The sequence below is a fragment of the Triticum urartu genome, chromosome 5A (genome assembly GCF_056163025.1).
Source record: "Triticum urartu cultivar PI428250 chromosome 5A, HENAU_Tu73, whole genome shotgun sequence".
Classification (NCBI taxonomy): domain Eukaryota; kingdom Viridiplantae; phylum Streptophyta; class Magnoliopsida; order Poales; family Poaceae; genus Triticum; species Triticum urartu.
In genome coordinates, this window is record NC_141877.1 from 449275138 (window position 1) to 449346120 (window position 70983).

General features: G+C 45.3%; 4 protein-coding genes and 1 pseudogene across 6 annotated transcripts; 4 read left to right on the forward strand and 1 right to left on the reverse strand.

The window, feature by feature from the left end:
- Nucleotides 1-17086: 17086 nt before the first annotated feature.
- Nucleotides 17087-22754, forward strand: LOC125509612 (uncharacterized). The gene is made up of 5 exons (XM_048674619.2): nucleotides 17087-17346; nucleotides 17428-17648; nucleotides 19159-19263; nucleotides 22345-22416; nucleotides 22504-22754. The coding sequence occupies exons 1-5, from the start codon at nucleotides 17265-17267 to the stop codon at nucleotides 22573-22575; spliced, it is 552 nt and encodes a 183-aa protein (XP_048530576.1). The 5' UTR covers nucleotides 17087-17264; the 3' UTR covers nucleotides 22576-22754.
- Nucleotides 22755-24828: 2074 nt separating this feature from the next.
- PGI1 (phosphoglucose isomerase 1) lies at nucleotides 24829-30634 on the forward strand. The gene is made up of 14 exons (XM_048674618.2): nucleotides 24829-25715; nucleotides 26283-26405; nucleotides 26523-26621; nucleotides 26716-26799; nucleotides 27294-27437; nucleotides 27525-27590; nucleotides 27673-27741; nucleotides 27825-27932; nucleotides 28048-28100; nucleotides 28177-28315; nucleotides 28412-28568; nucleotides 28655-28733; nucleotides 30110-30176; nucleotides 30267-30634. Exons 1-14 carry the CDS (start codon nucleotides 25188-25190, stop codon nucleotides 30393-30395), a joined length of 1845 nt encoding a protein of 614 aa, XP_048530575.1. The 5' UTR covers nucleotides 24829-25187; the 3' UTR covers nucleotides 30396-30634.
- An 81-nt stretch (nucleotides 30635-30715) lies between these two features.
- On the reverse strand, nucleotides 30716-34616 carry LOC125509613 (uncharacterized). Of its 2 annotated transcripts, none has more exons than XM_048674621.2 (6): nucleotides 34196-34616; nucleotides 33404-33494; nucleotides 32284-32435; nucleotides 31952-31979; nucleotides 31749-31857; nucleotides 30716-31194 (listed from the first exon to the last, which is right to left on the reverse strand). In XM_048674621.2, the coding sequence occupies exons 1-6, from the start codon at nucleotides 34475-34477 to the stop codon at nucleotides 31176-31178; spliced, it is 681 nt and encodes a 226-aa protein (XP_048530578.2). In that variant the 5' UTR covers nucleotides 34478-34616; the 3' UTR covers nucleotides 30716-31175. The 2 variants fall into 2 exon arrangements, with proteins under 2 accessions (XP_048530578.2, XP_048530577.2); XM_048674620.2 differs by having other exon boundaries at nucleotides 30716-31172; nucleotides 34196-34614.
- Nucleotides 34617-41890: 7274 nt separating this feature from the next.
- Nucleotides 41891-45849, forward strand: PUR7 (purin 7). Its single transcript, XM_048674622.2, has 12 exons — nucleotides 41891-42320; nucleotides 42399-42500; nucleotides 42879-43008; nucleotides 43114-43206; nucleotides 43278-43366; nucleotides 43746-43826; nucleotides 44144-44233; nucleotides 44644-44733; nucleotides 44855-44905; nucleotides 45069-45115; nucleotides 45267-45324; nucleotides 45494-45849. The coding sequence occupies exons 1-12, from the start codon at nucleotides 42015-42017 to the stop codon at nucleotides 45548-45550; spliced, it is 1194 nt and encodes a 397-aa protein (XP_048530579.1). The 5' UTR covers nucleotides 41891-42014; the 3' UTR covers nucleotides 45551-45849.
- Nucleotides 45850-46937: 1088 nt separating this feature from the next.
- Nucleotides 46938-48345, forward strand: LOC125556190 (glutathione transferase GST 23-like; annotated as a pseudogene). Its single transcript, XR_015603536.1, has 3 exons — nucleotides 46938-47243; nucleotides 47476-47634; nucleotides 47736-48345. The product of XR_015603536.1 is annotated as a glutathione transferase GST 23-like (transcript).
- The last annotated feature ends 22638 nt before the right edge of the window (nucleotides 48346-70983 follow it).

The following is a 70983-nucleotide window of genomic DNA, read 5'->3' on the forward strand; positions in this document are numbered from 1 at the left end:
GTGTCAAATGATTCATAATCAAGAGACTCTAAAAGTCCATCAGCATGGAGCTTCTTCATGCGTTTGACACCTATGTGACCAAGGCGGCAGTGCCACAAATATGTGGGACTATCATTATCAACCTTACATCTTTTGGTACTCACACTATGAATATGTGTAGCGTTACACTCGAGATTCATTAAGAATAAACCATTCACCATAGGAGCATGACCATAAAACATATCTCTCATATAAATAGAACAACCATTATTCTCGGATTTAAATGAGTAGCCATCTCGAATTACACGAGATCCCGATACAATGTTCATGCTCAAAGCTGGCACTAAATAACAATTATTAAGGTTTAAAACTAATCCCGAAGGCAAATATAGAGGTAGCGCGCCGACGGCGATCACATTGACCTTGGAACCATTCCCGACGCGCATCGTCACCTCGTCCTTTGCCAGTCTCCGCTTATTCCGCAGCCCCTGCTTTGAGTTACAAATGTGAGCAACTGCACCGGTATCAAATACCCATGAGCTACTACGGGTACTAGTAAGGTACACATCAATTACATGTATATCATATATACCTTTTGTTTTGCCGGCCTTCTTGTCTTCTAAGTATTTGGGGCAGTTCCGCTTCCAGTGACCACTTCCCTTGCAATAAAAGCACTCAGTCTTGGGCTTGGGTCCATTCTTTGGCTTCTTCCCAGCAGCTTGCTTGCCGGGCGCGGCAACTCCCTTGCCGTCCTTCTTGAAGTTCTTTTTACCCTTGCCCTTCTTGAACTTAGTGGTTTTATTGACCATCAACACTTGATGTTCCTTCTTGACTTCTACCTCTGCTGATTTCAGCATTGCAAATACCTCAGGAATGGTCTTTTCCATCCCCTGCATATTGAAGTTCATCACAAAGCTCTTGTAGCTTGGTGGAAGCGACTGGAGGATTCTGTCAATGACCGCATCATCCGGGAGATTAACTCCCAGCTGAGTCAAGCGGTTATGTAACCCAGACATAGTGAGTATGTGCTCACTGACAGAACTATTTTCCTCCATCTTACAGCTAAAGAATTTGTCGGAGACTTCATATCTCTCGACCCGGGCATGAGCTTGAAAAACCATTTTCAGCTCTTCGAACATCTCATATGCTCCATGTCTCTCAAAACGCTTTTGGAGCCCCGGCTCTAAACTGTAAAGCATGCCGCACTGAACGAGGGAGTAGTCATCAGCACGTGTCTGCCAAGCGTTCATAACGTCTTGGTTCTGTGGGACAGGCGGGTCACCTAGCGGTGCTTGTAGGACATAATCTTTCTTGGCAGCTATGAGGATGATCCTCAGGTTCCGGACCCAGTCCGTATAGTTGCTGCCATCGTCTTTCAGCTTGGTTTTCTCTAGGAACGTGTTGAAGTTGAGGACTACATTGGCCATTTGATCTACAAGACATATTGTAAATATTTTAGACTAAGTTCATGATAATTAAGTTCATCTAATCAAATTATTCAATGAACTCCCACTTAGATAGACATCCCTCTTCTAGTCATCTAAGTATAGCATGATCCAAGTCAACTAGGCCGTGTCCGATCATCACGTGAGACGGACTAGTCAACGTCGGTGAACATCTTCATGTTGACCATATCTTCTATACGACTCATGCTCGACCTTTCGGTCTTCTGTGTTCCAAGGCCATGTCTGTACATGCTAGGCTCGTCAAGTCAACATAAGTGTTTGCATGTGTAAATCTGTCTTACACCCGTTGTATGTGAACGTTTGGATCAAACACCCGATCATCACGTGGTGCATTGAAACAACGAACTGCGCAACGGTGCACAGTTAGGGGGAACACTTCTTGAAATTATTATGAGGGATCATCTTATTTACTATCGTCGTTCTAAGTAAACAAGATGCAAAACATGATAAACATCACATGCAATCAAATAATAAACGTGACATGATATGGCCAATATCACATAGCTCCTTTGATCTCCATCTTGGGGCTCCATGATCATCTTGTCACCGGCTTGACACCATGATCTCCATCATCATGATCTCCATCATCGTGTCTCCATGAAGTTGCTCGCCAACTATTACTTCTACTACTATGGCTAACGCGTTTAACAATAAAGTAAAGTAATTTACATGGCGTTTCTCAATGACACGCAGGTCATACAAAAATAAAGACAACTCCTATGGCTCCTGCCGGTTGTCATACTCATCGACATGAAAGTCGTGATTCCTATTACAATAGCATGAACAACTCATACATCATATATAGATCATTCATCATTCATCACAACTTTGGTCATATCATATCACAAAGCACTTGCTGCAAAAACAAGTTAGACGTCCTCTAATTGTTGTTGCAAGTTTTACGTGGCTGAATTAGGGTTCTAGCAAGAACGTTTTCTTACCTACGTGAAAGCCACAACGTGATTTGTCAACTTCTATTTACCCTTCATAAGGACCCTTTTCATCGAATCCGCTCCAACTAAAGTAGGAGAGACAGACACCCGCCAGCCACCTTATGCAACTAGTGCATGTTAGTCGGTGGAACCGGTCTCACGTAAGCATACGTGTAAGGTTGGTCCGGGCCGTTTCATCCCACAATACCGTTGAAGCAAGATAAGACTAGTAGCGGCAAGAAAGTTGACAACATCTACGCCCACAACAAATTGTGTTCTACTCGCGCAAGAAGAACTACGCATAGACCTAGCTCTGATCCCACTGTTGGGGAACGTTGCAGAAAACAAAAATTTTCCTACGGTTTCACCAAGATCCATCTATGAGTTCATCTAGCAATGAGTAATTGGATGCATCTACATACCTTTGTAGATCGCGAGCGGAAGCGTTCAAAGAACAGGGATGAGCTAGTCATACACGACGTGATCCAAATCACCGGAGATCTTAGCACCGAACGGACGGCACCTCCGCGTTCAACACACGTACGGAACAGCCACGTCTCCTCCTTCTTGATCCAGCAAGAGCAGAGGAGAGGTTGAGGGAGATGGCACCAGCAGCAGCACGACGGCGTGGTGTTGTTGGAGCTGCAGTACTCCGGCAGGGCTTCGCCAAGCGCTATGGAGGAGGAGGAGGTGTTGGAGAGGGAGGAGGAGGCAACCAAAGGCGTGGGAGAAAAGCCCTCCTTCCCTCACTATATATAGGAGGGCAAAGGGGGGGGCGCCGGCCCTAGGAGATCCAATCTCCTAGGGTGGGGCGGCGGCCAAGGGGGGTTTCCCTCCCCCCCAAGGCACCTAGGAGGTGCCTTCCCCTCCTAGGACTCTTTCCCTTGTAACCCTAGGCGCATGGGCCTCTTGGGGCTGGTGCCCTTGGCCCATGTAGGCCAAGGAGCACCCCCTACAGCCCATGTGGCCCCCCGGGACAGATGGCCCCACCCGGTGGACCCCCGGGACCCTTCCGGTGGTCCCGGTACAATACCGATAACCCCGAAACTTGTCCTGATGCCCGAAACAGGACTTCCCATATATAAATCTTTACCTCCGGACCATTCCGGAACTCCTCGTGACGTCCGGGATCTCATCCGGGACTCCGAACAACATTCGGGTTACTGCATATACATATCCCTACAACCCTCGCGTCACCGAACCTTAAGTGTGTAGACCCTACGGGTTCGGGAGACATGTAGACATGACCGAGACCGCTCTCCGGTCAATAACCAACAGCGGGATCTGGATACCCATGTTGGCTCCCACATGCTCCTCGATGATCTCATCGAATGAACCACGATGTCGAGGATTCAAGCAACCCCGTATGCAATTCCCTTTGTCAATCGGTATGTTACTTGCCCGAGATTCGATCGTCGGTATCCCAATACCTCGTTCAATCTCGTTACCGGCAAGTCACTTTACTCGTACCGTAATGCATGATCCCGTGACCAGACACTTGGTCACTTTGAGCTCATAATGATGATGCATTACCGAGTGGGCCCGGTGATACCTCTCCGTCATACGGAGTGACAAATCCCAGTCTCGATCCGTGTCAACCCAACAGACACTTTCAGAGATACCTGTAGTGCACCTTTATAGTCACCCAGTTACGTTGTGACGTTTGGTACACCCAAAGCACTCCTACGGTATCTGGGAGTTACACGATCTCATGGTCTAAGGAAAAGATACTTGACATTGGAAAACTCTAGCAAACGAACTACACGATCTTGCGCTATGCTTAGGATTGGGTCTTGTCCATCACATCATTCTCCTAATGATGTGATCCCGTTATCAATGACATCCAATGTCCATAGCCAGGAAACCATGACTATCTGTTGATTAACGAGCTAGTCAACTAGAGGCTTACTAGGGACATGTTGGTGTCTGTTATTCACACATGTATTACGATTTCCGGATAATACAATTATAGCATGAATAGAGACAATTATCATGAACAAAGAAATATAATAATAATGCTTTTATTATTGCCTCTAGGGCATATTTCCAACAGCTCGTGGAGACGATCTCCATGCCATTAAATACTTGCCCCTCAAGCTTAAAGGGCCAGCTAGGCACTGGCTGAAAAGCCTCCCCGAAAACTCAATTGGAAGTTGGGAGGAGCTCGAGGACGCTTTCCGGGCCAATTTTCAAGGGACTTATGTCCGACCTCCGGATGCAGACGATTTAAGTCACATAATCCAACAATCTAGAGAGTCCGCCCGAAAGCTTTAGAACAGGTTCCTCACCAAGAAGAACCAAACAGTTGACAGTCCGGATGCCGAAGCCTTAGCAGCTTTTAAACACAGCGTCCGAGACGAATGGCTCATCAGACACCTCGGTCAAGAAAAACCGAGAACAATGGCAGCCCTAACAAACCTCATGACCCGCTTTTGTGCGGGCGAGGACAGCTGGTTGTCCCGTAGCAGCACCAGCAACCCAAGAACATCCGAAGTAAGGGATGGTAATCGTAAACCACGACGCAACAAAAACAAGCGTTGAAATAAAGAAGGTAGCCCAGATAATACGGCGGTAAATGCCGGATTCAGGGGCTCCTGACCAGGTCAGCAAAAAAAGCCTTTCAAAGGCAGAAGAGAAGGACAATCTGTCCTAAACAAAATTCTTGACAAGCTCTGTCAGATTCACGGCACCCCAGACAAACCTGCAAATCATACCCACAGAGAATGTTGGGTCTTCAAGCAGGCCGGTAAGCTAAACGCCGAACACAAAGGGGAGGAGACACCAAGCGAAGACGAGGATGAACCTCGCCAGCAAAGCACCGAAGGACAGAAAAAATTCCCACCAGAGGTTAAAACAGGAAACGTGATCAATGTGACAAGGAGGAGAAGCAATCACGCACTCCGATGCACACGCGCCATTGAGCCCTTCACCCCTAGGTCCAACCCCTGGTTGGCCTGCCCGATCACTTTTGATCGTAGGGATCACGATACACATGTCCGGCGCGAAGGACTGACGGCCTTGGTGTTAGATCCAATAATAAATGGGTACCATTTCACAAGGGTCCTCATGGACAGCGGTAGTGATCTCAATCTGATATATCAAGACACAGTCCGCAAAATGGGGATAGACCCGACACAAATAAGCCACAGTAATACTACCTTCAAGGGAGTAATACCAAGCCAAGAGGCCCACTGTACGGGCTCTCTACTACTAGAGGTGGTATTCGGTTCTCCCGATAACTTCCGAAGTGAAATGTTAACTTTTCACATCGCTCCATTCCGAAGTGATTTTCAAGCACTACTCGGAAGGGCGGCTTTCGCTTGTTTTAACGCAATACCGCATTATGCTTTTCTCAAGCTCAAGATGCCCGGTCCACGAGGCGTCATTACAATTAGCGGAAATACCAACCGTTCTTCACGTACGGAAGAGGACGCGGCGGCTCTAACAGCCGCACACTAGATGGCCTCACCAACCAGAAAAATGGCAGGTCGTCAAGACCACGGACACGGTTAGACGAGTCCGGCGTTCCATCATACATGTATAAGATTGGTTTTCAAACCCTCATAAAGCGATACCAGGGGCTTCCCGCGTGTAATCAGGGCCAGCCCGGCTCAACTAGGCTTCTCTGGAATTCTGATAACTCATTCTTCTTTTCGGCACGGCAACCTTCATCTAAGTTCTTTCCTTTTTGCAGGTTACAATCGTGCTACACCCATCCAGGACACGGCACAACGGAGACACATGTGCAGACGTGCAGCAGGGACCCGCCAAAAGGTTTCTTTTTAGATTAAGGCCCTGCGTAAACCTTTTTTACTGTCTCTTGTTGCTCACATCCTCCGGATACTCCACACAACCGAGAAGGATGCCGGCGTTATTGGCATGTGGCCACGCTAGGATTTTGCACGTACCTAGACACATGGGGTTTCTTATAAAGGGCATTGTTTAGCCCGGTATATGTTATAAAGACCAATCACCTTAGGGAGTGTTCGGCGTCGCGAGTTTGTCCCTATATGCATCAGCTCCGAATCATGTCTTTGGTCAAATGTTGGGTTTGCCCGGCTCCCACGTTTTGGTACCTTACGTTCCGTTATATCGGCTAAGGTAGCACTGGGAGAACTACTACGATTGTGCCCTGGTTCGTCCGGATGAGCACCTCAGTAGAGAAAGCCGAAAACTGACTGTCATGATATAGCAAGAGACTGGTCAACCACTCGATGACTAATTGGAATCTTCGGGATTCCTCTGCATTAACGAAGGGCCGTTTCCCGGTCATGTATGTACGCGCACCGTATTCGGACGAGCGCAGAAGTACCAGGGGCTATATAGTAGCCCCACTGTCAAACTCCTATGGCTAAGTGAAAGTGTTAAAGCAATATAGTCCGATTGCCTTGTTCGCTACGGTATCACCTCCTTAACGGACCAAGACGTTGGATCAAGTGTGGATATGCATCTTTTGCGAACACCCCCGCATTATATGCGTGGGGGCGGAAGCCGACGACTGCAAACTTGCAGGTTATATACATATATATATATATATATAAACGGCCGCATAGGAGGCATCATAGTACTTTCGGGCAAAAGTATAAATACAGCCTTGATTAATTCAAAAAAAACATTTTTTGTACAATGGGACTACATGTCACTGGAAAATAATATTCTTCGAGCACTGAGCCTCTATCGAGCGAGCGCCTTCAAGGACTTCTTCAAAGTAGTGCTCGGCAGCCACTCGGCCTATGGTCGAACCCTGTGCCGCAACAGTGGTGGCCTCCATCTCCGCCCAGTATGTTTTGACACGGGCTATGGCCATCCATGCACCTTCTATGCACGCTGATCTCTTTACAGCATCAATGCGTGGCACAACTTCAAGGAATTGTTGCACTAAGCTAAAGTAGCTACTCGGCCTCGGCCCTCCTGGCCACAGGTGATCCACAACGGAACTCATGGCAAGTCCGGACAACCTATGGAGCTCGGCCCAACCGGTCAATCGCTCATTCAGCAACAGCGGACGGACTGGAGCGTGAAACTGTGACCAGAACAGCTTCTCCACTTCGGGACCTTTCTGATCCTTGAAGTACTCGGCTGCATCAGCAGCACTTGCAGCCAAATCCATGTACTCGTCCGCAGAACTCCATAGCCGGTCCAGAGGAGCATACTTCGGATCTCCGAACTTAGTCCGCAACAAGAAGGGCTTTCCAGACACGATATCTGCAGCTTGATTCAGCTCCTCCTTCGTCGCTCTAATTTTGGAGCGGGCTTCCTTGGCAGCCACCCGGGCCTTCTCCAGGTCCGTCGCTTTCGCCCGATCTTCTTCTTCAAGCAGCCGGTAACGGTCAACAGCATCTTTTAATTCTACAGCCATCTTGGCTATTTTTTCCTTGCTCTCGCAATGCGCGGCATGTTCGGCCCTTAACTCTTCGACCGCCTTTAAAGCGGCCGCATTGCTACTCCTCGCTTGCTCCTTGGCTCGGGCAAGCTCCGCCCGAAGGGTCTCCATGGTGGCAGCTCCATCTGCAGTCACAACATATTAAAGATACTGGCATCATGCTGCTCTTACTATATGACGATCACCAGAAAAATCACTCACCCTGTGCCTCGTCAAGCCGCTTGTTGACAAGCACGATGTAGGCATCTGCCGCATCTAGCTGCCGCTTTAGTTCGGCAAACCCATCAGTCCGGCTAGCCACCGGAGTTTCAAGCACCTGCACATAAAGGCGGTCTGGTTATTACCTGGGACCATGATCCTCTGTTTGCCGCCGTTCTCGACGACAACCAGAGTCTCAGGGGCTACTATCTGCATGGGCATACCTAACGTATGTGGTACTGTTAAAGGCATACATGATTTCACGTACCTCGAAGCCTTTTAGCAGACTCATAAAAGCTTCGTGCAAACCGCTTTCGGCGGATGAAATCCTTTCAATTACCGTACCCATTAGTGTACGATGTGCTTCCGAGATGACAGCTTGCCCCAGAAGATCCTTCAGCATGTTCGGCCGCACACTGTACGGACCCTTGCTGTCGCTCTCCTCAGGAGCCGGATACTGGGGATGCCGGGCAGCCAAAGGGTTATCTTCCGGCGATATTGGATCCGGAGATACCCTTCGCGACGACACTTCAAGGTCTCCCGCTTCTTGAGCTGGGGAGTCCGGGGGAGGCGTTTCGCTCTCCATCATCTCCGGAAGAAGATCCCCCGAAGATGAACTCTGTCGAGAAGAGCTGCGATCCGGACTACAATTTACAAGCATCGGTTATTGTCTTCGGAAGCAAGGTAGGATATCTTCACTATCAAGTACTTTTTGATTACTTACAGCTCGGTAGAGGGCTAATCCCCGCGCGGACATTGTGCGGCAAGAATACCCTCCGAGGCAGGACCCTCTGGCGGAGATTTCTTCTCCTGTTTGGAAACCTTAGTTTCCGGATCTTCAGAGGTAGTCCTCTTCCTTCCCCGGGGAGGGAGAATGTCAGATTCTCCCCCTTGGTTATCCTCCCTTGCGGAGGCACTCATTCCCTCAATTGGAATAGGTAGCGATGGAGGCCCGCTTTCACCCTCTTTATTCCCCCCTTCATCTTCCTTTGAGGGTACTAGACGAGGTGCTGGCTCGAGCATCTTTTCCAGCACCGGATTGTCCAAGCCTTCAGGAAGGGGGGCCGAACACCGGATCATCTTCGCCTTTGCTATCCAGTCCTGGTCAAAGAGTGATTCGTCAGAATGATGTCATGATAAACAAAAGGACAGTGTGTTCGGCCAGGGGATTACTTACTTGGGCAGCGGGGCGGTTGCAGCTCGAGCCCACGTCCTCGGTAGTGTCCGGACACTCTATTTGGGGTCCGAAGAACGATTTGTACATCTCCTCGTGCGTCATGCCGAGGAAATGCTGAATAGTGCGCGGTCCTTCCGGGTTGAATTCCCACATACGGAGGGGCCGGCGTTTGCAAGGCTGGACTTGACGAACCATCATAACTTGCATTACCATAACCAGACTGAAATCTCCCTCAAAGAGATCTCGGATACGGCTCTGCAGTATTGGCACGTCCTTGGCTGGACCCCAGCTCAGCCCCCTGCTGATCCATGACATCAATTGTGGTGGGGGGGCCTGAGCGAAAGGTGGGGGCAGCTACCCATTTGGCACTTCGGGGAGCTGTGACGTAAAACCACTCCCGTTGCCACAATCCGGACACCTATGGAAAGGAACCCTTTGGCCATGGAGTGTCAGCAATTTTGCTTATTAAAGCACCTCCGCACGCTGCGTACTGCCCCTCGATCATCTTCGGCTTCACATCGAAGGTCTTGAGCCACAGGCCGAAGTGAGGGGTAATGTGGAGGAAGGCCTCACGCACGACAATAAATGATGAGATGTGAAGAAGGGAATCCGGGGCCAGATCGTGAAAATCCAGCCTGTAATAGAACATAAGACCCCTAACAAAGGGATCCAGAGTGAGGCCTAGTCCTCGGAGGAAGTGGGAGACGAACACAACGCTCTCGTTGGGTTCGGGAGTAGGGATGACCTGCCCTCGGGCAGGCAGCCTATGCGAAATTTCGGCGGTCAGATATCTGGCCTCCCTCAACTTCTTGATGTCCTCCTCCGTGACGGAGGAAGGCACCCACCGGCCTTGAAGGCTGGATCCGGACATGATTGAAGGTCCGAAGCACCTGACCTGAGTTTTGGGTGTTAGAACTCGAGGCGGGGGGAGGATTCAATTGAGCACAGGAGGGAAAAAGAAAAGGCCTTGTCCCTTTATAAAGGGGATGCATATCAGGCGTCCTCCTCGTGGCCGTTCGAGACTTACCTAAGATCTAGGAGTCATACCAACATGCACGGTTGGGTTACCCACGTTTGTATTGATGAGAATCCCGTGATAAGGGGAACACGATCTCTGCTTTGACAAGACGTGTCAAGAAACCGCCTCGCGTCATGTGCGGGGCTGGTTAAATAAAAACGGTTCTAATAATTACCGGGCCGTGGCGTGATGTCATGCTGCCAAAACGCGTCAGCAGATTAGATTTGTGAAAATATTATTCTCTCTACGGTGGTATGTGGAACTTATTTTGCAGGGTCGGACACTATCCTTGTATTCAAACTCTTCCGTGGTGTATTCTAAGGAGGAACCCGCCTTGCAATGCCGAAGACAACACTGCGCCGGACTCATCGTCATTGAAGCCTGGTTCAGGGGCTACTGAGGGAGTCCTAGATTAGGGGGTCTCCGGATAGCCGGACTATATCCTTTGGCCGGACTGTTGGACTATGAAGATACAAGATTGAAGACTTCGTCCCGTGTCCGGATGGGACTCTACTTGGCGTGGAAGGCAAGCTAGGCAATACGGATATGGATATCTCCCCCTTTGTAACCGACCTTGTGTAACCCTAGCCCCCTCCGGTGTCTATATAAACCGGAGGGTTTTAGTCCATAGGACAACAGACAATCATACTATAGGCTAGCTTCTAGGGTTTAGCCTCTCTGATCTCGTGGTAGATCAACTCTTGTAATACTCATATCATCAAGAACAATCAAGCAGGACGTAGGGTATTACCTCTATCAAGAGGGCCCGAGCCTAGGTAAACATCGTGTCCCCTGCCTCCTGTTACCATCCGCCTTAGATGCATAGTTCGGGACCCCCTACCCGAGATCCGCCGGTTTTCACACCGACAGCCCCCCTCTCCCTTCCTTCTCCACTCCCCTCCTTTCCCCCCTTCTCCTAGTTGGACCAGGAAAGGAGGAAACCTACTCCTACTAGGAGTAGGAATCCTACTCCCTTGGCGCGCCCCTCCTAGGGCCGGCCTCCTCCTCCCTTGCTCCTTTATATACGGGGGCGGGGGGCACCCCAAGACACACAAGTTGATCTGTTGATCTCTCCCAGCCGTGTGCGGTGCCCCCTCCACCATATTCCACCTCGGTCATATCGTAGCGGTGCTTAGGCGAAGCCCTGCGTCGGTAGCAACATCATCACCGTCATCACGCCGTCGTGCTAAGGAAACTCTCCCGTGAAGCTCTGCTAGATCGGAGTTTGCGGGGCATCATCGAGCTGAACGTGTGCTGAACTCGGAGGTGCCGTGCGTTCGGTACTTGGATCGGTCGGATCATGAAGACGTGCGACTACATCAACCGCGTTGTGCTAACGCTTCCGCTTTCGGTCTACAAGGGTACGTGGACAACACTCTCCCCTCTCGTTGCTATGCATCACCATGATCCTGTGTGTGCATAGGATTTTTTTTGAAATTACTACGTTCCCCAACACTTGCATTGGCATCTGATCTTTACATGAGAAGGATACATGTGGCGAGTGATTGTGATTTGTGAAGCAATTGTAAAGCGCCTGAAGAGCCCATATGTGGGAACCATCTCAACTGTTATTCAAGACATAAAGAAGAAGTTTGAAGATTTTGAAGCCGTCATTTTTTAGCATAACAAGAGGGGGATGAACTGGGAGGCTCATGATCTTGCTGGAGCCTCTACAACTTTAGATTTAGGGCGGTGTGTATGGCTTCTTAACCCTCTTTTTTTAGGTAAACATGGCCGCTTTATTGATTGATAGTAATGGGTACAATAGAGATGTCATTTGGCTGGAGAAGCCAAACGTGGCGACCATGGCTGCTTAACCCTCCTGAATTGGTTTATATCGAATGTATTGTCGTGATTGAATAAAATGGAGTGTTAACCCCTCGAAAAATGAAAAATAAAGCCACCCATAAACCTGAAGTAGATTTCTTTCAATCAAAGCAGCCCTTGGACTCGAGAAAGCCTTTCTATCAGGAGGGCGCATCCTTGCCACAGCAGAAGAAAGCCCGTCATTTTTCTCCATATTTTGCTCCATCCACAGCAAAGAACAAGCCCAAAGGTTGTTCTTTACCGCGTCGCCCCTCTCAACCAGCCCAACCCCAAACGGCCGATGCACGGCCGCCAGCCCGCCACCCTCCACTCGTCTCTACGCGACAGCCAGTACACAAACAGGCAATGAAGTGGGACAGTGAGCTCCTCTGGAAACCTTGCCACCCCCAGTCTCGCTCGAGCACAAATACAAGCTTTGGAAAAGAAAAATCCCCGATGGCTCCGTCTGCTTCACACGCCGGCGTCACGCTCATGCGCCTCCCTCACTGCCCGTGCCGAGTTCCCTGCCACAGCAAGGTGCGCTAGCTTCCGCCTCACTTTCGGATCCTGTGAAAATACAAGTACAAGAGCTTTAAATACATGTTTTTGAAATACTCTTTCGAAATACACGTTATACAATTCTTGTATATATCTTGGAATATATTTTTTATACACATCAACATTTTTTCAAATATATGTTTTGAAATTTTTTCCGTTATGTGTTAAAAAAATTTTTGTGTTATATCCGTCTGAATGATAAGAAACATTTTTATCTATGCAAACATTTTCTTACATTTTATAGACATTTTTTTTTCAAAATAGTACAAGCATATATTTTGTAAGTGTCACGTGCATTTTTTTAATTATGTGAACATTTTTGTGCTGCATAATTTTATTAAAAAATCATATACATTTTTTTGAAACATGTGAGCATTTTTTAAAATTACACGGACAATTTACATTGCGTTGCGGTGAACATTTTAAAATCATGTAAACAGTTTTCTAAAAGTTACATGAACATAAAAAAATGTTAGGTTTTCATGTATCTCTTAAGGGTCTAAATTATACATGAATATGCGGTTTATATGAGAAAATTATGTTCCAGGGAAGGAAAATGATGTGTTGTCGAACGGAAAGAAGAAGAAAAAAAATGGAGGATAGCGTACGTGTACGAAACAAAGCTAGGGTTACATAGACCGGAGGAAGCTAGTCCAAGTAAATTAAGCTAAACGGAGGCCTAAGACTGGACAACCGCAAAAAAAATATGAAAATACAATGGAAGAGAAAAACAGAAAAAGGAAATATTGACATCAACTTAGATATAACATATAGTTATGTCACATCTAATAGATGGGTTTAGACACACCCATTGACTCTACGGTAGAATTTTGGAATTTCTGTTGGACTGTAATATCCAAGGAATGTCATATCTAGGATCAAAGGAACTACCCTTTTTCCCATGCGGGTTTGGTAGAGCGAACCATTACGTTGGCTTGAAGGAAACCCAGCCCCAGGGCGAACCCCCTCCGCCCGAGCTATGTGTGGTTTGTACCGATTTCTATTAGGAATCATCTACGACGAGTGGCTATCGGGGCCTGCCCAATACTGTAGCAGAGAAAGAGTTCTTTCCTTTTTTGGGAGGATTTTCCACTGTTTGTCGCAAGGTTTTTTCTGCTTTTTTCCTTTTCTTCTTATTTTTTCTTTGACTTCCTATGTTTTTTTCTTTTATTTTTACTTATTTTCTTCGGGTTCTTTACTTTCCTTTTTCTTTCAACATATATCTATTTTTCATACCCATTTTATATTTTTCATATACATCCGGAATATTTTTATACAAGGTTAAAATTTTCAAATACATTATTAAACTTTTTTAAATATATATTGTGATGCCTACTTTTCATACATATTGTACATTTTTCGTATAGGTCTAGAATTTTTTGTATATATATTTAAAAAATTTAGATGCATGATTAATATTTTTATTCAAATACTGGTTTTGAACAATTTTTTTGAATACATGGTTAACCAATTTATATGATTACTTTTGAATACGTCACAAACATTTCTTTTGATTGGTACGGAATATATTTTTTGAATTACATGAACATTTCTTTACATTGTATAGCATTTAAAAAATATATATTATGTTCATTTATGAGAAACATGAACATTTTTGAAATGTCACATACATTTCTTAATGATATAACCATTTTAAAAATATGTTGTCTTGTACTATTAGGCCTCCTTTGGTTCATAGGATAGAAATTTTATAAGAATAGGAAAATCATAGGAAGTGAGATGACATGCATCTCAATTCCTATAGAGGAAGAGATGTCATTTGGTTTTTTTTAGAAAAGGAGGATGACCCCCGGCCTCTGCATCTGGGAGATGCATACGGCCACTTTATTGATTATTCTCGAGAGCCTTACAAAGTATTACAAACAATATACCTGAATCCACAATCTTGGTAACATATGTCATTACTCCTATCCATATGATGAAGGGGTGCTAACTGGGCCACTACCCTAAACCACTCACCTAAGCCTAACATCAAAAGCCGGAAGCCCCAGCCGAGCCACATACCGGGTCTGGGGCACAATCCGGTCAGACGCACTCGTGTGTCGTCGTCGCCATCTTCCACAGGTCCGTCTTCAGATCATATTGAGGCTTCTACCTTGTCTGGCCACTCTGCCATCGACGCCCCCATGACGCCAGACAGCTTCCTCCTCCTGCACGAGTCCATCTCCGCGCATCAGATGCCGAGTCTCCACAACACCATGCCGCCGAGATCCGCCACCATCAATATGTAAGATGAAGCACCGCTCCACCAAAGTCGCCGTCATCTAGTCCCTCGAGTCCGTGTGCACCTCCAAGAATGACGCCCCCAGGGGGGAAACGACACCAGAGAGCCGCCGTCATCCGATCTACTGATCTAGGGTTTCCCCCGGAGGTAGCAGAGAGTGGCCTTGAACATCTCCACGGCGATGCCTTCAGGAAGGGAACGACGCAGACAACGTCGCCATAGCCGGCCTTGGCAATAGCCAATAGCAGGTTTTCACCCAGATCTGATCGAAGACCTCCATCTCTCGTGCACGGGTCGCCGCCGTCCTTGCCGGGATCTGGATGATCCCTCTTGCCATATCTCAGCACAGAGAAGCCCCCCCACCGAGACCCGTCGGCCGAGCAGGGGAGGCCGAGGCCGCGCCCACAGGTCAGATCGGTGATGGATCCAAGCCCGCGCCGCCGCCCCGAAATCAGCCCTGTGCGCAGCCGCCACCGCCTGCCGAGGCTCGCCGCCGCGTGCCGCGCGCCCCGCCACCGCTCGCCGAGGCCTGCCACCGCACGACACCGCCGCCTGCCGCCTAGATCCGCCGCCCACGAAAGAAGGGGAGTCGGGAGAGGGAGTCCCGCCGCCGCCGCCGTCTGCCACGCGGGTTTCACCCGGCGGCGTCACCCGGTGGCGGCGCGAGGAGGGGAGAAGGAGAGGGCGGCGGCGGTGCCTAGGGTTGGAGGCCCCCGAGTCGCCCAGGGCCTAGAGATGTCATTTGGTGCATAGGATAGGAATTTTTTCATTGAGTCTAGGCTAATGTTTTTTTTCCTCCAAAATGTGAAGGATTGAATCCTATCCTACATAGGAATAGGAATCCATTCTTACAAACCAAAGGACTTCAAAGGATTTTTTTTCTTCGCAAATCCTATCCTATAGAATTTCTATAAAATTCCTACAAACCAAAGGAAGCCTCAAGTTGTGCATCGTCTAACTCGGAGAAGGGCAAGGCTCCCGGCCTCTGTACATCATTGATGCACACGTTTAGAAAGATTAGAACAAGTTTTGAGTCTAGACACATCAGCTTCACAAAAATATGAGTCCATCCATTGGTCTTGCCACAACCAACATCTTCATCATCTGCTGATAGCTTATTACAGGGGTGCTGATTATCCTTCGGTAAATCGACACAAGACCGAATGAATTATATGGTACCTAAAACAACGTTTGCAGGAAAGGATTGCCGCTCATACCTCCATGTTTACAGGTTCAACAAAAAGGCCAATCGTTGGATTATCACCTAGCTTACCAAACATCGTTAATAAGGCATGAGGCATGTACGTCAACGCTGCTTGGACCAGTCAAGGAGATTGATAATGATTCACAAAAAAAAGGAGATTGATAATGATTTTCGCCTAAAGAGAATGCATGTTGCTCCTTGATCCTCAATGTTGTTGTTCACAAACTTTTGTCAACCTGTGCTTGCGCGCTAGATGGCTCCGTAAGCATCATCGACGCACCATTGAATCCTATAAGAATACTTTGCCCATGTCAGGATCACGAAAGAGGTTTGATGTCCCAAAGTAGCCGCGTTGACCTAGTTGTTGATGTTGGGACACCACGTCATGTGTTGGCTTGAACTCGGTCGCATCTAAGATGCTATCCAATCAATTCGCCTCCTGATGGTTCCCAATTTCACAATAGTTGCTCGTGTCATGCCAAAACCCAACGTCGACACATTGATGCCCGACAAGTGATAGGGGCACACATGATCTAAGCACGTTGTCCTTGGCATGAAAGGTCCATCCATGTATCTTCCGTCGAGACGATCAGGGTCAGTTCTTGGGAGCTTTAGCGGTGACCGTTCAGGGCCAAGTTGAGCCGGGGATTTTGGAAGCTATGGCTTTCAACGAAGGTCTTGCACTGTCATCTGATCTTTACACTAGAAGGATACCTGCGGTGACAGATTGTGAGGCTCATGATACCTGCGGAGAACTATAAAGCCAGGCCCAAAGAGCCCATATTTGGGAACCAGCTCAACCATTATTCAAGACATAAAGAATAAGTTTGAAGACTTCGAAGCTATCATTTTTTAGCAGGAGAAGAGAGAGATTTTCTTTTGAGACAAAGGAGAAGAGAGAGATGAACTGGGAGGCTCATGATATTGCTAGAGCGTGTACAACTCTAGAGTTTGCTTCACAACCAAAGCAGCCCTGGACTCGAGAAAGCATTTCTATCAGGAGCGCGCGTCAGTCCATGTCACAGCACAAAGCCCGTCATTTTTCTGCGCACCTTGCTCCAGCAATCAGCAGAGAACAAGCCCAAAGGTTGTTCTTTACCGCGCCGCCCCTCTCAACCAGCCCAACCCCCAAACGGCCGACGCAGGGCCGCCAGCCCGCCACCCTCCGCTCGTGTCTGTGCGCGACGGCCAGTACACACTACACAGACAGGCAATGGTGCTGTGAGCTCCTCCGGAAACCTCGCCACCCCCAGTCTCGCTCGAGCAGAACTACAAGCTTGGGAAAAAAAAAATCTCCGATGGCTCCGCCCGCTTCGCACGCCGGCGCCGCGCTGGTGCGCCTCCCACCCCGCCGCGCGCCGAGCTCCCTGCCGCAGCAAGGTGCGCTTAGCTTCCGCCTCTCACTTTCGGATCCCGTGAAAATGCAAGTACGAGAGCTTTAAAACCCTAGCCCTGCTCAAGGTTTTGGCCGCGCCGGAGCCTCGCGGGTGGCCGTGCGTGCCACCAAGGACTCGGACGGGTTCAGACGTCTGGTCTCTGAGAAGCCCGAGTGGCCGGCGCCGGCGCCGGCGAAGCGGGAGGGGCTGGATGGTTTCGGCCGGGAGGCGAGCAATGGGGAGGAAGACGGGCAGGTGCAGGGCGAGCTGGCTCCGTGGAGCGTTCTCAACCAGCTGGGCGTCGAGGTGAGCGCGTGCACCCGCCTTGGTATTTGTCGATTTGTATGCAAGGAATCTGTCTTGGTCGAGGCTTCAGTGTGTTTGTTTAACATATAGATTGGGGCTGATTGCCTGGGTGTTCAGATGAGCTCCAGGATGTACCTTATTTGTTCCACATTGAGAAAACAAGCAAGTTGCCATTGCCATCTTTGGGTTATGGTGATGAACGTGCTGGAGTTTGATATCGAGTTACGGTAGTTTAAACAGATTTGGTAGAGCACAGTTACCTGAAATTACCCAAATTTCAGGCAATTTTCAGCCCCTGGTCTGCACAGTGATTTGTGCGCTTCTTCGTCCCGTCTGGTGGTGCAAGTACTTGCCGGAGCTGCAAGGTGGAGCAGACATGGTGGTCGAGGAGAGAATGGGTGACCTCCCTGAAGAGATTGTAAGAGTTGCGAGGCAGAGCTGACTCTGGTGGCCTTGCTGGAGAGGTTAGTTGGTAGGTCTTCTGAGTGGGGTTTGGGGTTCACCGGTACCAGAGATGCACTCATGCTCTCTGTGCTTAGTGGGAAGGTCAATGGGGGTCGACCGCCGGCCTCGGGTGACGGGCTGGTGTTGGAGAGCGGGTTGACGAGGAGAAGGGGGACATTTAGAGTTGGGGTCAATGGAGAAAAAGCAGTTAACGAAATTTCGGTCACATACTCACATGTGTATGAGGTGGTTCCTTAGTTAGTTAGTTATATATTAGTTGGTACTTGATCTAAGTTTTTTGCCGGCTCCTAAAGTGAATGCTTAGAGAGTGATTGTGTTCTCTTTACTGATATAGAGATGCGAATGTGTGATGACAGTCTGTTCACCTTCTCCTCTTGCTTCTGACATCTGGGATCATCACAAAGTTCTAGCAAGACCTACATATGCATGGACAGATCCCGATAACTGTCCTCCAAATTCAGAATCCAGATTCAAATCGTGGGCGTTTTGTGAACAAACAGAAACAGTTGCCTTTGCATCCCCAGCCAAAGCCCATCCAAATGAAGTAGTTCTGCTGATGTTACAACTGATTTCTCTGTGCTTTTATTTTTTTCATAGAAGCACATATGCGTCTAAGCAAAGAAAAACTATCTGTTCAAGTGCATATATTTCTAAAGGTAAACACTTTATGATACACTAAGTTGAAGGTTTGTTTTCAAAAGACAATGAGTAACAGCAGCAATTTATATGTTGGATTCAGAATCTCTGTTAATTTGGTCGCACTGTTTTGCCCTTATAATTACATTCAGCTACTTTCTGGATCTTATGTAACGAAAATGTACTATTCTTTTCAGTTCATGCAGCTGTAATTTTGATACATGAGATTGAGCGAATATTTTACATTCACCAGGGACGATATAATTTTTTGGAACTCTCTTGTTCTTAAATCCCATTAAATTTCTTTCAGGGCCGCTCTTGCTGTGAAAACTGCTATTTTGTACTATTCTGTGCACTGGTTGCGGTAATGCAATTTCAATGGACTAACTCTGTGAACTGTCTTATGTAGTTGGATTCTGACAGTTCATATACTGCTCTAGTCTATGGGTCCTCCGCCATTGTTGCTATTTGGATATCATCAATAGTGGTTTCTGCACTTGAATCAGTCCCCGTGGTACGTTTATTTCTATTTCTCACACTCTTGTCCCGTCCTGGTCCCAATGCATGCACTTGAGAGTGGGGATTATCGTTTACATCATAATATGTGTCTGGTTTGAAAACTGGCTAGCTTTGGACCTGCCGCCATTTATTTGTAGACATCAATTGGAATAGGAAAAATGAAATCAGACTTCCATTTCCATGACTTGCTTATGACACTTCAAATAGCATGATATGACAAAAAGACAAGAATTACCAATCAAAAGTTTGTTTTGGAGAAAGCATATATAGCTAAAAAGGGAGCATACTCCTGGAATCGCAAAATATATGTCTTATTCTTTTGGTCCTAAGACTCTTTTTAGTTTGCCCAAGTTTATAAAATAAATATCGATATATGTGATACCAAAAAGATGCACCATGGAAATATATTTTATGATGTCTTATTTTTGTGGTCCTAAGTCACCAGAGAGAATCACATCTAGTGACTTTTAGTAGTGATCAACACTAGCCAGATTGATTTCATCCTCTCGAGAAGAGAAGACAGGCGTGCATGCCTAGATTGTAAGGTGATACCTGGAGAGAGTGTTGTCCCTCAGCATAAGCTCGTGGTGGCTGATTTTCGCTTTTGGATTCGTGTCCAGTGGGATAAGCGTGCGGAAGTCGCTAGAACAAGGTGGTGGAAGCTCAAGGGGGAGGTAGCTCAAACATTCAAGGAGAGGGTCATTAAGGAGGGCCCTTGGGGGGAAGGAGGTGATGCAAACAATATGTGGATGAAGAGGCGACTTGCATTCGTAAGGTGGCCTCAGAGGAGTTTGGAGTGTCCAGGGAAGTAGAAGAGAAGCTAAAGATACCTGGTGGTGGAATGATGATGTCCATAAGGCTATTAAGGAGAAGAAAGATTGTTTTAGATGCCTATACCTAGATAGGAGTGCAGACAACATAGGGAAGTACAAGATGGCAAAGACGGCTGCAAAGCGAGCTGTGAGTGAAGCAAGGGGTCGGGCATATGAGGACCTCTACCAGCGGTTAGACATGAAGGAAGGCGAAAGGGACATCTATAAGATGGCCAAGATCCGAGAGAGGAAGGCGAGAGATGTTGACCAAGTCAAATGCATCAAGGATGGAGCAGACCAGCTCCTGGTGAAGGACGAGGAGATTAAGCATAGATGGTGGGAGTATTTCGACAACCTGTTCGGTGGGGAGAATAATAGCTCTACCATTGAACTGGACAGACTCCTTTGATGATACCAGCAGGCATTTTGTGCGGCGAATCCAGGAGTCGGAGGCCAAGGAGGCCTTAAAAAGGATGAAAGGAGGCAAGGCGATGGGCCCTGATTGTATCCCCATTGAGGTGTGGAGAGGCCTCGGAAACAGCTATAGTATGGCTAAGCTTTTCAACCTCATTTTTGGGCAAACAAGATGCCAGAAGAATGGAGACGGAGTATATTAGTACTAATCTTAAAGAACAAGGGGGATGTTCAGAGTTGTACTAATTACCGTGGAATTAAGCTGATGAGCCATACAATGAAGCTATGGGAGAGAGTCATTGAGCACCGCTTAAGAAGTATGACAAGCGTGACCAAAAATCAGTTTGGTTTCATGCTTGGGAGGTCGACCATGGAAGCCATTTCTTGGTACAACTCATGGAGAGATACAGGGAGCAAAAGAAGGACCTACATATGGTGTTCATTGACTTAGAGAAGGCCTACGATAAGATACCGCGGAATGTCATGTGGTGGGCCTTGGAGAAACACAAAGTCCCAGCAAAGTACATTGCCCTCATCAAGGAAATGTATGATAATGTTGTGACAAGTGTTCGAACAAGTGACGGCGACACTGATGACTTCCCGATTAAAATAGGACTGCACCAGGGGTCAGCTTTGAGCCCTTGTCTTTTCGCTCTGGTGATGGATGAGGTCACAAGGGATATACAAGGAGATATCCCATGGTGTATGCTCTTTGCGGATGATGTGGTGCTAGTCGATGATAGTCGGACGGGGGTCAATAGGAAGTTAGAGCTATGGAGACAGACCTTAGAATCCAAAGGTTTTAGACTTAGTAGGACTAAAACCGAGTACATGAGGTGCGGTTTCGGTACTGCTAGGCACGAGGAGGAGGAGGGTAGCCTTGATGGACAGGTGGTGCCTCGGAAGGACACCTTTTGATATTTGGGGTCAATGTTGCAGAAGGATGGGGATATCGATGAAGATGTGAATCATCGAATCAAAGCCGGATGGATGAAGTGGCGCCAAGCTTCTGGCATTCTCTGTGATAAGAGAGTGCCACAAAAGCTAAAAGGCAAGTTCTATAGGACGGCGGTTCGACCCGCAATGTTGTATGGCGCTGAGTGTTGGCCGACTAAAAGGCGACATGTTCAACAGTTAGGTGTGGTGGTCTGGTGGAGATGCGCATGTTGAGATGGATGTGTGGCCATGCAAGGAAGGACCGAGTCCGGAATGATGATATACGAGATAGAGTTGGGGTAGCGCCGATTGAAGAGAAGTTTGTTCAACATCGTCTGAGATGGTTTGGGCATATTCAGCGCAGGCCTCCAGAAGCGTCAGTGCATAGCGGATGGCTAAAGCGCGCTAATAATGTCAAGATAGGTCGGGGTAGACCGGACTTGACATGGGAGGAGTCCGTAAAGAGGGATCTGAAGGACTGGAGTGATATCACGAGAGAACTAGCCATGGACAGGGGTGTGTGGAAGCTTGCTATCCATGTGCCAGAACCATGAGTTGGTTGAGAGATCTTATGGGTTTCACCTCTAGCCTATCCCAACTGTTTGGTATTGTTGACGTGGATTTTTTTTCTATAAACTTTGGTCAAACTTAAGAGAGTTTGATTTAGGACAAAACAAATAGGGCTTACATTTTGGGAAGGAAGGAGTAGTTTATTTGCTGGAAATGGTGAGCAGTGCAAACTTTGATTCCACGAACGGGTAGAATCTGGTTTGATCTTAGTGGAACAGTTACCTGATCATACTCAGCAATTGTACCAGCTCTAAAAACACCCCCTTCTTTAAATAAGTTCTGAAATAACCTAGGAAACGCGCATGGAAATTTGTGAATCTCATAATACGACTGTACATGGGCAGGTTCCTCAGGTGATGGAAGTGGTTGGCCTCGGCTTCACAGTTTGGTTCACCTCGCGATATCTGATATTTAAGGTGATTAGTGTACCCAGTCTCAGTTTGAAGTTTGAACTGATAAATACCCACGGCGGTGGACTGACATTTCTACCACTTATGATGCAGGAAAACAGGGACGAGTTGATCATGAGAATCAGCTCCATCAAGAAGCAGGTACTTGGGTCTCGTGACGACTGAGCAATTTCCGGGCGGTCTGTTGTAGTTGTAGTGAAAAGATGCTGCACTGAAACATGGATGGTGTTTTTGAAGAGATGACCTGGTACCCATACCTGCTTTCCCTTTTTCGACAAAAAATGTTCTGAATAATTAGTATATTTTATTTCCAGGCCTGCCTTGAGATCGTGTCCGTTTCTAAATTAGTTTTAGCAAGTCGTGTCACTGGACCGTTGCGCCTTTCTGTCACACCGTTGGAATAAAGTGTAGGTGCCGGGCAATGGGCAATGGGCAATGCCGGCTTGCGGAATTCTTTGTGTTGCATGCGACCCGCTGGGGCGGCTAATTATTCAAGTCATCGTTCATGACTATGAGGGCAGCTTCGTCAGGTGGCTGCAAACAGTCTCTGTCACGGGGTTCAGTTGCAATCACAGAGGAGTTTTTTAACTTGATTAGCATATATCTCCGTGGCCTACTTTGGTTGGTGTTTGTATATTTTGGCCCCCAGCCAGGTTGAGGTTGGTCCTCGTTGCAATGAGAATCGCCGCCCCTCACCAACTTTTTTTTGATAAAGCCCTCACCAACTAACCAGGTTATTTTTCCTTAAATGCATATAAAGCCATGTTATTTTCTTTAATTTTTCTGTAAGCCATTTCGTTCCGCACCGATGCTAATTTTACCTGGCATCGTTAAATGATCAATAATATATGGCTGTGTGCATCACCCGATGTAGAGGTAGAGGGTTATTTCCTCTTTCAGAAAAAAGCAAAACTACTCCCAAATAGGGAAAACGGTTAAAAAATTTCTTGCTCTGGCTGTGAAAAGCAATTTTGGTTTCCTGGGTTTAGCGATTCATATAGGCCACAGAAAGGTAAGGTCAATTGAGCTGCGCAAAAGGGCAGCAGATCAGTCTTGTCAAGCTGTCAACCATTTTATTTTTTATTTTTTGCGAGAGCAATCATTTTGAATACTGAAGCGTTTAACACATCACCACAGTGCAGAGGAGGCAATCGCTTTCGTTTTTTTTTTTTGAGACATAGGCAATGCTTTCGTAAAAGGCTAAAAACTGAGGGCTCAGTTGGCCTTTTAGCACATCGCAGTCGGAAGGAGGCAATCGCTTTCCTAAATGGCCATTAGCGCTGAGCATGAGGCAGGACTCAGTTGGGGTTTCTGACCGGTGGCTGTGGCCTGCGGGGGCGAGACGGCCATTAGCGACGCGACCAGGCAAGAGAGGCGGATGAGCGTCGGATTAGTCTATTCACAGAGGGTCAATAAACCGAGCAGTTTCGGCCATCGGCTTCTTCCTCTGCAATGGAATCTTAGCAGCTCTCCTGCTAGCTTTCAAAAAATAGAACACAGAGGGGGCATGGATAATAACAAAGATGAGAAATTAGTCTATTGACCAGAACAATAACTCGGCCAGAGTTATCAATTCACGGCATCCTACCGATCAAGGTAGGGCAAGGAATGGTCATCTGTTCAAGAAGACAAAAAGCCTCATGGGACTTCTCGAGATCATGACCATGAAGATGGAAAAGAACTCTATGAGACTAGGTCTCACGCGAGACCCATTCTGATGGATGACACGTGGCATTCATAAATCACAAAGCAGAATGTCACGTATCATCCATCAGGACGGGTCTCACCTGCTAACCGTGAGACCTGATAGATAGACTAACCAAAATAGGCTTTGCCCCTGGTGAGACAGCCTGCTGGTTGCAAGAGCCACCTGGATCTGTATCGTGTTTTTGTATTAGCTGTCTATCCAAAAAAGAAAAGGAAAAAATGCACACCCGAAGGCAGCGAAGTATTGAACGAAGGATGAAAAGCACGCAAAGTATTGAATGAAGGATGAAAAGCACACCGCCGCAGGTGCGAGCAACACATGCCATGAGAACCACGACCCGTAGAAGCCAAACTAGAGGCGTACGACGGCCACGGCGGCTTTTCAGTTTGAAAATGAACAACAGAGAAGCAAAACCACACGCAGCGAATTGAATCGCTTTCCCCATCATCGGAAGAAAGAAATTGCTTTCTCCGTCAGCCAGCCCGTAGAAAACGCCGCCTTTTTACTTTTCTTGAAAACAAACGTCGCCTTCCCAGCGGCACAAACCAACGCATTTCCTTCCAGAAATGCACATCGCAGAGAGCTGCAGGACCCCATTATTCGTCAGAGAAGAAAACGCACATGGGATTCCCGTTTCCAATACGCGGACGCGGACGCGAACACGCCTGCGCGTTCGTCGCCTCAACACTTCTGTCGCAGTTTTTGTCCCGTCACGGAAAGATCCTCCCCGGCCCCACCCGCCATCGGCCTCTCGCCGTCCGTTCAGATCTTTCCGCCCCCGGCCGGCGAGGCCACACCGCCGCACCTCTCTCTCACACGTGCCTCCCAGCCCCAGCCGCCGCGAGCGCAGCGCAGGGACGGCCGCGTCCACCCGCTCCGACGCTGACCTGTGGGCCTTCGTCTTCCCCCAGATAAAGCCAAGCCCAGCGACGCCAACAACTCCTCGTCCTCCTCCTCGTGGACTCCCCCCAAAACTAAACCCTCTTCTCTCTTCGGAGTTGGATGCGCCGCCCGTGACCAGCGAGCCGCCGCCAGAGCCAGCCCACCGCGACCGCGACCTCCGGCGGAGATGGCGTCCATCTCCGGCGCGGCGGCGCCGCCCTCCTCCTCCTCCGCGTGCCGGCTGCGGCTGCGGAGGCAGCTCCTCATGCGCCCCTCCCACCTCCGCCTCCGCGCGCCCCATTCCATCGCGGACCTCTCCCGCTCCTCCGGCTCCCCCCACGCCCCGGCCCCGCCGCTCGCGTCCAGGGCGCCGGGCCAGGGCGGCGGCGCTGCGGTCGAGAAGGACCCGATCAAGCTCTGGGACCGCTACGTCGAGTGGCTCTACCAGCACAAGCAGCTGGGCCTCTTCGTCGACGTCAGCCGGATGGGCTTCACCGACGACTTCCTCCTGCAGATGGAGCCGCTCATGCAGCGCGCCTTCGTCGCCATGGGGGAGCTCGAGAAGGGCGCCATCGCCAACCCCGACGAGGGCCGCATGGTGGGCCACTACTGGCTCCGCGACCCCGGCCTCGCCCCCAACTCCTTCCTCCGCACCAAGATCGAGAAGACCGTCGACCACATCCTCGCCTTCTCCCAGGACGTCGTCTCTGGCAAGGTCAGCGCATTTCACTGCATTTAATTTCTCATACAATTGATTGAATTGTTGCTACTCCTGAGGTCTGAGGAGTATATATAGGGTTGATAAGGAGTATGTGAGTTTGTGATGCAATGGCATCACTCTTGTGTATTTATATCTCTGCCATGATATTAAAGCTTAATTTTAGGGGTGGGCTGAGGCAATGCAATTACTTATAGTCAGTCAGAGAAAGAGTGCCAGTGGTAACTAGCTTTAGTTGTCTAGCAAGGCACCTAGAAGCATTCGCGATGGAATTATCAGAAGTTGAGCGTCCAGGTTTTTGTTGTACAATTCTGTTGCTGTGATATGCCATCCATGAGGAAGTCTTGAGTATGTTTGTGCGTAAGCATGCTCTGTCATTGTAATACACACACGCAAGCGCACGCACACACAGTTTGGAGATTGGCTTGCTTGTATTTTAGGGAATATGCATCATACAGAGATGGATGCCGATTATGTTAAGCCTATTCAGGCTTTTCCTACCTTCACTTTTAATCATTAGTTCACTACAAGCTCTTACAAGCCAGTTTTGCTATAAAAATGCAGATTAAACCTCCGTCGTCTCAGGCTGGTCGTTTTACTCAAATACTCTCTATAGGAATTGGAGGATCATCTTTGGGGCCTCAATTTGTTTCTGAGGCACTTGCGCCTGATAACCCCCCATTGAAGGTATTGTCCCGAGTTCTCTAATCTGCGCTATGTACCTTGATTGCATTTTTCCATTCTGTGTATTTAGGTGTGTTTCAAGCACTGTAAGCATTACCTTTTTTTTCTGCTTGATATCAGATACGATTTATTGACAACACCGACCCTGCTGGAATTGATCATCAAATTGCTCAACTAGGGGAGGAACTTAAATCTACTCTTGTAATTGTAATCTCTAAGGTACATATATAGTTCCTATATCTCCTTATTATGCCCCTCTTTTCCCATTGCTATTAGATACTTGTTCGCATCACATGCTTGTTTATACGTACAGAGTGGTGGTACACCTGAAACCCGGAATGGTCTACTAGAAGTACAAAAAGCCTTCAGAGATGCTGGACTGGATTTTTCAAAACAGGTTTTGACCTCAGTTCTTTTTTCCCCTTTTGCATGTTAATTCATATATTGAAATGGCAAATGTTGTATGTTGGGCTAATCTTTAACTGCAAGCAGTGAATATTACTCTGGGCTGCTAATTTACTATAGATGCTGATGCCATCCTATCAGGGTTGTGAGGTACACTGAAATGATTTGTCTCATGTTTCATGTACAGACTAGTGACAAGGAGAGAATCTGTATGAACTGCCCTGGATCCAGTTCTTACCGCGTTTGTAGTATTTTAGTTGTGTCGTATAACTCGATTCTCTATGGATTTGATGCATCAATACATAATTTTGTGGTCATTGTCATTGCTCAATAAGTAAGCATTCATCTTGATAATACAATTGATTTTTCTAAACCAGTGTGAAAACTGTGCATAAGACAATCATACAATTTTTTAAGACGGAAACAGATTGCTCTCACGGCCCTATTGTAAAACAATTGATATCTGATGACACATCTGTTTTGCAGGGTGTTGCAATCACTCAAGAAAATTCTCTATTAGATAACACTGCCAGAATAGAGGGATGGTTAGATCGATTTCCTATGTTTGACTGGGTTGGTGGTAGAACATCAGAATTGTCAGCGGTGGGGTTACTTCCAGCTGCATTACAGGTCAGTGCCTTCCACTTTCCCGTGTTGCAGAGAAGCGGACTTCCATGAAATTCCATATTAATATGAGTGGTTTTTGACACTTAACAGGGTATCGATGTCAAGGAAATGCTAGTTGGTGCAGCACTAATGGATGAGGAAACCAGGAACACTGTGGTATGGATTTAGATGTATAGACTAGTTTGGTCATATGATATGACTATGGAGATGTCTCAAATATTGCTTTGCACTTATCCAGGTTAAGGAAAATCCAGCAGCATTACTTGCGTTATCTTGGTATTGGGCTACAGATGGAATAGGCAGTAAGGTTTGTGTCTTCATTGGTTACAATTTATGTCGAGGTTTCTGATTTCAGTACTTTGCTTACTAGTGACTTTATCCCTCTTCCAGGATATGGTTGTGCTTCCTTACAAGGATAGTCTGCTACTTTTGAGTAGATATTTACAACAACTTGTCATGGAATCTCTTGGGAAAGAATTTGACCTTGACGGCAATCGGGTATGTATCCTTGCTTCTCTACTCCCAGTACCTGATGTTCTGTATCTACACTACCAGCTGCCAGATTTTATGCTCAGCTGTGTGCTTTGTTAAGCATATAAAATTTTAATGTCAGGTTAATCAAGGGCTAACGGTATATGGTAACAAAGGAAGCACAGACCAACATGCGTAAGTTCACACTTATTTTTTTACATTACTTACTGTGGTTAAAGTGCAACTTTTACTAAACTGTCTATGGTTTCAGTTACATTCAACAGCTAAGAGAAGGGGTGCACAACTTCTTCGTTACTTTTATCGAGGTTTTGCGTGACAGGCCTCCAGGTCATGATTGGGAGCTTGAACCTGGAGTCACATGTGGTGACTACTTGTTTGGGATGTTGCAGGTTTGTCTTCAGAGTTCAGATTTTAAGACATATAATTATGTTAATTTGTGCACTAGTATACGGTGATTAATGACAGAGGAAACCTATACCTCGCAGGGTACACGCTCTGCTCTTTATTCTAATGACCGAGAGTCCATCTCCGTTACTGTGGAAGAAGTAACTCCCAGAGCTGTTGGAGCACTGGTTGCACTCTATGAACGTGCAGTTGGAATTTATGCTTCTTTAGTAAACATCAACGCATATCATCAGCCTGGTACTATCCTCAAGATGCACTAGTATTGCTCATGATTCATAACTTATTATTGTCATTCTTATCATTATATATGCTGTATGATGCAGGTGTCGAGGCAGGGAAAAAAGCAGCAGGAGAGGTATTGGCCCTTCAGAAAAGGGTGCTGACTGTTCTCAATGAGGCCAGGTATGAAGTCTCTTACTCCCTCTGTATCAAAATATAAGACGTGTTTTGACAGGGAGTATTACATTTTTTGTTCTTTGATGAAGCTGTACTTGTTTGCGTAGTATTCCAGGCAATGTTTAGATTACATGGTATGCATGCCCTCTGTTACCTGCCGAATGTCTCTTGGGTAACTGAAAATGTTTAGATTAATCTAGATTTCAGAAATTCTTCATGGATTATGATTGACAGTTACATGCCATCAGATAGCTAGACTGCTGCTTGAACAGGCGGACTTGAAAAGCCACCTACAGATGCTTTATGCCCAATCATTCTGGATAACGCTTGCATCCTTTGTCTTACCGCAGCTGCTGGCACAGAGTTAGCCAATGCTTATTCCTCAGATACTGTCATTGTTTCTTCTCCGAGAAAAGAAGTTGACGACCCGTAGGCCTTCCACCTCCACGTGGCATTGCTCCGTCAGGCTTTTGCCCATTGCGGAAAATTCCCCACTGCTGCTACCCGTAGGAGTCTGGGCTGTGTCTCAGTCCCAGTGTGGCTGGCTGATCATCCTCTCGGACAAGCTACTGAACCCTTATTGAAGTAGGGCACGCTACGGCAACACAGGACTGACGGGGTGGGGGACTTGCTGTCTACTTGGCAAGCCTTCACTGCCCCCTTCTGTAACTTCCCTTCTTTCGTCATCCACGAGACAGTCAAAAGAAAGAGAAAAAGGGGCGGCTACAATGCAGGAGTCGTGGCGGTTGTATGCCACAAGGTCCCTATAGACAAGGGGTCAAGTGAATCATCGCTTTTGGGCGCAGGCAGCCCTCTACCGTCCATCCCATTGCATTCCTCTCAGAGTACTGTACTGTCTCAGACCAGATACATCTAAAGCTTAGGTGTGCTAGATTTTCTGTTTATGAACTAAACTTGCTTATCATTTGCGACCATTTTCCCGACCAGATACATCTAAAGCTTAGGTGTGCTAGATTTTCTGTTTATGGACTAAACTTGCTTATCATTTGCGACCATTTTCCCGAAGGCCATCAGAACCATTAATGCACTTTGGCCCAAAGGGAGTCCTATTACAGTTTTTGTTGACCCTGCTGAACCATTGATGCTGCAACCAAATGCTGCCCCACTCGGTTAAATTTGACTAACTCGCAGTCATGGTTTGCACTTTACCCTATGACAAGCATCTCTTATTGCTAGTTTCACTGCAATGTGCTTTCAATTTCAGCACATCACAGAATTCCAGGTTATTACCAGAACTGCTGAAGACTGAAATATTGTTGACTTATGCCTGTACTTTGACTTCCATTGATTAATCCTATGAATGCTCCTTCTGGAGGTACTTATATTCCTGTTGGTCACATATGTTTCTTGTTCTCTTTCAGCTGCAAAGACCCTGCTGAACCATTGACCCTGGAGCAAATCGCAGATCGTTGCCATTGCCCTAAAGATGTAATTTCACCTTTCTCATGCCTTATGTTTTTTGCCAACTTCTATTTTGCAATATCTTAACTCATGCATTATGTTCTTTATTTGCATCAGATTGAGATGATATACAAAATAATTCAGCACATGGCAGCCAACGATAGAGCACTTATAGCGGAAGGTAGCTGCGGTTCTCCTCGGAGCGTCAAGGTTTACCTTGGAGAATGCAATGTAGACGACCTATGATTATTCCCTTCATCTTTGCGTTTTGGATCTGTGTAAAATTGGGTGGGTCTCCTAGAATAAAAGGAACAACACCAGTGGCTGGGCTTGTGTGCTCCAGATGTGCCATTAGTTTCTTATTTGGTTGTGATGGCGAGATTGCTCCTTGTGCTTTAGGGTACAGATTTTCGGTTTTAAGTGCCACCAGTTACAAAACAATGGAGATGTTACCGAGTTTCAATATCACCACTGTATTCTGTCAAGCTCCATTCGACACACATGTGGTAGTACAATTGTTTGCAATCAATTGAGCATATTCCTTTTCTGGCACGGAAATAAAAATATCAAAACAAGTGTGCATATTCATTTGGTGCAGTTCATTCACAAAGTTTATTCTGGCACAATGCAATGTTGTTGACATGAATGTCATATTTACATTTTGGGGATACATATGCCGAGCTTCAGTTGCCGCACACAGCCAGATGAATGGCCTATTTACATTCTAGCACCAACGTAATTTATTTAAATGGGCTTCCGCGCCTTCAATCAACAAACCTAAACGCTAAGCCTCAATCCTTCAAACATCCCAACAGACATACTCTAGACCTCAATTCTTCAATCGGCAGTATATCAACTACTCGGACATTTCCAACCAATGTGGTATCCTTTACCTAAATAAATGTAGCACGCCAGTTACAACAATCACCACCACCCATCACTCACAGGAACTTGGACACCACACGCCAGGACATCTGAATGGCTGTGCCTGCTGCCTTAAGAATTGCTTGGTTATTGTAGATGCTGTTACCATGAAAAATGTGCACTGCAATCAGATTACACAGGATATGTATTATGCATACATGCAGTACTTACAAATGAAATAAGGCTGTTAATATTTATGATTTAGATGAATTTTTTTAAGGGTATGACTGCCCCTTGTCCGAACCGGTCCCATTCCCAATTGATGCCTCAATATGGCAATCTTACATACGCCAGAACCAGTCTAGATTTGTTGGCTCCATCAGATACTGGAAGTGATCAATCATGGAGCCAACACATATAACATATTTGCTCCCAGGGTTAGTTAGGACTAGTGAAGACCAATAGAGCATAACCTCTCTTCAGGAGCATTTTGAAGCTTCAGTATGTAACTCACTAGATTGGAAGGGATTACATAACGGCTGACTAAGACAAACTCTGAAGGCATAGCTGGCAGCATATTTGACTATGCTCAGCAGCTTGTGTGCTTTGTGAGATGAAATTGACAGAAAACTAATTTGCAGTATTTCCATCGGGAACCCAAGCTTACCAACAAGCTATGTAGGTTGGGTCAACATTTCTTGAAAGTTCATTGCCAGGGTTAGTGGAATAACTTACCCAACAGCTGTAGCACCCCATGAAGCTACATTATAAATGACTTTTGTCCCATCCCATGCCTTCCGAAGTTTGCCTTTTCTCTTCTCGGCTGAAAATGTCTTCTTAAGGGCTGGCAGAAGAGCGGTGATGAAGTTCAGCATCAGAACTTTTATTGAAATGATTCGAGTAATCATTCTGATGAACAAAGAAAAGAGAGAGCAAACCTTTCTGAAGTCGATCAGGAGATAATTCCTGTAGAACATGAGATATTCATGGATCAGATGTATAGATCAACTCACATACATGAAAAGAAATGACTCGGTAAAAAAACACTGATATATTATAGAGAAGAGCAGCACAAGTATAAAGTCCGGAACATGGTGACTGGGGCATCTCTTATAGAGAGATGTGGTGACACGGAAATGAACCAATTTTTCTCAAATATACTGATTATCATGTGGACAGACGTTAAATCAATGATTGTTTATTGCATCAAACCACATCATAAGGGAACAGGAACGAAGGTATCGAGGTGATGATAGAATCACATTCCTACCTTGGTTTTTGTAAGTGTTGATAAGTATGTGGCTACAAAGAAAGCTATCCCTTCAGCTGCATCCTCTGGCTTAACAAGAACATATCCATTGTCGTCATCATCTTCCCACACATCTCCCGCCTTTATTACATCCCATGATTTATCCAATTCAACTGTGGCAAAGAACATTGAATGAACTTTAGAGTATCGCAACTCTATTTCGAGAAAGGTTAAATAAAAAGATATGTGAAACACAACATTCCACTGCATTAGTTATTTTAGGTGTCCATACTTAGATACATTAGGCACTACCAGCAGTAATAACTAGAGAAAAATCCTTATTTGACACTGTCTTAAAATCTGGTTCCTTATTTGACACTGGAAAAGTTATTCTTCCCTATTTGACACTAGTCCTAAATTTTATTCCCTATACGACACTTCTGTCCATTTTGAGCCTAAATGACACCTTTAAAGACGATTTTGCCCCTCATGCGGTATGTGTGTGCGCGCGCGTGTGTGCTGTTGCGTGTGTGGGTGCACGCGCACATGTGTGCTGCCGCTGCATGTGTGTGTGCATGTGTGCTGCAGTGTGTGTTTGCTACTGCGTGTGTACGTGCGCGCGCGTGTGTGTGCTGTTGCGTGCCTATGTGCTGCCTGTGTGTGTGCTGCTGCTGCTGCGTGTGTGTGTATGTGTGTGTGTGCTGCGTGCGTGTGTGTGCGCGTGCATGTGTGTTGCTGCGTGTGTGTGCGTGTGTGTGTGTGCACGTGCGCGTGCATGTTGTTCGTGTGTGTGTGTGTGCACGTGCGCGTGCGTGTTGTTGCGTGTGTGTGCGCGTGCGTGTGTGTTGGTACATGTGTATGTGTTGCTGCGGGTGTTCTCTTGCCCTCGCACTGATGCTGCGTGCGTGCGCTATTGCCCCTCACACACATACCACATGAGGGGCAAAAGAGTCTTTTCATGTGTCATTTAGGCTCAAAATGGACGGAAATGTCATATAGGGAATAAAATTTAGAACTTGTGTCAAATAGGGAAGAAAAACTTTTCCAGTGTCAAATAAGGAAACAGATTTTAAGATAGTGTCAAATAAGGAATTTTCTCTAATAACTAACAAAGTAACAAGTGCATTCAGTAGAGGCATACCTGCACCATTTTGACATACAGACTTTTGAATTTCATGGAACTCCTGAAGAAATTCTGGTGACTCAAACCTAGATTTAAGGAGATCAAACACCTGCAAGGTGAAAGCAAGCCGTTCAGACTTCAGAGTGTTGGGACAGCTAACGGCTTCATAGCACATGAGCTATAATAAAAACTCTCCATGATCTCCCTCATATCACTCGAGAAAATAAAACCAAAGTGACATGAGATTGTTCGGCACACATTCTAAATGGCAAGGGTGGGGATAACATGCAAAATAGAAAAATGGTTGCACGTGCTATACTGATCCTTGATCCTCACCCCCTGTTAACGGCAGTTATATTCCTAGTTTATGAATACTAGGAAGATGTTTAGCCTAAACCATCACATTCCACTATTCCACCATCACAGATGTCAACATCTTTATTTTGGATAACCTCACTGCATCTGATCCTGCTTCTAGTAAAAGGACATCTTTCCATGGTAGGCTATCTGACTCCAGATGTTCACAACTAGTCCGCAGTCAGCACTCACCAAGCAGAGGAACCACAGACAAATATGAGAACAGTAGCATCGAAGCACTTTTTAACTAGTTACGGAAACAAAGGTACCCCCAATTCAGATCCAGATGGCTAATAACCGATCAAGTTAGTTCGACAAACCTGAAATAACGAGAACTTGGTCGAATTACCGCAATTGCTCAACAGTTACACGCCAATTAATGCAATTCATTAAAGCCTCGTGCGCTGAATTTTCAGGCTCGAAGTCCCAAACCTCGCCGCATCCGTACCGTACCTGGTCCGTGGCGCGGTCGGAGTCGCTGGCCATCGAAGCCGCCGAGTCACCGTCGTCATCGTCGTCTCCGCCGCCCTCGCCGTCCCCGTACTCGGGCGCCTCGGAGCCGGCGTCCGCGTCGGAGAGCGAGGCGCCGAGATCGGCGTCGCCCATCCCGTCGAGCGTCTGCCGGAGCTCCTGCAGGAGCGCCTCCAGCCTCTGGCGCCGCAGCCGGACCTTCGTCGGCGGCCGCTGCGGGGGCGGGGGCGGCGCCGCCGGCGAGGAGGTGGAGGGCTGCTCCATCGGGGGAAACCCTATCGCCGGAGGAGGAGGAGGAGGCGACGCCGGACTGGGCTTTGCGTGGCGTCTTCTGCTACTAATTGCTTTGCTTTTGCTACATGGACAGACGAGACGTGGTGTTTTCCGTGCGATGATTGGATTATTAACCGGAAAGGTGTTTTTGCTGCTTCGGTTTCGTCTCCGACGGTGCTTCCTCCCTGCACACGGTGTTCACTACTAAGTATGCACGTACAACACACGTCTATTTAGATTAATAAATGTGCACGTGTAATATACGTCTATTTGAATTAACACATTATACTAAACTTAATAAAAAACAATTTATTAATAAATTTGAAATTTCCCTATAAAGTACACAATCTTTTATTCCCAACTCGTATAAATAGTTTGAAATATCATTTCTCCTTAATCAACATGTCTTCTGTATTAAAAGACCATCCATTTTTCTCAATGTATAAAACTCAAAATTATTTAGAAGATTCATTATAATTCTCCCTACGCACACATTTATGCAAGTATAATTAAAAACATTAACATGTGCATCAAGAGCGACCTCTCGATATGTCCACGTCGACACAAGTATACACTATTTTTTATTGCGTGGGCTCATGGGTTTGGCAGGAGTGACTTCTCCTTCTCTTGTTTTGAGTGGGCCACGCCTTGTTGGATGTTCATTGGGAAAAGGGAAGAATAATAAGAAGACAGAGAGAAAGAGCGGGGCACTCATGCAATCCTCCCTCACCGCTGTCTCGTCTCCTCCGCGGCTTGGTCGCCTTCGCCTCCCCTCCCACCTCAGCGCCGCTGCCTCCATCTGCTCCGCCTCGCTCTACTCGATCCGTCCCTCTGCGCGTCACGCCGTCTTCACAGGGTCCAGCCTCCTCCGGGGCCGATCTCTCCGCTGAGCACGCCCCGCGCGGCCGTTGCTGCCGAGGGCTCCTCGGGGCCGCTGCAGACGGGGAGGCGGCCTGCGGGAGGGCCCTAAATGTGGCCGACGACTCCATCCCCGGTCGCATATGGTGGCGGTCAGCCCAGCTCCGCCTCTTCCAGCCCATCTTCTTGGTATGCATCTGAATGCCTAAAGAAGGTGTCTGGCATTATTGATTCCTTTGGAGGTAATTTGCTTTCAAAGTTCTTGTGTGCTGACAAGTCTAATTATTATCCATACATCAGGGCATCATTGGTAGTGAAGAAGGACTCCTGCAGCTGTGAAATATTAGCAGAGGAAAATCTATATGGTTTGAAGGGTTCAGATTCATAATCTGATAGTATTAGGACCCTTGATCCTTCAACCATTATGAGATTTCAAGGCAGATAGTGCAACTTGTACTGTTTACCTTGATTAAATCAATGCCTTCTGTAGCTTAAGGTTTAATTAGCAGACTACTAATGCTTTGGTAATATCCTTTCTGAATTCCATACTTGGTACAACAATGTTCCTCACCCGGTTACCCCGAACTGGTGAAATATAAGAAGGATCAGAACTGGGACACAATGTCCGTCGATTATCTTGTTTTCCCTGGAGGCGGAACTCAATTCAAATATGATGTTGCAAGATACATACAGTTTGTAGAACAGGTAGATATTACTATGCCACCTTGATCTACATTTGAACATATTAACTTTGCAAGAAAATTCCAAGTACTTATATTGCCAAGTAAGTTCTGTGTACTTGTGAATGCAGATGCTTCTTGTGTGTATGTTTGCCGATGTTCAGTATTTTCTTTGGTAACATTGAGACTTTAGGAGTGAATATACACGCTGTGCAATCACATCCAACAGTAATAACACCAGTTGCAAAATAAAACTATTGTATTTGTTTCAGTTGAGATCCTAAACTATATTAATATGTTATATAGCCAGCTTCATGTTAACATGTTCCTGCTTTTTCTTGCGGTGAAGTCAAGAGCTTTTTATTTATTATCAAGTTCTGGATACAATCAGCCTTTTGTTAGTTTCATGTTGTTAGTTTGACCCTGTTTTAACAAGCAGAATTTAGAAAAAAAAATGTACTAATGCACACAAGAAGAGGGGATAACAGAGGATGCTGGTGATGTGGATTATAACATTTCCCCCTGCTCATATGGAAACAATATTGAGGATACCACCCTCCCTACCCAAATATTATGTGCAGTTTTTCTCACTTATTCTCTAAAAAAACTGCCGCACAAATCTATTTTAATTTAAGCAAATCAATCTATGCTTTTTCCTAGGTGCTACGTGACTTCACTGGTCGCATTATTGATTGAGATTTTGAGTATGACAACTTCACAAAAATGGTTCGCTTGCTATCGTCTTGATGATCTTGAATTTTAGTTTGTTCTTTGAATTTACGGTTTCAAATTTTATCCCACTTGATAAGTTTGAACTTTGGTCGAAGAACTTGGTTATTCTTGTTCTGATTGTTGACACATGTACTTAATTGACTACAAGCATGTCATTCATATGATTGATACAATACATTGCCTGCTTCATTCTGTTGGAAGAGGGATAGGTGTGCCTTAATGCAGACTGTATATGCATCCTTGGTAGAACAATGTATGCATGTAGTGATGCAACTACGTGTACAAATCTGGGAGAACATGCATTCTTTCTCCCCTTTCTAGCAATTTACCACCACATAGTGGTTGTCCCAGGCATGTGTTTTTCCTAGATGCATGTGATGTTCCTTTCTTTTTCTCCCTGACTTGTTTATGGGCCTCTAGAGAAATTTATTCAAGGAATTGTTTTCAAAGGATCTATTCTAAAGAACTCTTTTTTTTACTCCTGGATAGGCACAAAAAATCACGTGCTACAAAGGCTAGCTTCATAGTGTCCATGGCATGTTGATGGCTAGCTCTACTGCGTGTAAAAACCCGGAATTCAATCATTTTTTCTCTTTTCTAGAAAGATAAGAACAATATCCAGTGTGATTCTCTTCTTATGTACCAGCTTCAGCGTGGAGCTCGAAGGCTGCTACTATTACTTCTTGCGCTATTATTTGGCAACCTACTGCTGCAGTCTCCAGAGATGACACCATTAGTATGGGTCAGTTGCATTGGTGACGCTGAGCACAAAGCTGTAAATCCACTCCCTTTTGCTCTGGACTGTGTATGTGGTAAGAACTTGTACCCTACCAGGCCTGGGGCGTAAGCAGTAGGGGAAGGAGGGGGCTGGGCGAGGCGATGAGCGGCCGCGCCGGCGGTTGGGCGCCGTCGCGGAAGAGGAGGGAGATGGCGGCGGCGGCTAGGGTTAAAGACGGCTAGGGTTCCGGCTCCTCTGGGAGCCGGGCAATAGAGATAATAATCTTCTTATTGCTTGATTCCAAACAGAGTCTTACAGCCTATATTTATAACCTAGATAACTTGCATAAGAATTAATCTAAGATAACTTGTGGGCTAAGATTGCCCGGTGGGCCTAGCTAAACCGGCCATAACACTTCTCCCCGCCTGCACAAACAGCTCGTCCTCGAGCTGTAAGGTGGGGAAGCGCTTGCGGAACTCCTTGAGGTGATCAACCAGCGTCAAACACCTTCTCGACAGCTGGGGCGGCCAAGTCGGCGGCGACGGCGTCCTCTGGAATGTAGTCTGCAACCTCCAGGTAGAAGAGTCGCGGGCAAGCATGGCCGGACGTGTAGGGCCCGTCGCAGTTGAAGCACAACCCTTGGCGGCGACGCTCGAGTAGCTCGGCTGAGGTGAGCCGGCGGAACGGGCGCACCGCGGTCACGGCGAGGGGTGTCGTAGAAGGCTGTGCAGGCCGGCCCTGTGCGGAATCCGGCCTGGGTAGCGATCCAGCGGTTCGGGATGGTGATTCCTGCTGGATGGCCACCGCGCGGCGCTCGAAAGCGCGGGCATATGTAACATCCCAAATTTTTAATTTGGAATGTTATACATTAGATCATCATGCATATCATATTTTATTTTGCATTTTGGTTGATCCTAGAAATTCTACGCAACTCAATGACCCATGGAGAGTTGGGGATTTCGTTATTTTCATTTTTGAGTTCTCTCAAATTTTGAAAATAGGATCATTTGATTTTATTTATTTTATCATCAATTATTTCTATTACAAAAATATGAGAGAGGGAATAAAATGACTTTCCCAAAATAAAGAAATATTGAGGATTTAATAATAAAATCAAATAAGATTTTATTTCGGAGTTTTTTGGTGTTTTATTTGAATTTAGGAAAAATGTGCGTTTTTCAAAATTGCATTTAGGGCCCGAATAAATGTTCACCTTGTGCGGCTTGATTTTAGAAGCCCGTGAAAATTATTTCGGAACTTTTGGAGTCCGTTTAGTATTTCTTTTTATTTTTCTTCCGAGCGGAATAAAATAAAAAAAAGAATCGACTTCGGGCCATTCCCGAGCGGGACACCGCCCGGGGGCAGCCTTTAAATAGCGCCGCCCCGAGCTGCCCCAGCCCATCAGCCCCGCCTCGACCCGCGCGCGCCGCCGCCGGATTTCCGTCGCCGAGATTCGTCGCGCCTCGTTTTCCGTGCCGAAAAAAAGAGAAAAAAAATATTCGGCGTTCGTCGTTGTTCTTTTTTTCGGATTAAATACGCGATTTTTCTGATCGCGATTCCTGATCCGATTTTCGTTTTAGTTTAACTTTTCGCTCGTTTATCGAAATCAGGCGATTCAAGCGCCTAGGGATTCGTCTCGAAATCCTCTATCCGTTTAACGAACTTAAACAAGTTTTTGCTACTGTAAAATTTGCCCTAGATCCAGATTACTAGAACAAAGTTGTTTTCTTTCGCCGTTTGACTTTCGTTGCTTCGTTCGATTTGATTCTTTTTGCCAACCGGAGTTCTTAAGTTGAACCTTCTGGTTAGATCTATTATTTGAGTTTTACCTGTGCATTAGATGCGTACTTATTGTATGCTTGTTTGTTTGTCTGCGATAGAATACTCGGAGTGCGCCGCCTGTTACTTCGAATCGTTTGGTTTCGCGGATCATCAGCAAGGCAAGTAACACTTTGATCATACCTTTTCTACTACCCAGATTTATTGCATTAGATCAATCCTCACATATTGCATGATTAGGATCTAATTAAATTGTGGGATGGGAAGTAGATGAGGTAGTACCTATTACTTGTTTATTATCAAACCTTTGGGAGTTACTTCTACGTTTGCTTATTATGCCATGCTATGCTAGTAGACGTGGATTGGGTGAGTGAAATCCATGACAGATGTGAGATTGTTAATTAATGGTTTATCTAAGGTGGCAACTTAAACACACATCTGGGTGGATTGAGGCACCTGGGTATTCCACGACTTGCCTGTTTTCTTTTGGACCGCCACCCAGGCTCAAAGGGATCATGAGACTATTCATACTAGAAACTTCCGTGTGCAGCCACAAGCTATTATGGGCTCTAGCATAGTTGACTAAGTCGTGCGAACTCTTACAGTGGTAGACTAGCAGATGTAGGGGATGTAGGTGGTACGGTCTACCTATCGTAAGGTGCTAGCGCTTCTGAAAGACTATGTCTCGGTCATCCGTCTTCTCAAACCCCATGTAGTGCGAGAAACCAAACGGAGGCGATCGAGTCTTGTGGGGAAAAGTGTGCAAACCTCTGCAGAGTGTAATAAACTAATCATGGTTAGCCGTGTCCCCGGTTATGGACATCTTGAGTATCTAGTACTTGGATTTTCATGTGAATCTCAACATGTTACCCTAAATTAATTTTGTGGGCTTTGTTTAATGATAATGCTTAATTGGGATTGAGAATGCTGTCAACCATTCTCAATGTTCAACAACCACCATGATAGTTAAATAAATCTATTCCTTTGAAGTAGGGAAAAATTGGATTTACGCAAAACTGTAACCATAGAGCTTTCCACCAGCCAAATATGCATATAGTGTAGCTGTTTCATTCCATTACTCTCTATGTGTTACCTTGCCAGCATATTCCATGTGCTGACCCGTTTCGGGCTGCAACGTTAATGTTGCAGACTTTTCAGACGACGATTAAGGAGTTTTTAGGTCGTGGTTCTATACTCAGTGATGCCGTTGGAGTTGATGGACTCACTTATCTTTCAAGCCTTCCGCTGTTATCGTTATTAGATGGCCTTAAGCCATATTTATTTGTAATAAGTTCTCTATGGAGACATTCGATGTAATAAGTGTGTGATTGCTACTCTGCTATAAATCCTTCGAGTACTATGTGGTGTCAGCATTACTGATCCAGGGATGACACCGGAGCACAGAGATCAGACTGTTTGAGGTCTGGTCGCTACAGCGAAACAGTCTGATCGCTACAGCGTAGTACATGGCCGACTGGAGATTCTGAGGTCTCCGAAGCTCCACGTCCACGCTTCCTAACATCCATTGTTGACTTGTTGTCTATGCTTATTTGTCCCAGGCTCCCAACTGTGCCATCACTTTGTGTTGTTGCGTCTCATAGCACTGTGCTTTTCACCGTGTATCTAACAGGGATCAATGCGGAGTAGTTTGCTGGGTGTCTGACGCATGGTCGTTGCCGCGTACCCGCCATGCCCAACCATGAGCACGAGTAGATGGAGCAAACATACACACGCGGCCCTGAACACGCAAGGACCTAGAGCATGTGGATGTGACACTAGTGAAAACTCATGGCTCGCAAGCATGTATGTCGTCTTCCACTTCCACTTCGATGCCGCCTACCCTTCTACCCATCCGACCACATTATCTTCATCAACGTTTTGCGCGACGAACAATGCCTCAGTTTGCGCTGTTGTATGTCCAACGTGCGAAGCTTTTGCAAATCACAGCGGTGCGCGTGGAGGATGGCATGCGTCGCGCGAAATAGGATTGACCTGTTCGAAGTTCATGTTTTTTATCTTTTCATATGTAATAACAATTAAAGAAAATTGAATACGACATTTAAAAATATCATTTCAACTCAAAAAAATTATTAAAAATTCCATAAAACCGAAATAGTTATATCAAACTTTGGAAAAATATTTTCCATCCATTTTTATAAATCCATATTGTTTCAGAAATTCTATTTTGGGCCTTATAATAATTCCCGAAAAATAATCTCATGGTTCAAATAATGCCAAAATATTTTTCGAGTCCAAATAATATTCACATCATTTTCAGCTATTTTATTTGGAAGAAGTCACTCTATCTCCTCTCATGTTTGAATTGAAAACTGTTGTTTGAATATTCTAAAATCCAAATAAATTTCAAATGCATCCAATATCCAGACGGAGCACTTTGGGAAAGTCATTTTATCCCCTCTCTTTTCAAATACAAAGTTGAAATGCTACCCAAACAGTCAAACTCTAACAAAGGTGAATGCAAAACAATTATTACACCATAGCGTATTCGAGAAAAAAAACAATTATTACAAATTTAGATATTTTTTGGGATGTTACATGCAAACTGCGAATCAGTACTACCGGCCCAATCCAAAATCAACCGGGCAATCTCGGAAAGAATCAGGTCCGGTTCAGCATCCTCCTTTCTGAGACCCATCGCAGTCCGCCGCTGTCCGCTCGCCCAAACCCCGCGCCGCACAGCCGCCACGGCCAGCAGCAGCAGCAACACACCCGCCGCAAAACCCGCGCCTGCCGGCCGCCCATGTCTCCCTCCGCGCCGCCGGCCGCCCTCCGCCTCGCGAGCCCGCCCAAAGCCCTCCTCCCCGCGCTCTCACCGTCCTCCGCCCGCTCCCCCCGCCTCTCCATGTCGACGACCCCCTCTCGTCCCCGCGCCACACCGCTCGCCGCGACAGCTGGCGGAGGCGGCGCGGCCCCTTCCCTCCTCGCCGCGGACCCGGGCCACCGCGACTCCGTCATCCTCGCCGCGCGCGGTGCCATGACGAACTGCCTCGGCGAGACCCACCTCGACCTCGTCGTCCCCGGGCTCCGCCTCGCCGCCAAGGGCAAGGTGAGCAAAGAGTCGACTTACCTGCTACGGGAGGTTCTCGAAGGTTCTGTTGAGTGACCGTTGGTGTTTGATGTGCAGGTGAGGGATGTCTACGAGAGCGGGGAGCACCTGGTGCTGGTGACCACCGACCGTCAGAGCGCGTTCGATCGTGTCCTCGCCTCCATCCCATTCAAAGGGCAGGTATGCTCCTCAGCCGTTACCATCATATGTTAATGTTGATAGGCATAGGATTCTTCAGTTATGCTTCAAGCTTGCTTTAGTAAAGTTGCCATAGCAAGGTCACCCCGTATGATGCAGGTTTTCTACTCATAATTCAAGTTTCAGATTAATCCCTCTTTAAAGTTATGATGGTCCATTTTTGAAGTAATACAACAAGCCTGAAGCATTTGTTCATAGTCATGTCTACAATTGATGTGCACAACGTTGTTACGCTGCATGATGCATCATCTTATCTGTCCCTATGTACAGAAGTGCAGAACCTGAATATATTAGAGTCAGGACAAAGTCGCCACTGCTATAAGTTACTCTGTTGTGCTTGAACACAAATGTTGATTTCAGGTTCTTAACGAGACAAGCCTTTGGTGGTTCAATAGGACCAGTCACATCACTCCAAATGCAGTGGTCTCTAGTCCTGACAGGAATGTGACAATTGCCAAAAGGTGCTCAGTTTTTCCAGTTGAATTTGTTGGTGAGACCTAACTCATGCTGCATATCTTGCTTATTTCTTCTACTAATTTGCAATCTTACCAGGCATAATCTTGATGGAAGTGCTAAGCAATTAGTTTGTTTTCAGTGAGGGGATTCGTTACTGGAAGCACTGATACATCACTATGGACAGTTTATAACAAGGGCGTGAGGAATTACTGTGGAAATGCCATTCCTGATGGTATGCTAACCAATATTGATACAATCTGGATGTCTCTTCCTTCTCTCTTATGAGTGGATTCCTTGTTACAGGCATGGTAAAGAATCAAAAGCTGCCAGCAAATATCCTCACGCCAACAACTAAAGCTGCTGATCATGATGTCCCTATCACTCCTGATGAGGTTTCTCCTTTTTCTTTTCCTTCCTGAAATTCTGTCTCTTCCCATATTCTAGAACATAGAGAAATCCATGTTGTAAGGATCAGATCTCCTCCAAACTAATACTAGTTTATAGAGGGAAAGTATTACTACATGATCTTAGATTATTTTCTAATATTGGCATAGAAATAATTAAAAGCTTAAAGACTCATCATTCTGTAAGAAGGTTGCTGCTAGTAATTGAAGTTTATCGTTCACTTGCTAATAGTAAATATATCTACTTTAGTGATGTGTAGTGCATTACACCTTTTATTCTTTATTGAAGTTTTCCTGCTGAGACTACCTTCTGTTGTTACATTATTTTCCGTTGAAAGAGCCCCTTATTTATGATGGTATTCTTCAGATAGTCAAGTCAGGGCTGATGTCCAAGGATGATTTTGATGAGGCAAGAAGCAAAGCCTTAAGCTTATTTGAGTATGGACAGGTAACCTTTTATGTCATCTCCTTTCTAGAAGTTCCCAGGTCCATGTTTAGGGCCCTCCCCAGTTGACCTCACTGACCATGTTTGACATATTGAGCTTGGAATACTTATCTTTCATTGCCAATGCATTCACTTTTGATCCTTGTTGTTTGTCCTCTTAATTTAATATGTGCCCATAGTTATTATTTTGTAAATATATCTACATGGAGGCACATATTTAATTGTTTTGAGACAATATAGTACAGTGAGTTGAGACCCTGTGCATGCTATTTTTATCCACTGCCCACCTATAGCCGTAGCTGATTGTTCTCTTCTTGCAGAAAGTGGCATTAGAGAATGGAGTAATTCTAGTTGACACAAAGTATGAGTTTGGAAAAACAGCTGATGGGACAGTTGTGTTAATTGACGAGGTTGTGTTTTCTGACTTACCCTTTCTTCTATGTGTTAAGTTACTTTTTGCTATCCTTCCTATGCATGGAGCAAAATCCCATGAGGTTTCTCTCTTGTGTATAAGCATATACATGTTACAGTTCTTTCAGTGTAGACACTTACGCTTTGGTACTTTTAATGTGTGATATATTCAACCTGTATGGTTAGACTTGACATCTTTGCACTAAGTAACTAACTATACACATGGAAAAGATCCTAGAGACTTTACAGTGTCTGTATTCATTTTGTTGAAATATTTCCTGGGATCTTGAGTTTTTACTTCTACAAAATCATGATGATATCCTCCTCCTTCTTGTTGTTGTTGTTGTTGTTGTTGTTGTTGTTGTTGTTGTTGTAAAATCATGATGATATCCTCCTTTCCAATAAGCAGGTACATACACCTGACTCCAGCAGATATTGGATTGCTAATTCATATGAAGAGAGATTCAAATCTGGCCTTGAACCTGAAAATGTTGACAAGGTAACCTACAATTATTCGTACACACAAACGCTAAAGGGTGCCCTTTACTCTCCTGTGACTTTCCGCGTCAGTAATACTATGTATAATGGAAATACTGGAAAGTTGATTTAATTTTCATCAGGAGTTCTTAAGGCTGTGGTTCAAGAATAATTGCAATCCATATGAAGATAAGGTATCTTACTTTTCTTCCCAGTCTGATTGTTAACACTGTTTAAGCATGTCTTCCATACTGAGCCAGTTATGAATCCTAAATTAATCATGGAACTGCCAGTCAAAATCTTCCATTGCATCCATTCCGTAGTTTGTTTATGCTTATTAATTATTCTGAAACACAGGTTCTTCCAGAAGCTCCAGAAGAATTAGTTTCTGAACTTGCTTGGCGGTATGTTAGTTTCTATAGCTTCCCCTTGTTTTCCACATAAAGGCAATTTTGCAACCACCAGATTGTTGTTCATCTCTATGTATATGAAACTGAAGAAAGCATGATATCTTGTAGTAGTTCGCTAAACTGTTTCCATGAATATCCACTGCAGGTACATATTCCTGTTTGAAACAATTACAAATACGAAGTTTGAGATCCCAGAAACACAGGTATGTAGAGGACTGCTTTTATGCTTCTTGCTTAGTACCCCCTCCGTCACAAAATAAGTGTCTCAACTTTACTACAATTTTAGTACAAAGTTGTAGCAAAGTTGAGACACTTATTTTGGGACGGAGGGAGTAGTAACCAAACACTCGAGCCTTGTTTTGTTAACTGCAGGAACCGATCCATGAGAGGATATCAAGGAACGTGGCACAAGCCTTACGGAATTTATAATTGCTAACACTGAAAAAAGCACTTGCTCGTGACAATAAGAGGTGCACTTTTGCTACTAAGATTCCCTGTAGTTGCTATGTGCACATGAGAGCTATGAGCTGATGAGCCCATTGAAGATTGTTTTTTATTTTCGACGAGCAGGAATGCATATGCCTGGTTATGTAATGTGCGATAGAGTAGAGAGAAATAATTGAAAGTGGTCACTGTTTCTGTTTGGGTGAGCATCTGGTATGCTCCACTGTTGACTAAATCATGTTTGGAGTGCTGAAGAAGATAAATGCAATATGCAACCTTCTACCTGTCTTGTGTAAAAGTTGCAGAGGTCGCCCCAATTTTCGTTTGCAGAATTAACCATTTGACTCTGCCTTGTGCAAAATCGTTTTGGTACACACATTTCCCGAGCTATTTGTGAAGATTACGTATGACTTACATGTGACAACTCCCCAAAAAATAAATATCTGCTATTGAGATAACCCTCTGATCCACCATTTCGCGTCCCTGTCTCGTTGACTATTTGAACTAACTTAAACTACTTTCGGAGGGAGTTTTGACTCCTTGGAAGACAACCACGACCCGGCAACCCAGATCTGGACTTCTTTTATACTACTAGTTCACGAGCAGAGGAGGGATCAGACATCAAAGCAGCAAGCAGCATGGAGGCCCAACAATGGAGGTGTTTGGCATGTGGGCGAGCCCGATGGCCATCCGGGTTGAGCCGGCAACATTTGTGACTAGGTTTACGAAAAACCATCAACTCGGTTAATCTGTTGCATAAAACACCGCATTAGCAGTAAATTTGTTGCAAAAAGCACTGATCGAATGATTTGGCTCATTTAATCACTTTCTGACAAGTGGGGCCTAACTGTTAAGAGCTGACTTGGGAAACAAATGTCATACACACCCCTGAATCTAAAAATAAAAAGCAATCAACCCCTTTGCAACCGCTGCCTGCCCTCGCAACAAACCACGCCACCGCCGCCGGAAGCCCACCCGCCTCCCTGCCTCGATGACCGCAGCCCCGCTCGATTGGATCGAGAGGAGCTCCTCGATCTAGAGCCTCCCCTCGTCCTTGGGCCTTCCGGCTACCAGCGAACGCCGCCGGCGAACCAACCCGGCGCACCCGCCGCCCCTCTGCCCTGCTCCTTCTCCATCCTCCTTCTCTTCTCCCTGTGCCCTCTCTGACACAGCCGCCGGTTGCCGCAGGACCTCCATGGAGATCGCCCGATTTGCTACAAATCGCTATGGCCGCCTCCCCAACAACTCGCCGTTGGATCCGAGCATGCCCAATCTAGAGCACCTCTCCTGATCTCCCTCGCGCCCGACCCCGCCTAGATCCGGCTCGCCGCCGGACCCCCTCCTCTGCGCCCCATTCCAGCCGCTGTCGGCCATGGCAGGAGCCACGCCGCCGCATACTGAAACGGACGCTCCGCTGTCACCATCCTGCCTTGCGCCGTCGTCGTCTGCACTTCGTTGTCCCCATCATCAACGCCATCAACACCGGCCTGGACGCCGCCGATCGCTGCAGCATCGGCAAGCCAACCTAAAAAATGAGCACATTCCGGCCACCTCCTCGTCCCTCGTCGCGGCCATAGCCAGGCAACAAGGACGACAACGGCGCCAGGGCGCCGCCGTGCCGGACGAGTTCACGCTGCTTCGGCAGGAGGGATTGTGCACGGTGGTGTGCGTGTGGGGGGTCTGATTGCTTTTGTTTTTTTAATCTAGGGGTGTATGTGTTATTTTTTTCTAAGTTAATTCCTTACAATTTGGCCCCACTTGTAAGAAAGTGATTAAACGAGCGAAATCATCCAATCAATGCTTTTTGCAACGACTTAACCGATTTTTGAGTGTTTTCTGCAACGGATTAACGAGTTGATGGTTTCCTGCAAACCCGTAAATGTGGTGATTTTTTGCAATTGACTCCCTAGAATGTGCCGGTGCTGGTCCACGACGGCAAGCCCATCGCCGAGTCCACCGTCATCGTCGAGTACATCGACGAGGCGTGGAAGGACGGCTACCCCATCATGCCGGCCGATCCCTACGACCGGGGTCAGGCCAGGTTCTGGGCCAGGTTCGCCGACGACAAGGTACACACATATACTCTGTCCAGAAAGCACTCCTAGAGATATGCTCCTTAGGTACACACAGCAGCTCTAAAAATGACAGGATTGGGTTGGGGTTTGTTCAGTGCAACGCCGCCATCTACCCGGTCTTCACGGCGACCGGCGAGGCGCAGCGCGAGGTGGTGCGCGAGGCCCAGCGGTGCCTGAAGACGCTGGAGAAGGCCCTGGTGGGGAAGAAGTTCTGGGGGCGACGCCGTCGGCTACCTCGACGTCGTGGTTGGGTGGTACGCGCACTGGCTGCCGATCATCGAGGAGGTCTCCGGCGCCAGCGTGGTCACCGACGAGGAGCTGCCTCTGATGAAGGCCTGGTTCGGCCGGTTCCTGGCCGTCGACGTGGTGAAGGAGACCCTGCCGCCGAGGGACAAGCTCCTGGCGCTCAACAAGGCTCGCCGTGAGCAGCTGCTCTCGGCCTAGAGCAGCACCTGTTCCGAGCCTTCCAGCTAGTACTTAAGCTTCTGCCATGGATTATCCATGGTGGATAAATAAGCGGTGAGCATTTGCACATTGTGCAACAAATGTTTGGAGCTTCTTTCAGCCGCCTGCTTCACACTCCCAGTTTCCGTTATATATAAACTTCACCCATGATGTCATATATACGGTGCAATATACACTGCCTACTTATTTCCTCGAATGTGAAAACAAAAATGACAAGGCAAATGTACATCAGTTACTTGTTATTTTTCGAATTGAGGAGCATGTCTCACAATTTCACTTCATCATGAAATTGATAAAACACAGCAAATCGTGCCCAAAATGGTCCTGCTGAGCCAAAGCTACAGCGCTCATACAAGGCCGGAAGGCCCTGGCCTATAAAAAGTGACGCAGCACCAAGATGATAACCCCGCGGCCATCTAGCAGCTAAGGGCATGGCGACCCGCAAAAAATCTTCCGCATTCGTCCACGGACATAGATGTGGAAGACAACGCTACATCATCAACGACAACCTGCAAAAATCTTTCGTATTTATTCGCGGACATGAATGCGAGAGGCAGCCATCCAACGCTAGTGCATACATTTCAAACTGTATTTTAAGAGCATCTACAGCCGGACTTGGCAAATCCTACCCCTCAAACACCCGCGGACGCGCCCGGGCACGTCCGCTGGCACTGACCAGAGACCTCTCAAATAACGTAATCCACATCCGGACACTTCTACTGTCATATCTCAAACCCATACAAACTCATGCAACTAAGTCGATGCACACACATCGTCCGGCTACTCCATCACTACTAACTAAACATGCCATCGGACTATCAAAATTTGGCATGTTTGGCTATGGTGGAGTTCATCCACGTATGCCCTTGCCCTTCCCGACGCCCTTGCCATCCTTCTTGCGGAAGTATCGGTCGAAGACGCAGTACCGATCGAGTCGGATCTGCTCGTCGCCATCACTATCCTCCTTCTCCTCCTTCGGTGGCAGTCCAGCCATGGCACGAACCGTCCGATTCTGCTCCCGGACGAGAGCACGCGTGTTCCTCCGCTGCCGTTTCTTCACAATGCGGGCGCGGATGGCTTCCTCCTCGGCGGCCGCCTGCACCGCCGCATCAGCCGCCTCCGCCATCGCCATTTTCGCCATGATACGGGCCTTGGCGGCCCTTATCCTCTCCTTCCCAGAGCGGGCCACCTGGTCCCGATGGGACTCATAGCATGTCTGACCGGTGATGGGAAAGGAGAAGGATTCCGGCTGCTGGGACCGCGAGGATACAACCCCGGAGGACCCGAGCGCCTGGTGAGCCGACGCTATGGAGCCGCGGTGCACTACAAAAAAAATACACTTCCGTGATGATACGTGTTTGTCACAGTAGGTCGCTTTTTTTGTCATGCATGTACATCCATGAAAAATTTATGACAGAATCAAGATAGTCATATCTGTGCTGTCGTAGAAGTGTTCCGTGACATTACCAAAATTATCATCACGAAAATGTCCACTTCCATGACGATAAATCGCGCGTCACAGAAGTGCTTTCGTCAAGGGTGACCGACACATGGCATCCACTGTAACAGAACGCCGTTAAGCTATCGGGTCGGGTTTTGGATCCGATAACCCGTTAACAGCCCCGACCAATGGGAAATTTCCACGTGTAAAATTCTTATTGGTCGGACGAAACACGTGTCAGCTCGTCAGTGGGTCAGATAGGCGCCTATGATACGTCGACACGTGGCACGGCCCAACAGAGGCCCATTCCTGTGAAAAGGCCGTCCCATTTGACTTGGTCAAAAGGTGGCGGGCTAGCCCATGTAAAGCCTGTTAACGGCCTGTTCGCATATAGCTCATTTACAGCCCGCTAACCCAAGACCCGTTACGCCCTATCCGAATTAGGTCCAGTAGCGTCATCTGGGCCATCCAATATGATTCCAGCCCGTTTTCACTTCTGGCCCATGTATGGCCCATGACGTCTTTCGGCCTATATGAGGCCCTATGTAACTCTTGGCCTATTAACGGCCCGTGGTGAAACTGACCCCTAATGAACAGTGTATCACTTTACACCCATTAACGGCCGGTGGTGAAACTGGCCCGTAATGAACAGTGTATCACTTTATACCCATTAACGGCCCGTTATTCCGTTGGTCTATTTCCAGCCCATGTTATCTTTCGGCCTTCTCAGAGCCCATTTATTCTTGGGCTCATTTCCAGCATTCGTTTACTTACGGCCTGTTACTGTCATTTTCTGCTTGTGGGCCAAATTCAGCCCATAGTTACAGTCGGCCCGTTTGTGGTCCGTTAATACGTTGGGCCGTTTTCATAGCGTCATCAAATACGGCCTATTAACGATGGCCCGTTATGGTCGGCCCATGAACGGACGATTCCAACTCTAGCCCATTTACGGCCATAATGCGGCCTGTTATTGGCCCATGTTTGGCCAATCGATCATACGGCCCGTATAAGGCCCATTGATGATACGGCCCGTAGAAGGCCCATTGTTTCTACGGCCCGTAGAAGGCCTACTGTTTCTACGGCCCGTAGGAGGCCCACTATTTCTACGGCTCGTAGGAGGCCCAGTGTCACTACAGTAGATATTAGCCCATGGTTATTGTGGACTAGTTTTAAAAAATAGGTTATTGCAGCCACTAGTTAACCGCCGAAAAAGAACTACAATGACTACAAGCAAACAAATAAACAAGACAACAAGGAAATAAATAAGCAAGCAACTAACGCTAGGCTATCACGGCTATTACACATATTACATCCACTGGGCATCAAAGTTCGCCACCAGTGCAAATATATGGAACAAAGCAGCATATCATACACACTGGCCGTCAAAATTGGCCACGAGTGCAAATAAACGCGGCAACAAAACAAGAGCATAACTGAAACAACTTCAGAAGAGCTCAAGAAACGTTATCCTGGGTATCCACCATGCTGGCAATAAGCTTAGCAAGCTGATTAGCTTTGTCCTATTTGGCGCTAAAATCCTCCAACGCTTGCTGTTGCACCAGAAAGTATGCATCTGAATGCTCCAGGGACTTCCGCAGTCCTTCCGCTTCTTGTCGCAGCACAGCTGATCGATGTCTTTCAGCTTGTAGTTGAGACTCAAGAAACCGAACTGATTCAGACAGTGAGTTTGAATAGCTTGTGCAAGCGGTAGTGGCCAGTAACTCCAACACTAAACCAAGACGAGATGTGTCACTATCCTGAACCTTATCTGCATTACTTCCTTTACCGTTGCTTAATAAGGCACTCTTCCCCAATATTCTGTCAGCATTCTAAAAGAAGAAACAGGCAGACACATAACAAGTTTAGCATGTACTAGTATATGAAACTCATTTCGGTGAACCAGTTCATTAGTAAGGTGGACAGGATTAAACTACCAAGTCTTCTATTGCCAAGTACTAGTACATAATAAAAGTATCAAACAAACATATATCTATGTCCTATGGTAGCAATGGAATCTTAAATTAGAATAGTTGTTCTTCAGGTTTAGGCACTTGTTCTATATGAACAGAGTACAGTAAGACGCAATAATATAATACTTAAAAATAGAAAATGAGCTCATAGACCTTACCACATTCTTGGTTCGGGACCAGTACAGAACAAGGCGTTCCCAGTCATCGTCCAGTAAATGTGTCTCAGGAGAACGTAAGGGAATTTGATGAGTTTCTTTGCCGGTGAAGTACGTTTTCTTCAGGTAATTCTGATACTGCCACCAAGCATTCTTGAAGATAGCAGAGGTATTAGCACATGTTACCTCATCCAGAGTTTCCAAATCGGTCCTTCTCCATAGAGAAAAATGGGAAAATTTGCTGTATTATAACCATCATGGAGGTAGGATGTATGTGACGAAGCAAGGTAATTGCCATGAATAACATTACTTACACATAACTCCTGGACAAACACCTGCAACTGGCATTTTCCTTCATCTTCAGTATAATATTTCCAAGATGGGAAGATACACACATACGATTTAACAACATCAAATGCGATAGATGCTAAACTACGACTAGCTGGTTGTGCTTCCTCCACAGGAATAGGCGTACTAACTGGTGGAGTTGGGGTTCGCCGTGATAGTACTGGCCCTTTGGGCACTGGAGCTGCCTTACTAACTACTCTTGTTTGGGAGCTCTATGGTGGAGATGGTGCTGTGTCAACAGGAACTGGGTTACTATCGGCTGGGGTTGGGGTTAGATTGGGTGAAGCGGGTTCTCTGTCCATCGTAGTAGGGGTACAATCTGCGAGAGTTTGGGTTATGTGTGGTAGGGCTGGTTCTTGTGCATGTACAACCGAGGTGCTATCTCCACCAAGAGGTAGCACTGTTTTATTTGAAGACCGTGTTTTTAGTCCGCTAGATACTGGCATCACCCGCTCCAATTCAAATGGCTGATAAACATGAAACATAGTTGAATGTACAGACATTGTATGAGAGACAGATGCAATAGATAGTGTGGAAAAAAGAGGGTATGAAATAGTTGACATGTATATTGTTTAACTAAAACGGATAGCATGACATAATTTCACATATATGATGTCTATCTAAACTGGATAGCAGAGTATAACATAATTCAAAGATATGATGAATAACTAAACATGATCGCATGACATAATTCACCTACATGTTATCTAAGTAATCAGGATCGCATCATTTAATTCACATATGTGATTTATATGCTAAACAGAGGGCATTCGATATGATGTCTGAACTAAGAACATGGTGTTGAATATTGTGTATATGATGTCTAAACTATGCAATGCAAGACACCGTATGCATGATATGAGCAGTATAACCGTGCCAAGTTAGAGCATACACCTCAGTGGGGGAATAGGACTGGTCATCTATCTCTGAATCCATCTCTGAGGAGCTATCGGGACCCAACAAGAGATCTGCTTCGACAGGTAGCACTGTCTGCTCTGAAGGCCTTGTTTTCACTCCAGATTTTTCCATCTCCCACCCAAATAGCTGATTCACAGGAAGAGTAGTTTAATGTACAAACATTGTCGACAAATGGAAATGTAATGAAGAAAAGGATGGGCAAGATATCATTCAAATATATGATGCCCGGTTAAACAGGATGGCATTGCACATTTCACATATATTATGGCTGGCTAAAAGACATGAGACTGCATAATTCCCATATATGACATAGAAACTAAACATGTGGCATTACAGAACATGTCTAAACTAAGCAGATGACATATATGATGTCAAAAGTAGGCACTGCAAGGCAACATATGCATGATATGACTAACATCATCATGCCAAGGTAGAGCAAACACCTTGGGGGGTAAATAGGAGTGGTCAGCGGCGTCCGAATCCGCCTCAGAACAGATATCTTTCTCTGGATTACAATCTGGAGAGGGGTGGGGAGGGTTTGCCATTGAACCCACCATGGAGCGATGTCTGCATGACATTGTATTGCCGCGCAAAACTCTTCTCTTTTTCTCTACATGTTCAGCATGACTGTGTACAATATGTGACATGCATACGAAAAAAATATGGTGAGATTATGTAAGGAGAGCATGCAGAAATTTAGAGTGATGGTAACAACCAGTGGATCGATGTTTTTCCGTTGAACCAAAATAACTCTAGTGGATCGACATGAATGTATAGTAATAAGTGATGCAACAAGTGTACAACCTCTTTGCCATAGCCGTGTCGACCTCAGCATCATTGGGTTGGTCGCTGAAGCAGTTGAGGCAGAGGTGGCTGTCGGAGGTGTGGAGGAAGATATGAGGAATCTGTAGACGGCGTCCAGGGCACTGCTCTGTTGTGACGGATCGTTCTGTCATTGGAGCAGCTCCGGTGAGCCGTAAGACGTCAAGGCTGAAGCAACACAAGACAGACATCGTCAATCTCAAATGGGATTCTAATAGCATCTCCAATAGATGATGTAAAATGGATGTAACATTAACATCACCAAAAACCACCTGACTACAACAGATGAGGTAAAAACTGTTGACTCTGAACTTAACTGTCGAAACTGAAATTTACTGCAGAATCTGAATGCTACTGTCGAAACTGAACGCAATGGTAGCAGAGAGGCACTTGACATGTAGTTTAGGGAGGGCCTGCAGTTCATCTTCAACCTGCACCCCCCCTGAGCCGCCAGCCACCACCAGCCGAACCGCCGGCCCCAGCGCTGCCTCGCCGCCCCGAAACAACTCGCCATCGCCGCCCCGGCCAGCCCTCTAGGCCCCCCGCCCCACCCTGAACCCTAAGATAGATAGTGGGGTACTTCTCCGGCGAGCCCCCGTCCCCGCTGCGGGTGGTTCTTCCTTAACTCCGACAAGCCCCCCTAACCCCTAAAAATCGACTGACCCAAAAGTCGATTCAGTCGACTGAAGTGTGGCTTAATCAGAGTAGAGCAGCAGCACGAGCGAGGGGAGAGCAGCAGCAGCTGGGCGAGCGAGCGATCGAGCGAGAGCCGGAGCAGCAATAGCAGATCCGGCTGGTATGGACGTCGCCGCCGAAGGGGCCTCACACTGGGGGAGAGCCGCCGTGGAGATGTAGCCCGCGGCGCCGACTTCAAGGTAGCCGCTCCATGGGGGTGCGGGATGGAGCACCGTCGGCGCCGGGAGGTCGAGTTAAGGAGAAGGTGCGATGCAATGAGTGTACGGCCTCTTTGGTGGCGCCAAGTAGGCCTCGGCTTCGTCCGAGGAGTCGGTGAGGATGCTGCGGTTCCGGTGGAGCAGGTTAAGGCGGCACTGTGGGGATGGAGCAGCCGCGATAGATGAGGCGATCGTCGGAGCAGCTCCTTGGAGGTGGAGGACGGGGCGGCTGAACCGGCGGGACGGCGAGATGGACGACGGATCCTCATCTGGGGAGGTGGATGAGGGACGTCGAGCTGTTGCGGTGGACGACGTCGTCGGGGAAGAGGCTCCGGCTGGGCAGCGGTGACGTGGCGGACGGAGGAGGGTGGGGTTCGCGGCTGGAGCAGAGAGGTTATGGCGGCCTGGGATTTTGAATGGCGAAAAGGGGACGATGGGAGGGGGTGAAGCATGACTTAGGAACGCGCTTGTCCAAAATGTAGGGTGTGTTACAAAAGTACCCCCCACCGATTTGAACTAGCGGCCCTTTCGGGTCAGGGTTAGAAGGGGGATTTCGCGTGTCGGGATTTGGCAACTGGAGGGAGTTTTCGCGCGTGTTGTAATTTCGGGATAGCAAGGCGCGGGTTGTGAAGGCGCCAGTTTTCGGAGCACGATATCTGAATTTTCGGGATATAACAAGACGCGGGTTGAATTTTAGGGACAAGTCTAATGTGTAGTAATATTGTACTTGTACGTACCAAATCAATTCGCACTTCCCTCAACCAAAAGAAAAACGAAAAAATAAAACTATTCACACCACACAAAGAGAGAGTCTTGCCCCGTTTTACTATACAAATGCTATTCAAAGCTACTCCCTCCTTCCATCTATATAGGGCCTAATGCGTTTTTCGATGCTAACTTTGACCAAATATTAGAGCAATGATATATGACATGCAACTTACACAAAGTACACTGCTACGTCTTGAGCTTGCGTTGGTTTTCCCCGAAGAGGAAGGGATGATGCAGCAGAGTAGCGTAAGTATTTCCCTCAGTTTTTGAGAACCAAGGTATCAATCCAGTAGGAGCCCACGCTCAAGTCCCTCGTACCTGCACAAAGCGATAGCTACTCGCAACCAATGCGATTAGGGGTTGTCAATTCCCGGTCACTTACGAGAGTGAGATCTGATAGATATAATATTTTTGGTATAATAAAAGCAAAGTAAATAGCAAAGCAAGATTAAAGTGATGGAGATTGATATGATGAGAATAGACCCGGGGGCCATAGGTTTCACTAGTGGCTTCTCTCAAGAGCATAAGTATTCTATGGTGGGTGAACAAATTACTGTTGAGCAATTGACAGAATTGAGCATAGTTATGAGAATATCTAGGCATGATCATGTATATAGGCATCATGTCCGTGACAAGTAGGTCGAAACGATTCTTCATCTACTACTATTACTCCACTCATCGACCGCTATCCAGCATGCATCTAGAGTATTAAGTTAAAAACAGAGTAACGCCTTAAGCAAGATGACATAATGTAGAGAGATAAATTCATGCAATATGAAATAAACCCCATCTTGTTATCCTCGATGGCAATGATACAATACGTGCCTTGCTGCCCCTTCTATCACTGGGTAAGGACACCGCAAGATCAAACCCAAAGCTAAGCACTTCTCTCATGGCAAGAACTACCAATCTAGTTGGCCAAACCAAATGGATAATTCGAAGAGACTTGCAAAGATAACCAATATACATAAAAGAATTCAGAGAAGATTCAAATATTATTCATAGATAGACTTGATCATAAACCCACAATTCATCGGTCTCAACAAACACACCACAAAAAGAAGATTACATCAAATAGATCTCCACAAGAGAGGGGGAGAACTTTGTATTGAGATTCAAAGAGAGAGAAGAAGCCATCTAGCTACTAACTATGGACCCGAAGGTCTGAGGTAAATTACTCACACTTCATCGGAGGGGCTAGGATGATGTAGAAGCCCTTCGTGATGACGGCCCTCTTCTGGCGGAGCTCCGAAACAGGCCCCAAGATGGGATCTCGTGGATACAGAAAGTTGCAGCGGTGGAATTAGGTTTTTGGCTCCTCTTCTGATCGTTTGGGGGTACGTGTGTATATATAGGAGGAAGAAGTACGCCGGAGGAGCAACGAGGGGCCCACAAGGCAGGGGGGCGCCCTAGGGGGGGCACCCTCGTGACCGCCTCTTTTGTTCCTTGGAGCAGGGTCCAAGTCTCCTGGATCACGTTCGGTGAGAAAATCACGTTCCCGAAGATTTTATTCCGTTTGGACTCCGTTTGATATTCCGTTTATCCGAAACACTGAAATAGGCAAAAAACAACAATTCTGGGCTGGGCCTTCGTGAAGGAAATATCCCCTAGAGGCAATAATAAAGTTATTATTTATTTCCTTATATCATGATTTCCTTATATCATGATAAATGTTTATTATTCATGCTAGAATTGTATTAACCGGAAACATAATACATGTGTGAATACATAGACAAACAGAGTGTCACTAGTATGCCTCTACTTGACTAGCTCGTTAATCGAAGATGGTTATGTTTCCTAACCATGAACAAAAGAGTTGTTATTTGATTAACGGGATCACATCATTAGAAGAATGATGTGATTGACATGACCCATTCCATGAGCTTAGCACCCGATCGTTTAGTATGTTGCTATTGCTTTCTTCATGACTTATACATGTTCCTATGACTATGAGATTATGCAACTCCCGTTTGCCGGAGGAACATTTGTGTGCTACCAAACGTCACAACGTAATTGGGTGATTATAAAGGAGCTCTACAGGTGTCTCCAAAGGTACATGTTGGGTTGGCGTATTTTGAGATTAGGATTTGTCACTCTAATTGTCGGAGAGGTATCTCTGGGCCCTCTCGGTAATGCACATCACATAAGCCTTGCAAGCATTACAACTAATGAGTTAGTTGCAAGATGATGTATTACAAAACGAGTAAAGAGACTTGCCGGCAACGAGATTGAACTAGGTATTGAGATACCGACGATCGAATCTCGGGCAAGTAACATACTGATGACAAAGGGAACAACGTATGTTGTTATGCGGTCTGACGGATAAAGATCTTCGTAGAATATGTGGGAGCCAATATGAGCATCCAGGTTCCGCTATTGGTTATTGACCGGAGACGTGTCTCGGTCATGTCTACATTGTTCTCGAACCCGTAGGGTCCGCACGCTTAAGGTTTTGATGACAGTTATATTATGAGTTTATGCATTTTGATGTACTGAAGTTTGTTCGGAGTCCCGGATGTGATCACGGACATGACGAGGAGTCTCGAAATGGTCGAGACATAAAGATTGATATATTGGAAGCTTATATTTGGATATCGGAAGTGTTCCGGGTGAAATCGGGATTTTACCGGAGTACCGGGAGGTTACCGGAACCCCCTGGGAGGTATATGGCCTTAGTGGGCTTTAGTGGAAGAGAGGAGAGGTGGCCAGGGCTGGGCCGCGCGCCCCTCCCCCCCTAGTCCGAATAGGACAAGGAGAGGGGGGCGGCGCTCCCCTTCCTTCTCTCTTTCCTCTTTCCCCCTCCCGAATCCTATTCCAACTAGGAAAGGGGGGGAATCCTACTCCAGGTGGGAGTAGGACTCCTCCTGGCGCGCCCTCCTCCTGGCCGGCCGCACCTTCCCCTGCTCCTTTATATACGGGGGCAGGGGGCACCCCTAGAGACACAAGTTGATCCACGTGATCATATTCTTAGCCGTGTGCGGTGCCCCCTTCCACCATAATCCTCGATAATATTGTAGCGGTGCTTAGGCGAAGCCCTGCGACGGTAGTACATCAAGATTGTCACCACGCCGTCGTGCTGACGGAACTCTTCCCCGACACTTTGCTGGATCAGAGTCCGGGGATCGTCATCGAGCTGAACGTGTGCTAGAACTCGGAGGTGCCGTAGTTTCGATGCTTGATCGGTCGGGCCGTGAAGACGTACGACTACATCAACCGCGTTGTGCTAACGCTTCCGCTGTCGGTCTACAAGGGTACGTAGATCACACTCTTCCCTCGTTGCTATGCATCACCATGATCTTGCGTGTGCGTAGGAATTTTTTTGAAATTACTACGTTCCCCAACAGTGGCATCCGAGCCTAGGTTTTATGTGTTGATGTTATATGCACGAGTAGAACACAAGTGAGTTGTGGGCGATATAAATCATACTGCTTACCAGCATGTCATACTTTGGTTCGGTGGAATTGTTGGACGAAGCGGCCCGGACCGACATTACGCGTACGCTTACGCAAGACCGGTTCTCCCGACGTGCTTTGCACAAAGGTGGCTAGCAGGTGATAGTTTCTCCAACTTTAGTTGAACCGAGTGTGGCTACGCCCGGTCCTTGCGAAGGTTAAAACAGCACCAACTTGACAAACTATCATTGTGTTTTTGATGCGTAGGTAAGATTGGTTCTTGCTTAAGCCCGTAGCAGCCACGTAAAACTTGCAACAACAAAGTAGAGGACGTCTAACTTGTTTTTGCAGGGCATGTTGTGATGTGATATGGTCAAGACATGATGCTAAATTTTATTGTATGAGATGATCATGTTTTGTAACCGAGTTGTCGGCAACTGGCAGGAGCCATATGGTTGTCGCTTTATTGTATGCAATGCAATCGCGCTGTAATGCTTTACTTTATCACTAAGCGGTAGCGATAGTCGTGGAGGCATAAGATTGGCGAGACGACAACGATGCTCCGATGGAGATCAAGGTGTCGCGCCGGTGACGATGGTGATCACGACGGTGCTTCGAAGATGGAGATCACAAGCACAAGATGATGATGGCCATATCATATCACTTATATTGATTGCATGTGATGTTTATCTTTTATGCATCTTATCTTGCTTTGATTGACGGTAGCATTATAAGATGATCTCTCACTAATTATCAAGAAGTGTTCTCCCTGAGTATGCACCGTTGCGAAAGTTCTTCGTGCTGAGACACCACGTGATGATCGGGTGTGATAGGCTCTACGTTCAAATACAACGGGTGCAAAACAGTTGCACACGCAGAATACTCAGGTTATACTTGACGAGCCAAGCATATACAAATATGGCCTCGGAACACGGAGACCGAAAGGTCGAGCGTGAATCATATAGTAGATATGATCAACATAGTGATGTTCACCAATGAAACTACATCTCACGTGATGATCGGACATGGTTTAGTTGATTTGGATCACGTGATCACTTAGAGGATTAGAGGGATGTCTATCTAAGTGGGAGTTCTTAAGTAATATGATTAAATTGAACTTAAATTTATCATGAACTTAGTCTTGGTAGTATTTTGCAAATTATGTTATAGATCAATAGCTCGCGTTGTTGCTTCCCTGTGTTTATTTTGATATGTTCCTAGAGAAGATTGTGTTGAAAGATGTTAGTAGCAATGATGCGGATTGGATCCGTGATCTGAGGTTTATCCTCATTGCTGCACAGAAGAATTATGTCCTTGATGCACCGCTAGGTGACAGACCTATTGCAGGAGCAGATGCAGACGTTATGAACGTTTGGCTAACTCAATATGATGACTACTTGATAGTTTAGTGCACCATGCTTAATGGCTTAGAATCGGGACTTCAAAAATGTTTTGAACGTCATGGACCATATGAGATGTTCCAGGAGTTGAAGTTAATATTTCAAGCAAATACCCGAGTTGAGAGATATGAAGTCTCCAAAAAGTTCTATAGCTAAAAGATGGAGGAGAATCGCTCAACTAGTGAGCATGTGCTTAGATTGTTTGGGTACTACAATCGCTTGAATCAAGTGGGAGTTAATCTTCCAGATAAGATAGTGATTGACAGAATTCTCTAGTCATCATCACCAAGTTAGTAGAACTTCGTGATGAACTATAATATGCAAGGGATAACGGAAACAACTCCCAAGCTCTTCGTGATGCTGAAATCAATGAAGGTAGAAATCAAGAAAAACATCAAGTGTTGATGGTTGACAAGACCACTAGTTTCAAGAAAAGGGCAAAGGGAAGAAGGGGAACTTCAAGAAGAATGGCAAGCAAGTTGCTGCTCAAGTGAAGAAGCCCAAATCTGATCCTAAGCCTGAGACTAAGTGCTTATACTGCAAAGGGACTGGTCACTGGAAGCAGAACTACCCCAAGTGATTGGCGGATAAAAAGGATGGCAAAGTGAACATAAGTATATTTGATATACATGTTATTGATGTGTACTTTACTAGTGTTTATAGCAACCCCTCAGTATTTGATACTAGTTCAGTTGCTAAGATTAGTAACTCGAAACGAGAGTTGCAGAATAAACAGAGACTAGTTAAGGGTGAAGTAATGATGTGTGTTGGAAGTGGTTCCAAAATTGATATGATCATCATCGCACACTCCCTATACTTTCGGGATTAGTGTTGAACCTAAATAAGTGTTATTTGGTGTTTGCGTTGAGCATGAATATGATTTGATCATGTTTATTGTAATACGGTTATTCATTTAAATAAGAGAATAAATTGTTGTTCTATTTACATGAATAAAACCTTATATGGTTACACACCCAATGAAAATAGTTCGTTGGATCTCGATCATAGTGATACACATAAACATAATATTGAAACCAAAAGATGCAAAGTTAATAATGATAGTGCAAACTTATTTGTGGCACTGCCGTTTAGGTCATATTGGTGTAAAGCGCATGAAGAAACTCCATGCTGATGGGCTTTTGGAATCACTTGATTATGAATCAGTTGATGCTTGCAAACCATGCCTCATGGGCAAGATGACTAAGACTCCGTTCTTCGGAACAATGGAGCGAGCAACAGATTTGTTGGAAATCATACATACTGATGTATGTGGTCCGATGAATATTGAGGCTCGCGACAGGTATCATTATTTTCTATTCTTCACAGATAATTTGAGCAGATGTGAGTATATCTACTTGATGAAACATAAGTCTGAAACATTTGAAAAGTTCAAAGAATTTCAGAGTGAAGTGGAAAATCATCGTAACAAGAAAATAAAGTTTCTACGATCTGATCATGGAGAAGAGTATTTGAATTACGAGTTTGGTCTTTAGTTAAAACAATGTGAAATAGTTTCACTACTCACGCCACCTGGAACACCACAGTGTAATGGTGTGTTCGAACGTCGTAATCGTACTTTATTTGATATGGTGCGATCTATGATGTCTCTTACAGATTTACCGCTATTGTTTTGGGGTTATGCATTAGAGACAGTTACATTCACATTAAATAGGGCACCATCTAAATCCGTTTGAGATGACACCGTATGAACTATGGTTTAGCAAGAAACCTAAGCTGTCATTTCTTAAAGTTTGAGGTTGCAATGCTTATGTGAAAAAGTTTCAACTTGATAAGCTCAAACCTAAATCGGAGAAGTGCGTCTTCATAGGATATCCAAAGGAAACTATTGGATACACCTTCTATCACAGATCCGAAGGCAAGACTTTTGTTGCTAAATTCAGAAACTTTCTAGAGAAGGAGTTTCTCTCGAAAGAAGTGAGTAGGAGGAAAGTAGAAAACTTGATAAGGTAATTGTACCTTCTCCCTTATTGGAAAGTAGTTCATCATAGAAATCTGTTCTTGTGACTACTACAGCAATTAGTGAGGAAGCTAATGATGATGATCATGTAACTTCAGATCAAGTTACTACCGAATCTCGTAGGTAAACCAGAGTGAGATCCGCACCAGAGTGGTACGGTAATCCTGTTCTGGAAGTCATGTTACTAGACCATGACGAACTTGCGAACTATGAGGAAGCGATGATGAGCCCAGATTCTGCGAAATGGTTTGAGGCCATGAAATCTGAGATATGATCCATGTATGAGAACAAAGTATGGACTTTTATGGATTTGCCCGATGATTGGCAAGCCATAGAAAATAAATGGATCTTCAAGAGGAAGACGGACGCTGATAGTAGTGTTACTATCTACAAAGCTAGACTTGTCGAAAAAGGTTTTTGACAAAGTTCAAGGTGTTGACTACGATGAAATTTTCTCACTCGTAGCGATGCTTAAGTCTGTCCAAATCATGTTAGCAATTGCCGCATTTTTATGAAATCTGGCAAATGGATAAACAAAACTACATTCCTTAATGGATTTAAAGAAGAGTTGTATATGATGCAACCAGAAGGTTTTGTCAATCCTAAAGGTGCTAACAAAATATGCAAGCTCCAGCGATCCATCTATGGACTGGTGCAAGCATCTCGGAGTTGGAATATACACTTTGATAAGTTAATCAAAGCATATAGTTTTATACAGACTTGCGTTGAAGCCTGTATTTACAAGAAAGTGAGTGGGAGCACTACAACATTTCTGATAAGTATATGTGTATGACATATTCTTGATCGGAAATAATGTAGAATTATTCTACAAAGCATAAAGGAGTGTTTAAAAGGATTTTTTTCAAAGAAAACCTCGGTGAAGCTGCTTACATATTGAGCATCAAGATCTATAGAGATAGATCAAGACGCTTGATAAGTTTTTTTAATAAGTACATACCTTGACAAGATTTTGAAGTAGTTCAAAATGGAACAGTCAAAGAAAGAATTCTTGCTTGTGTTACAAGGTGTGAAATTGAGTAAGGCTCAAAACGCGACCACGGCAGAAAATAGAATGAGAATGAAAGTCATTCCCTATGCCTCAGCCATAGGTTCTATAAAGTATGCCATGCTGTGTACCAGATCTATTGTATACCCTACACTGTGTTAAGCAAGGGAGTACAATAGTGATCTAAGAGTAGATCACTGGACAGCGGTCAAAAATATCCTTAGTGGAATATTTCTCAATTATGGAGGTGAAAAAAAAGGTTCGTCGTAAAAAGTTACGTCGATGCAAGTTTTGACACATATCTGGATGACTCTAAGTCTCGATCTAGATACATATTGAAAGTGGGAGAAATTAGCTAGAGTAGCTCCGTGCAGAGCATTGTAGAAATAGAATTCGCAAAATACTTACGGATCTGTATGTGACAGACCCATTGACTAAAATTATCTCACAAGCAAAACATGATCACACCTTAGTACTCTTTGGGTGTTAATCACATAAACGATGTGAACTAGATTACTGACTCTAGTAAACCCTTTGGGTATAGGTCACATGACAATGTGAACTATGGGTGTTAATCACATGGTGATGTGAACTATTAGTGTTGAATCACACGGCGATGTGAACTAGACTATTGACTCTAGTGCAAGTGGGAGACTGAAGGAAATATGCCCTAGAGGCAATAATAAAGTTATTATTTATTTCCTTATATCATGATAAATGTTTATTATTCATGCTAGAATTGTATTAACCGGAAAAATAATACATGTGTGAATACATAGACAAACAGAGTGTCACTAGTATGCCTCTACTTGACTAGCTCGTTAATCGAAGATGGTTATGTTTCCTAACCATGAACAAAAGAGTTGTTATTTGATTAACGGGATCACATCATTAGAAGAATGATGTAATTGACATGACCCATTCCATTAGCTTAGCACCCGATCGTTTAGTATGTTGCTATTGCTTTCTTCATGACTTATACATGTTCCTATGACTATGAGATTATGCAACTCCCGTTTGCCGGAGGAACACTTTGTGTGCTACCAAACGTCACAACGTAACTGGGTGATTATAAAGGAGCTCTACAGGTGTCTCCAAAGGCACATGTTGGGTTGGCGTATTTCGAGATTAGGATTTGTCACTCCGATTGTCGGAGAGGTATCTCTGGGCCCTCTCGGTAATGCACATCACATAAGCCTTGCAAGCATTACAACTAATGAGTTAGTTGCAAGATGATGTATTACGAAACGAGTAAAGAGACTTTCCGATAACGAGATTGAACTAGGTATTGAGATACCGACGATCGAATCTCGGGAAAGTAACATACCGATGACAAAGGGAACAACGTATGTTGTTATGCGGTCTGACCGATAAAGATCTTCGTAGAATATGTGGGAGCCAATATGAGCATCCGGGTTACGCTATTGGTTATTGACCGGAGACGTGTCTCGGTCATGTCTACATTGTTCTCGAACCCGTAGGGTCCGCACGCTTAAGGTTTTGATGACAGTTATATTATGAGTTTATGCATTTTGATGTACCGAAGTTTGTTCGGAGTCCCGGATGTAATCACGGACATGACGAGGAGTCTCGAAATGGTCGAGACATAAAGATTGATATATTGGAAGCCTACATTTGGATATCGGAAGTGTTCCGGGTGAAATCGGGATTTTACCGGAGTACCGGGAGGTTACCGGAACCCCCTGGGAGGTATATGGCCTTAGTGGGCTTTAGTGGAAGAGAGGAGAGGTGGCCAGGGCTGGGCCGCGCGCCCCTCCCCCCTAGTCTGAATAGGACAAGGAGAGGGGGGCGGCGCCCCCCCTTCCTTCTCTCTCTCCTCTTTCCCCCTCCCGAATCCTATTCCAACTAGGAAAGGGGGGGGAATCCTACTCCCGGTGGGAGTAGGACTCCTCCTGGCGCGCCCTCCTCCTGGCCGGCCGCACCTTCCCCTGCTCCTTTATATACGGGGGCAGGGGGCACCCCTAGAGACACAAGTTGATCCACATGATCATATTCTTAGCCGTGTGCGGTGCCCCCTTCCACCATAATCCTCGATAATATTGTAGCGGTGCTTAGGCGAAGCCCTGCGATGGTAGTACATCAAGATTGTCACCACGCCGTCGTGCTGATGGAACTCTTCCCCGACACTTTGCTGGATCGGAGTCCGGGGATCGTCATCGAGCTGAACGTGTGCTAGAACTCGGAGGTGCCGTAGTTTCGATGCTTGATCGGTCGGGCCGTGAAGACGTACGACTACATCAACCGCGTTGTGCTAACGCTTCCGTTGTCGGTCTACAAGGGTACGTAGATCACACTCTTCCCTCGTTGCTATGCATCACCATGATCTTGCGTGTGTGTAGGAATTTTTTTGAAATTACTACGTTCCCGAACACTTCGGTTAATAGGTTAGTCCCAAAAATAATATAAAAGTGGAAAATAAAGCCCAATATAGTCCAAAATAGTAGATAATATAGCATGGAGCAATCAAAAATTATAGATACGTTGGAGACGTATCAGGCATCCCCAAGCTTAATTCCTGCTCGTCCTCGAGTAGGTAAATGACAAAAAGAGAATTTTTGATGCGGAGTGCTACTTGGCATAATTTCAATGCAAATCTTCTTAATTGTGGTATGAATATTCAGATTAGAAAGATTCAAGACAAAAGTTTATATTGACATAAAAAATAATAATACTTCAAGCATACTAACAAAGCAATTATGCCTTCTCAAAATAACATGGCCAAAGAAAGTTATCCCTACAAAATCATATAGTATGGCTATGCTCTATCTTCACCACACAAAGTATTTAAATCATGCACAACCCCGATGACAAGCCAAGCAATTGTTTCATACTCTAACTTTTTCAAAACTTTTTCAATCTTCACGCAATACATGAGCGTGAGCCATGGATATAGCACTATAGGTGGAATAGAATGGTGGTTGTGGAGAAGACAAAAAGGAGAAGATAGTCTCACATCAACTAAGCGTATCAACGGGCTATGGAGATGCCCATCAATAGATATCAATGTGAGTGAGTAGGGATTGCCATGCAACGGATGCACTAGAGCTATAAATGTATGAAAGCTCAACAAAAGAAACTAGTGGGTGTGCATCCAACTTGCTTGCTCACGAAGACCTAGGGCAATTTTTGAGGAAGCCCATCATTGGAATATACAAGCCAAGTTCTATAACATAAAAATTCCCACTAGTATATGAAAGTGACAACATATGAGACTCTCTATATGAAGAACATGGTGCTACTTTGAAGCACAATATATGAGACTTGCTATATCATGGTGCTACTTTGAAGCACAAGTGTGGAAAAAGGATAGTAGCATTGCCCCCTTTTTTTGGGCCTTATTTTTTTCTTTGGCCTTTCTCTCTTTTTTTATTGGGACAATGCTCTATTGAATGATGATCATCACACTTTTATTTATTTACAACTCAATGATTACAACCCGATTCTAAAACAAAGTATGATTCTATATGGATGCCTCCGGCGGTGTACCAGGATATGCAATGAATCAAGAGTCATATGTATGAAGAAATTATGAACGGTGGCTTTGCCACAAATACTATGTCAACTACATGATCATGCTAAGAAATATGACAATGATGAATGTGTCATGATGAACTAGATGGTGGAAAGTTGCATGGCAATATATCTCGGAATGGCTATGGAAATGCCATAATAGGTAGGTATGGTGGCTGTTTTGAGGAAGGTATATGGTAGGTGTATGATACCAGCGAAAGGTGCGCGGTATTAGAGAGGCTAGCAAAGGTGGAAAGGTGAGAGTGCGTATAATCCATGGACTCAACATTAGTCATAAAGAACTCATATACTTATTGCAAAAACCTAGAAGTTATCAAAGCAAAGTATTACGCGCATGCTCCTAGGGGGATAGATTGGTAGGAAAAGACCATCGCTCGTCCCCGACCGCCACTCATAAGGAAGACAATCAATAAACAAATCATGCTCCAACTTCGTTACATAACGGTTCACCATACGTGCATGCTACAGGAATCACAAACTCTAACACAAGTATTCTTTAAATTCACAACTACTCAACTAGCATGACTTTAATATTATCACCTCCATATCTCAAAACAATTATCATGCTTCAATCTTTTCTTAGTATTCAACACACTCAAAAGAAAGTTTCACAAATCTTGAATACCAAGCATATTATTATTAAGCAAATTACCATGCTATTAAGAGACTCTCAAAATAATTTAAGTGAAGCATGAGAGATCAATAGTTTCTTTAAAACAAATCCACCACCGTGCTTTAAAAGATCTAAGTGAAGCACATAGAGCAAAATTATAACGCTCAAAAGATATAAGTGAAGCACATAGAGCAAAACTACTTAGCTCAAAAAGATATAAGTGAAGCACATAGAGCAAAATTATCTAGCTCAAAAGATATAAGTGAAGCACATAGAGTATTCTATCAAATTTTAATTCATGTATGGCTCTCTCAAAAGGTGTGTACAACAAGGATGATTGTGGTATACCAAGACACAAAGACACAAATAATACAAGACGCTCCAAGCAAAACACATATCATGTTAGTGAATAAAAATATAGCTCCAAGTAAATTACCGATGGAAGTGGACGAAAGAGGGGATGCCTTCCGGGGCATCCCCAAGCTTTGACTTTTTGGTGTCCTTGGATTATCTTGGGGGTGCCATGGGCATCCCCAAGCTTAGGCTCTTGCCACTCCTTGTTCCATGATCCATCAAAAGAATTCACCCAAAAATTGAAAACTTCACAACACAAAACTCAAAATAGAAAACTCGTGAGCTCCGTTAGCGAAAGAAAACAAAAGACCACTTCAAGGTACTGTAATGAACTCATTCTTTATTTATATTGGTGTTAAACCTACTGTATTCCAACTTCTCTATGGATTATAAACTATTTTACTAGCCATAGATTCATCAAAATAAGCAATCAACACACGAAAAACATAATCTGTCAAAAACAGAACAGTCTGTAGTAATCTGTAGCTAGCGCAAGATCTGGAACCCCAAAAATTCTAAAATAAATTTCTGGACATGAGGAATTTATCTATTAACCATATTCAAAAAGAATTAACTAAATATCACTCTTCAAATAAAAATGACAGCAGTTATCATGAGCGCTAAAGTTTCTGTTTTTTACAGCAAGTTCAACAAGACTTTTCCCAAGTCTTCCCAACGGTTCTACTTGGCACAAACAATAATTAAACACCAAAAACAACCAAAACAGAGTCTAAATAATTTATTTATTACTAAAAAGGAGCAAAAATCAAGTAATAAAAATAAAATTGGGTTGCCTCCCAACAAGCGCTATCGTTTAACGCCCCTAGCTAGGCATAAAAGCGAGGATAGATCTAGGTATTGCCATCTTTGGTAGGCAATCCATAGGTGGCTCTCATGATAGTTTCATATGGTAATTTTATTTTCTTTCTTGTAAAGTGTTCCATGCCCTTTTTAATGTAAATTGAAATCTAATATTCCCTTCCTTCATATCAATAATCGCACCAACCGTTCTAAGGAAAGGTCTACCAAGAATAATAGGGCAAGAAGGATTGCAATCTATATCAAGAACAATGAAATCCATGGGCACATAATTCCTATTTGCAACAATAATAACATCATTAATCCTTCCCATAGGTTTCTTAATAGTGGAATCCGCAAGATGCAAGTTTAGAGAGCAATCATCAAAATTACGGAAATCTAGCAAATCACACAAAGTCTTGGGAATAGTAGAGACACTAGCACCCAAATCACACAAAGCATAAAACTCATGATCTTTAATTTTAATTTTAATAGTTGGTTCCCACTCATCATAGAGTTTTCTAGGGATAGAAACTTTCAACTCAAGTTTTTCTTCATAAGATTGCATCAAGGCATCAATAATATGTTCGGTGAAGGCTTTATTTTGACTATAAGCATGTGGAGAATTTAGCACGGTTTGCAACAAGGAAATACAATCAATTAAAGAGCAACTTTCATAATTAAATTCCTTGAAATCCAATATAGTGGGTTTAGCAACATCTAGATTTTTATTTCTTTCAATCCCACTTTCGTCAATTTCATCATTAAGATCTAAACACTCCGAATTTTTAAAACGCCTTCCAGGTAAAGGAAGATCATATTTAGTTTCATCAAGATTAATATTGCAAAATAAAGATTTAATAGGGGACACATCAATAACTTTTAGTTCTTCATCTTGATTTTCATAGGTATCCGGTTTAGCAACCATCTTATTAACTAAGGTGGCTTGCATGTCCGAAATTTCAGCAGTCATCTTTTCTAGACGAGAAATTTGGGATCTTATACCCTCAAATTCTTTAGACATATCATCAAGCTCTTTATTCATATAACTCATAAAACTTTTGTGTTACTTAAGCTCGTTTCTAAAGAAATTATTATACTCAAATTGCAAAACCATAAACTTCCTAACATGGGTTCGATCTCCTCTAACCTTTTAAGGTGAAGATCACCAAATCTCGGTTGAGCCATCGCAACAAGCAAGCAATCTAACACACGAGCAAACAAAAGCAAACGGGCAAAAAGAGGCAAATAGAGAGGGAGGATAGAGAGAGAGGGCGAATAAAACGGCAAGGGTGAATTGGGGGGAGAGGAAAACGAGAGGCAAATGGCAAATAATGTAATGCGAGAGATAGGGATTGTGATGGGTACTTGGTATGTTGACTTTTTGCGTAGACTCCTAGGCAACGGCGCCAGAAATCCTTCTTGCTACGTCTTGAGCTTGCATTGGTTTTCTCCGAAGAGGAAGGGATGATGCAGCAGAGTAGTGTAAGTATTTCCCTCAGTTTTTGAGAACCAAGGTATCAATCCAGTAGGAGCCCACGCTCAAGTCCCTCGTACCTGCACAAAGCGATAGCTACTCGCAACCAACACGATTAGGGGTTGTCAATCCCTTCACGGTCACTTACGAGAGTGAGATCTGATAGATATAATATTGGTATTTTTGGTATAAAGATGGAAAGTAAAAAGTAAAAGCAAAGTAAAAAAGCAAAGCAAGATTAAAGTGATGGAGATTGATATGATGAGAATAGACCCGGGGGCCATAGGTTTCACTAGTGGCTTCTCTCAAGAGCATAAGTATTCTACGGTGGGTGAACAAATTACTGTTGAGCAATTGACAGAATTGAGCATAGTTATGAGAATATCTAGGCATGATCATGTATATAGGCATCACATCCATGACAAGTAGATCGAAACGATTCTGCATCTACTACTATTACTCCACTCATCGACCGCTATCCAGCATGCATCTAGAGTATTAAGTTAAAAACAGAGTAACACCTTAAGCAAGATGACATAATGTAGAGAGATAAATTCATGCAATATGAATAAACCCCATCTTGTTATCCTCGATGGCAACGATACAATACATGCCTTGCTGCCCCTTCTGTCACTGGGTAAGGACACCGCAAGATCGAACCCAAAGCTAAGAACTTCTCCCATGGCAAGAACTACCAATCTAGTTGGCCAAACCAAACGGATAATTCGAAGAGACTTGCAAAGATAACCAATATACATAAAAGAATTCAGAGAAGATTCAAATATTATTCATAGATAGACTTGATCATAAACCCAAAATTCATCGGTCTCAACAAACACACCGCAAAAAGAAGATTACATCGAATAGATCTCCACAAGAGAGGGGGAGAACTTTGTATTGAGATTCAAAGAGAGAGAAGAAGCCATCTAGCTACTAACTATGGACCCGAAGGTCTGAGGTAAATTACTCACACTTCATCGGAGGGGCTAGGAT

Coding starts and splice junctions, on each gene's coding strand:
- LOC125509612 (XM_048674619.2), top strand. CDS start 17,265: ATGGCTCCGCCCGCTTCGCACGCCGGCGCCGCGCTGGTGCGCCTCCCA. Junction 17,347..17,427: donor GAGCTCCCTGCCGCAGCAAG/GTGCGCTTAGCT, acceptor GCCCTGCTCAAG/GTTTTGGCCGCGCCGGAGCC. Junction 19,264..22,344: donor CACTTGAATCAGTCCCCGTG/GTACGTTTATTT, acceptor GTACATGGGCAG/GTTCCTCAGGTGATGGAAGT.
- PGI1 (XM_048674618.2), top strand. CDS start 25,188: ATGGCGTCCATCTCCGGCGCGGCGGCGCCGCCCTCCTCCTCCTCCGCG. Junction 26,622..26,715: donor TTGTAATTGTAATCTCTAAG/GTACATATATAG, acceptor TTATACGTACAG/AGTGGTGGTACACCTGAAAC. Junction 26,800..27,293: donor GACTGGATTTTTCAAAACAG/GTTTTGACCTCA, acceptor TCTGTTTTGCAG/GGTGTTGCAATCACTCAAGA.
- LOC125509613 (XM_048674620.2), bottom strand. CDS start 34,477: ATGGAGCAGCCCTCCACCTCCTCGCCGGCGGCGCCGCCCCCGCCCCCG. Junction 32,436..33,403: donor TGTATGTCAAAATGGTGCAG/GTATGCCTCTAC, acceptor TCTTTGCCACAG/TTGAATTGGATAAATCATGG. Junction 31,173..31,748: donor TGGGGTGCTACAGCTGTTGG/GTAAGTTATTCC, acceptor TCATGGTAACAG/CATCTACAATAACCAAGCAA.
- PUR7 (XM_048674622.2), top strand. CDS start 42,015: ATGTCTCCCTCCGCGCCGCCGGCCGCCCTCCGCCTCGCGAGCCCGCCC. Junction 43,367..43,745: donor TCCCTATCACTCCTGATGAG/GTTTCTCCTTTT, acceptor GGTATTCTTCAG/ATAGTCAAGTCAGGGCTGAT. Junction 45,325..45,493: donor TTGAGATCCCAGAAACACAG/GTATGTAGAGGA, acceptor TGTTAACTGCAG/GAACCGATCCATGAGAGGAT.